Source organism: Lithobates pipiens, unplaced genomic scaffold (assembly GCF_037356315.1).
Source record: "Lithobates pipiens isolate NorthernLeopardFrog02 unplaced genomic scaffold, aLitPip1_a1.2 Scaffold_13, whole genome shotgun sequence".
Taxonomy (NCBI): domain Eukaryota; kingdom Metazoa; phylum Chordata; class Amphibia; order Anura; family Ranidae; genus Lithobates; species Lithobates pipiens.
The window spans coordinates 541785971-541858059 of NW_027507718.1; the positions used below are offsets into that span (position 1 = coordinate 541785971).

Here is a 72089-nt window from a genome sequence, read left to right on the forward strand (position 1 = left end):
GATTTTATTGGATTTCTTTTAAAATAGAAAAAAGAAAATATTGTTTTTTTTTTCCAAATTTCCGCTTTTTTTGCGCTTATATCGCAAAAAATAAAAAACGGAGTCGTGAATAAATACCACCAAAATAAAGCTCTATTTGTGCGAACAAAATGATAAAAATTTCATTTGGGTACAGTGTAGCATGACCGCGCAATTGTCATTGAAATTGCGAGAGCGATGAAAGCTGAAAATTGGGCTGGGAAGGAAGGGGGTGAAAGTGCCCGGTATTGTAGTGGTTAAAGATCTTCTGGATTCGTTTTATATTAGACTTTATAATTAAGGATAATAGGACAATTTTCCATAGACTCCTCCCTTAATGGTTTATCCTTAATTAACGCGTTTCTTTTTATTATTTTTATAAAGGATTTATATGGTGCCAACAGCTTGTGCAGAGGGGGGGGGGCAGTACAATTACAATACACTTCAACATAGAAGGGACAAGAGGGCTCTTTGGCTCATGGAGATTACAATCTAAAGAGGAGTGGTGCAAAAGGTATTAGCTGCTGGGGGTGGTCTGATGGAGGTGGCTCGGGTATGGTTCTTAGGTGAAGTTGGGATAGGCTTCCCTAAATAAATGAGTTTTCAGGGATCACCTGAAGGAGAACAGGTTAGGGGCTGACTGGACATACCGGGGCAGGGAGTTCCAGAGGATGGGAGAGGCTCTGGAGAAGTCCTGGAGGTGAGCATGGGAGGAGATAACAAGGGAGCTAGAGAGCAGTAGGTCCTGGGAGGAGCAGAGAGGATGATTTGGGCGATATTTGCGGATGAGGTTGGTGATGTAGCTGGGGGTAAGGTTGTGCATGGCGTTGTATGTTGTGGTTAGTAGTTTGAATTTTATAGGATGGGCAAGGGGAAGTGTCATGGTTATGCAGTAATCTTCCTCTGTCTGCTTACCTCCCCTCATGTGTTCTGACTAAGAGGCCAGCCACTTCCACCTGGTGGTTTTTATAACCTCTCCTCTAAGCATGGCTCCACCCCAGACCCTATCAAGGAACCCTATATATTAACCTGTGCACTGCAAGCCAGCGGTGCTGATCAACCATTGTGTATTCATTGTGTGTTTGGCTTCCTGTTTCCTGCTTGCCGTGTGCTCTACATTTGTCTCTGTTACCGACCTTGTCATGTTCCCGACTATCCCTGTCTGCCTGTGACCCTGAACCTTTGGCGTGTCCCCGACTATCCCTGTCGGCCTGTGACCCTGAACCTTTGGCGTGTCCTCGACTATCCCTGTTTGCCTGTAACCCTGAACACCCGCTGGCTCTTAGACTCCGTGCCCTGGGGAATCTATGCTATAGCTCCAACTGGGATCTGTTATTGATCCAGTAGACCCGTGTCCTGAATCTCCCTGGGTACAATCCGCAGCAGTCAGTCCTAAGGTCCACTACCTTAGCGGTGCACTTCCGACTCCTACGGAGTGCATCTGTTACCTGGTCTCAGGTGACCTGACAGGAAGCCAGTGAAGGGATTGGCAGAGTGGAGCAGCAGTCACAGTTTGGTTAGTAAGGTGCATGAGCCTAGCAGCAGCATTCATAATAGACTTAAGGGAACAACGAGCGCACAGGCTCATGGTGCAATAACATTTGTTTATAAATAAAAGTGAATGGATTCATTCATTTAAAATATTGTTTGGGGCTCAGTATCCATCTGATTGGGTGACCCCATTTCTAAACAACTATAATGCCGCATTCACACCCGACCGGACTTTGAGGGACTAGGTCCGACAGTCTTCCCGACGGACTTTCGGTGGAGTTCCGGTGGACATTCTGACTGAGCGGACTTGGCCACACACAATCACACCAAAGTCCGACGGATTCGAACGCAATGACGTACGACTGGACTAGAATAAGGAAGTTCATAGCCGGTAGCCAATAGCTGCCCTCACGTTGGTTTTCGTCCGTCGGACCAGCATACAGACGAGCGGATTTCTCAGTCCGGTGGAGTTCCGGCGGGAAAATTTAAAAGATGTTCTATATCTAAAGTCCGCCGGATTTTTGGCAAGCAAAGGTCCGATGGAGCCCACACACGATCGAATTGTCCAACGGACTCGTTCCGTCTGACCATTGCTGTCAAAAAGTCCAGTCGTGTGTACACGGCATAAGGCTCTATAACAGAGGTCTCAAACTGGTGGCCCTCCAGCTGTTGAAAAACTACAAGCCCCATGAGGCATTGCAAGGCTGACAGTTAAGAACAAGACTCCCAAAGGCAGAGGCATGATGGGACTTGTAGTTTCGCAACATCTGGAGGGCCACCAGTTTGAGACCCCTGCTCTATAAAGGTATTTTTCTTTAGTTATGTGCTCTTTTAGGTGCATTGCATTCGATGTATAGTTTATACTCCCCTATCAACTTCCCTTTCACTTTCCTGGTTCTGCTTACTTATGCTGGTGGGTGTAAGAAAATATAACCCTGAGCCGGAGGATGGAGGAATCTGAACTATGCCGTTGAGTCAGACGTTAGATGACAAGCGTCTCATTGATCCATACACAATTGAGTCCTGTATGGTTCAAGTCTCAGAAAAAGCACTAATGCTGATAGGGGTTCTATAAAAAAAAAGAAAAAAAACATTGTTTTCATTCCAACACCGCTCCATGGGTGACGTCACTCAACACTACCGCATCACTTTTCAACAGGCCGGCCTACTTTTCTCATGTTCCCTATAATACATTCCCCTGGAGCCAATAGGCCTTTGCTAATCATAATAAAGTCAAGCTCTTGTAATAATACATTATTGCCATAGGTGTGTGCAGCCTATTGCATTAGTGTGTGCACCCCAAAGCTCAAACACACATGAATGCCACCTGCTGTCTGGTGGTGGGGAGACAGTTGATTGGGGACATATTACATTACACCCTAAATACAGGTGTAATGTGTTGCTAAAGTTGAACCTAGTCTTTTAATATAATGGGGGCGTCTGATTTACATGGTGCAGGAATACCTAGGGGCAAGGTCCGACTTGGACACCTTTCCCACCAAAAATCCTCTGGCTTACTGGGTCTTGAGGATGGATCACTGGCCAGAGCTTGCACAGTATGCAATTGAGCTACTGGCCTGTCCTGCATCCAGCGTTCTTTCGGAACGCACCTTCAGTGCTGCTGGTGGCTTTGTTACCGATCACAGGGTGCGCCTGTCCACCGAATCAGTTGATCGACTGACCTTCATCAAGATGAATCAGTCTTGGATCACCCACAGCTACCAAGCACCTGAAGCTGATGTAACAGAATAATTTTTTTTGAAATATCACATCCCTTCAAGACTGCCTATGCTGATGCTGAGTGACTGTCCTGTTGTGTTGATTGTCTATCCTCTTCCTCCTCCGCTGATATTTTGGAAGAACATTTTTGGTTCCTGGTGATGCCACCAGCCCAATTTTTCTGCCCCTGTTTAACAGGGGCGTTTAATTACAATTTTTGATGCAATGCTTTGCAGCAGGGCTCATTCCTGCACCACAACTAGAGTATATGGGAGAGGTTGCAGTTTCGTGGCACCAGCACCAGTGCCTAAGGCACAATTTTTCTGCCCCTGTTTAACAGGGACATGTAATTACAATTCTTGATATAATATTTCACAGCAGGGTCCCTTCCTGTGCCCACTGAGAGTAACTGTGAGGACTTATAGTGTTGTGGCACCAGCACCACAACCACCAAAGGCCCAATTTTTCTACCACTGTTCAACAATGGCATGTAATTACAATTCTTGATATAATCGTTCACAGCAGGGCGCTCCAGCGCCCACCAAGAGTCACTTTGAGGGCTTACAATGTTGTGGCAACACCAACACCTTGTTCCGCCATTTCTGCAGAGCATATAGGGCAGGCCCCTACTTTCAAACTTCCAACTTACAAACGTTTCCTACTTGCAAACGGAAGGAGACAACAGGAAGTGAGATGAAAAAAGATGGACGACAAAACAAATTATACAGGGGTGATAACCCTTCCCTATGTTTTCCAAAAAGCTTAAAAATAGTTTTTTTGACTGGAGCTACACTTTAAAAATGTACCAGTTCAAAATTACAAACAGATTCAACTTAACACAACAAATCTACACAGTCCCCGTCTTGTTTGCACCGCCTGTATACTGCTGTTCTGAGTATATAGGGCCTGTGGGCCCCACGTCTTTCCTTTTTTTAATATGAGTACGGGGTTCCCCTTAATATCCGTACAAGACCCAAATAGGCTGGTAATGGGCAGGGAGGGCTACCCATGCCATTTTTCTCAATGATTTTCATCCATATTGCAGGAACCAGATATAACATTAAAACCGCAAGCAGGTTTAAATGACGTTATTTCCGTTAAATGTCATTTTGTGCAGGGACTGTTCTAAACACGGGAAACACGTGGCACTTCACAGGCATACTACAGACACCCCCCAGGCACCATATTTAAAGGAATATTTCACTTTTTTTTCACTTTAATCGTCAGTAAAATCTGTGCTCCCGCCAAAACGGCCATTTTTAAAAACATTTTAGGCATTAACCCATGTCCCCTGGGGCAGGAGCCAGGTCCCCAAACTCCTTTTAGGACAGTATCTTGCATATTAGCCATTAAAAGTAGCGTTTTTTTATTTGGAACGTTCGAGTCCCATAGACTTCAATGGGGTTCTAACGTACGAATTTGCGGTCCGTTCTAAAGTTCTGATGCGAACCGAACCTGGGGGGGGGGGGGGGTGTTCAGCTCATCCCTACTCAGGAGGGGTTTTAGTCCACTCTTCTTTACAGATCTTCCCTAAATCTTAAATGTTTATTGGCCGTCGCTTGGCAACTCGAAGACCTTAGTGTGTTTCTTCTTGAGCCACGTCTTTGTTGCCTTGGCGGAAAGTTTTGGTGTCATGCTTGAAGACCCATCCATGACCAGGGCTGGACTGGGACAGAAATTTGGCCCTGGAATTCATCCAGACCAGCCCACTTACATTTTGAGTGTCCCATCAGCACCCCCTTACATCAGAGTGTCCCATCACCAGCCCCCTTACAACAGAGTGTCCCATCAGCACCCCTTACAACAGAGTGTCCCATCAGCACCCCTTACATCAGAGTGTCCCATTACCAGCCCCCTTACATCAGAGTGTCCCATCACCAGCCCCCTTACATCAGAGTGTCCCATCACCAGCCCCCTTACATCAGAGTGTCCCATCACCAGCCCCCTTACAACAGAGTGGCCCGCTGAGCCATCGGCCCACCGGGAAACTCCCGGTAGTCCCGATGGCCAGTACATGCCTGTCCATGACCCATCTTCAGTGTTCTGGCTGAGGGAAGAAGGTTCTCATCCAAGACCTTACAATACATGGTCCCGTCAGTTGGTGGGGAAACCCTTGTTGGCAATCACAGAGGTCAGACGTTTCTCGTAGTTGGTGACCAGGTTTGCACACATCTCAGGAGGGATTCTGAGTCCACTCTTTCCAGATCTTTTGGCATCACTGGAGGGGGGCAGGGTTACATTGTCAGCAATAGCAATTTGGCCACAAACACTGTTCACTGTGGCACGCTATGCGCACCACATCACTACCCTCCTTGGGACACCCAAGGCTGCTAAAGTGTTGTGGCAACCCTAGGTTGCCCATCTGAGTAATGCCTATTTTATTGTGATCTTTCTTGAGTTGCGAGCCACGCCTATAAAAAAAACTCAGCTGTACTTGAATTTTCAATTGCCAATGCACTTGCATGGGCTGGTTATGTTTTTTTTTAATTTTTTTAATTTTTTTTTTTCATTGTTGGTTTCTTTGTATTGTACCCTTAAAAATAGCCAATAAACAGAAAAAAAAAGGCCTGGGAAATGTTTTGTGACGTCTGTTCTCCGGTTTTTAGGGTGGCGCTGGTGGACTCCTTGTGTGCCGGAGGAACAGAGCCTGGACCCTGGCCGGTGTTGTGCCCTGGGGCAATTATCTCTGTTCTGTATATAGCCCAATTGTCTACTACCGTGTCACCAGTGGTGGACCAGCCTGTGGCCACTTACTAAATACAATTCAATCAATTTTTGATACTCAATAAAATATACTTGGAACCATTCATTTTTTGTGGATTCATTTGTTTAAATATATTGTTTGTTCACGAAGTGGATACAATATTTTGTTAAATGTCTTACATTTCTTAGTGGAAGGGACAGTTGATGAATTACAATTCAAGCCAAACGCACAATAAGGAGTCTGTACGCTTCAACTGAATTTTCTAAACAAAAACTCGATGAAGATCTTCAAATATCCTATAAAAATGTATCTTTGTCCTTCTCCTCCTGACTCCGGTGAGTCTTTACTTTCTCCTACATTACTTATCAATGTAATAGGTTGGACTTGTGGTGGAGCTTATAAGGAATAAGTCAATAAAATGATTTCCTGAGCGGTATCATCCCAAATAGAAAATTCAAAAGAAGGGCTAATTGGACCTTAAATATACCACCGGGGAGCAAGTACCTTGACTGTGTATTATAAACAAAAGATATTTATTATATACGTCTACATTACAGTGGCGGCTGGTGCTCAAAGTTTTTGGGGGGGTGCAAGCAAACTGAAAAATATTAAACCCCCTCTATCAATTGCAGTCACACTGTGCCCATCAAATGCAGCCACTTGTGCCCGTCAAATGCAGCCAGCTGTGCCCATCATATGCAGCCACTTGCGCCCATCATATGCAGCCACTTGCGCCCATCATATGCAGCCACTTGCGCCCATCAAGCGCAGCCACTGTGTCCATCAAGCGCAACCACTTGTACCCATCAAGCGCAGCCACTTGTACCCATCAAGCGCAGCCACTTGTACCCATCAAGCGCAGTCACTTGTACCCATCATATGCAGCCATTATGCCCAACATATGCAGCCATTATGCCCATCAAATGCAGTCACTGTGCCTATCATATGCAGCCACTTGTGCCCATCAAGTGCAGCCACTTGTGCCCATCAAGTGCAGCCACTGTGCCCATCAAGCGCAGCCATTGTGCCCATCAAGCGCAGCCACTTGTACCCATCAAGCGCAGCCACTTGTACCCATCATATGCAGCCATTATGCCCATCATATGCAGTCACTGTGCCCATCATATGCAGCCACTTGTGCCCATTATATGCAGCCACTTGTGCCCATCATATGCAGCCACTGTGCCCATCAAGCGCAGCCATTGTGCCCATCAAGCGCAGCCATTGTGCCCATCAAGCGCAGCCACTTGTACCCATCATATGCAGCCATTATGCCCATCAAATGCAGCCACTTGTGTCCATCATATGCAGCCACTTGTGCCCATCAAATGCAGGCACTTGTGCCCATCATATGCAGCCACTTGTGCCCATCATATGCAGCCAATTGTGCCCATCATATGCAGCCAATTGTACCCATCGTATGCAGCCAATTGTACCCATCATATGCAGCCAATTGTACCCATCATATTCAGCCACTTGTGCCCATCAAATGCAGCCACTTGTGCCCATCATTTGCAGCCACTTGTGCCCATCATATGCAGCCACTGTGCCCATCAAACGCAGCCACTTGTGCCCAGTATATGCAGCCACTGTGCCCACCTACCCCCCTCCACTCGCCGGGCTCACGGCTCGTGGCTCCTGGCTCTGGCAGCACCCCCAAACCCCCCGCGCGCACCTCTGACATTGTGAAACTTACCGCCAGGCAGCAGCTCCTCAGTGCACCAGAAAATTTATTTGCTATCGTCACAAAATTGAGTGGGACCAGGGTGCACTCTCTGCGCCCCAAGCCCACCCTATTTTGAAGCCTATTAGAGCCTCTGGGTCTAATCAGGTGCTTCAAAAAGTACCACCCCCTCCTTCTCCTGCCATAGGGATCCATGTGTCCGGCGTCCTGAAAGGGGCCAGGCGCATGTATGGGGGGGGCGGTGCCCGTGCGCCCACAGTGCACCGGCTCGCCACTGCTACATTATTATTATACATATATCATTATCATTGTAATATAATTATATCCTTTTATTCATACACTATATTTTCAAAAGTATTGGGATGTCTGCCTTTACACGCACATGAACTTTAATGGCATCCCAGTCTTAGGCCGTAGTGTTCAATATTGAGTTGGCCCTTTGCAGCTATAACAGCTTCAAATCTTCTGGGAAGGCCGTCCACAAGGTTTAGGAGGGTGTCTATGGGAATGTTTGACCATTCTTCCAGAAAAGCATTTGTGAGGTCAGGCGCTGATGTTGGATGAGAAGCCCTGGCTCGCAGTCTCCGGTCTAATTCATTTTTAAAATGTCCCTATTAATTATTTCTACATTGGAGGCCAAAGTCCACATATCCTGGGCATAGGTAGGCAGATCTTTGAAGGTTTCCAACCCCCTCCCTCCACTACAGTCTGTTGATTATATCGGTCACACAGACATTTTAACATCTGTTTACTACAATTTTCTAGATTGTCCTCCCAAAGGGATGTCAAGTTCTTACCAACTTGTGAAATATTAATTATGTCTACATTAGAGGCCAAAGTCTGCAGATCTTTGAAGGCCTCCAACCCCCTCCCTGCACTACATTCATCTGTTGGTTATATCGGTTACACAGAATCTTCATCATCTGTTTACTACAATTTTCTATGTTGTCTTCACAAAGAGATTTTATGTTCTCAAAAACTTGTGGAATATTATTTATTTCTACCTTGGAGGCCAAAGTCTGCTTATCCTTGGCGTAGGTAAGCAGATCTTTGAAGGCCTCCAACCCCCTCCCTCCACTACATCGATCCGTTGATTATATCGGTCAAACAGAATCCTCATCATCTGTTTACTTCAATTTTCTAGATTGTCCCCCCAAAGGGATTTTAAGTTCTCACCAACTTATGGAATATTAATTATGACTACATTAGAGGCCAAATCTAAAGATCTTTGAAGGCCTCCAACCCCCTTCCTCCACTTCATTGATCTAAAAAGGGGGGAGAGCAACAGGGGCGGGACTTTAAATGAAGTGCGAAATTTATGATAGAATAATGTAAATTGGCGAACAATTGAGAAATTTTAATAAGTTCATAAAAATATAACATAAACATGATTAAATCATTTACAATGGATGGTTGTGCGTAATTTTGGTTTTAATCTCGCAATCTTGCCAGATGTCCTGCATTATATTGCCCCTTATTTGTTCTTTTTGAGCTTAATATAATGCTATTGTTTTTATGTTATTACCATCCTAATCAGTAATTATCTTTTACCAAACTTAGTGTTTGATCATCACCTAGATCTCTTGTTTGTGTTCTGATTGGTCCGTCAAACACTGCTGCCGTGTTGGTTCCTTTCTATCCGGGAGCTGTGATGCGCCTTGGGGCTCCTCCTCCCCCTCCTCTCCTTTGCTATTGGGGGTGGATGGGCTGCCACTGCGCATCAGCGTCACGCAGTCCATGCTGGACATGCGCGTCCTTTTGGACGCTAGCGTGTGCCCTCATGTGATTTCCACACCCGCACGTCATGTGGGCGGGGCATTGGTATCGGCAGGCCGGGCGTACCTTTGCTCGTGCGGCGGTGCCTTCCGCCCCTCCCCTGAGTGCGTGGCGTGACGTTGGTGGGTGGCTCCCGCGGCGGCACCTATAAGGGGCGCGACCTTGGCGGCATTCACTCCCGAGACTCCCATGCCAACGGATGTCATACCTGTCTGGGAAGCGGCACTGTTTCCAACTCTGGTATTGTCTCACTTCTTGCACTGGGCAACTTCTCTACCATCACCCGTTCCTCCCTTACCTATTTTCTTACGGATCACATTCTTCCCCCCCCCCCCCCTTTTTTCTTTCCCCCCCCCCCCCCTTCTTTTTATCTTAGTTAGAGGCATTAGGTCTGACTTGGTTTATTTCACAATTACACCTATTCTCAAGGCGTTTTTCTTTTCCTTTCCCTTTCATTTTAACCTTAGGCTTTAGTTCTGATCTGTTCTGTTTCACAATCACACTTTCATCCAGGGCCCTCTTTGTCCTGGCTCCATTTCCTCTATCACTACTAATCACTATCTTGTCCGGGTTCTTCCCACACAGGTTTACCTCGTGGGTGTTTATCTGCCTTGGTTGGCGCCCTGTGGGTGGCCCTCGCGGCTCTGCCCATCTCAGCTCCCGGGGGGAAGTGTCCCCGACTTGGCTGGTGGAGCCCGACTGACAGTCACCACCAAGGGAATCATAATTTGTAAGCATGTACTTCATGTGGGGTTTGGCCTATTACCCCACCGTTATGCCATGCTTGTTACTATTATTATACTATACTGATATCCTTTTTTTTCATTGTAGCTACCGTACACGCTTGCTCCTGATGAGTGGCGATCAGCCACGAAACGCGTAGAGCTATTGAAGTCGTGTTTTTCCTAATCGCATTCAACTTTTTACAGCTGCTCTGTCCAAATACTGTTCATAGAATATTGAGGCTACCCGTTATGCAGGCACTATTTGTTGCTTTATGGTTTTATACCAACTCTATTTGGTGAACTGTGGAATTTTGTTACGTTCATATTTTATTTATATGCAGCTACGACGTATTGTTAATGCTTCGCATCAACTACAACGGATTTAATTTGTGTACATATTATATTCTTTATGAATTTATTATTATCATGTATTGCTAGTATCTCTTATCCATTGTAAATGATTTAATCATGTCTTTTATCTCTTATCCATTGTAAATGATTTAATCATGTTTATGTTATATTTTTATGAACTTATTAAAATTTCTCAATTGTTCGCCAATTTACATTATTCTATCATAAATTTCGCACTTCATTTAAAGTCCCGCCCCTGTTGCTCTCCCCCCTTTTTTGACTACTACATGGATGGAAATACTTGACCTTACCAGGTCAGTGTTTCATATTAAGTCCCAAGGGATGGAAATAGATGACCTTACCAGGTCACATTTCACTTAAAGTCCCTTAACCCTCCGCCCATATAATAACACTTCATTGATCTATTGGTTATATTGGTTACACAGTTTCTTCATCATCTGTTTACTACAATTTTCTATGTTGTCTTCCCAAAGAGATTTTATGTTCTCAAAAACTTGTGGACTATTATGTATTTCTACATTGGAGGCCAAAGTCTGCATATCCCGGGCATAGATAGGCAGATCTTTGAAAGTCTACAAATCTTTGAAGGCCTCCAACCCCCTTCCTCCACTACATCGATCTGTTGGTTATATTGGTTACACAGATTCGTCATCATCTGTTTACTACAATTTTCTATGTTGTCTTCCCAAAGAGATTTTATGTTCTCAAGAACTTGTGGAATAATATTTATTTCTACATTGGAGGCCAAAGTCTGCATATCCCGGGCATAGGTAGACAGATCTTTGAAGGCTTCCAACCCCCTCCCTCCACTACATCGATCTGTTGATTATATCGGTCACACAGAATCCTCATCATCTGTTTACTTCAATTTTCTAGATTTTCCCCCCAAAGGGATTTTATGTTCTCACCAACTTATGGAATATTAATTATGACTACATTAGAGGCCAAAGTCTAAAGATCTTTGAAGGCCTCCAACCCCCTTCCTCCACTACATTCATCTATTGGTTATATCGGTTACACAGATTCGTCATCATCTGTTTACTACAATTTTCTATGTTGTCTTCCCAAAGAGATTTTATGTTCTCAAAAACTTGTGGACTATTATGTATTTCTACATTGGAGGCCAAAGTCTGCATATCCCATGCATAGATAGGCAGATCTTTGAAAGTCTACAAATCTTTGAAGGCCTCCAACCCCCTTCCTCCCCTACATCGATCTGTTGGTTATATTGGTTACACAGATTCGTCATCATCTGTTTACTACAATTTTCTATGTTGTCTTCCCAAAGAGATTTTATGTTCTCAAGAACTTGTGGAATAATATTTATTTCTACATTGGAGGCCAAAGTCTGCATATCCCGGGCATAGGTAGACAGATCTTTGAAGGCTTCCAACCCCCTCCCTCCACTACATCGATCTGTTGATTATATCGGTCACACAGAATCCTCATCATCTGTTTACTTCAATTTTCTAGATTGTCCCCCCAAAGGGATTTTATGTTCTCACCAACTTATGGAATATTAATTATGACTACATTAGAGGCCAAAGTCTAAAGATCTTTGAAGGCCTCCAACCCCCTTCCTCCACTACATTGATCTATTGGTTATATTGGTTACACAGATTCGTCCTCATCTGTTTACTACAATTTTCTATGTTGTCTTCCCAAAGAGATTTTATGTTCCCAAAAACTTGTGGACTATTATGTATTTCTACCTTGGAGGCCAAAGTCTGCATATCCTGGGCATAGGTAGACAGATCTTTGAAGGCTTCCAACCCCCTCCCTCCACTACATTGATCTGTTGATTATATCGGTCACACAGAATCCTCATCATCCGTTTACTACAATTTTCTAGATTGTCCCCCCAAAGGGATTTTAGGTTCTCACCAACTTGTGGAATATTAATTATGACTACATTAGAGGCCAAAGTCTGCAGATCTTTGAAGGCCTCCAACCCCCTCCCTCCACCACATTCATCTGTTGGTTATATCGGTCACACAGAATCCTCATCATCTGTTTACTTCAATTTTCTAGATTGTCCCCCCAAAGGGATTTTATGTTCTCACCAACTTGTGGATTATGGGAAAGATGTCAAAATGTAGACATTCTCCTTAACATAACTCTCCAAGAATGCTATGTTCCCCCATCATGATTATACACTGTATACAGTTTCAGATTTAGAAATTTCCGTGTGAAACAAGAAAGTTGCTAATGACCCAAGAAAGGAATTTGCTGTAGTCATTGTGGCACATCGAGGATTTGCTCATCATCTAACTACTGGCTCTACCGCATAGTATGGATTCTATCATCCGTGACATCTTGTATATATTTACCAACAACCACGACCACAAGACAATCGAACAATCCCGATACGTTCTCAGACTGACCAGACTGAGTTACCCGTTGGATCGGTGAGTAGACGTATTCTAGGTACAGAATGACTGTTTGGGATTAATTGATGTCCTACGTAGTATCCAAAGAGTACGGATTTGCTGGGTCGTTGATACGTTTGCATAGATTTATGAGAATTAGTAACTTATTGATATATATTTTCAGTGTTAATGGATTATTGATAATGTTACCCATGCTCAGAGTGAGCGCTGATACATTGATTAGGATAAAACCGGCCTTGTCTTTATCTAGTCACAGCCTATTCAAGAACCCACCTACTGTCCCACCATTGGACAATTTCCAACCAAAACATATCTGAAGTCTACTCTTTTTTAAATATTTTTTGGAAGAGTTGGGGATATGGGGGGTGGAAGGGGGTGCAGGGAATGTTGGGTGGTGTGAACTGCCTTCTGTTTTGACATTTTATTAAACTATTAAGACAATAAAATGTTATGCGACACAAAAAAATAAAGAACAAAAAACAAAAAAAGGCCTGCAAACTATAATATAAAATGTATGCGCCCCTGGGCAAATTGTAATATGCTGAGGGCTTGAGCTGATTTTTTGACCTCCAGAAGGTTTCACCCCATTCATGATCGGGGCTTTTTTTTGCAATTCAGAACCGCACCACTTTAACTGGTCATTACGCGGTCATGTGGGTATTGAGGATTGGGTATATGGGACTGTTTGATATTATTTTTTATTTATTTTTATGGTTGAACTAGATGGACTTGTGTCTTTTTTCAACCTGACCGACTATGTAACTACTGTATGTACACAAATTTAATTTATATTATCTTTTCACACAAAACAGAGCTTTCTTTTGGTGGTATTTGCTCAGCACTGTTTTTTTTTTCTATATAAATGAAAAAAGTCTGAAAATTTAGAAAAAACAAAAACAAAAAAAAAACAATATTTTCTACTTTTGATTATAAAACAAATCCAATAAAATTTAATTTCTTCATGAATGTTTGGCCAACATGTATTCTTCAACATGTCTTTGTTAAATCCCAATAAGTGTAAAAAACATATCATTTTATTTATTTTTTTCTTTCCAAAATTTTTGGTCTTTTTTTCTGTTTGCTTATATAGCAAAAAATAAATAAATTATTTTTTTGCTATATAAACAAACAGAAAAAAAGACCAAAAATTTTGGAAAGAAAAAAAAAAAAAAAAATGATATTTTCTACCTTCTCTTATAAAACCTACCCAATAAAATCAAACTTCATCATAATTTCATATTTTCGAATTTTCGGATTTTCGTTCTTCTTTTCGTTTATTTTCGGATTTTCGAGATTTCAAATTTTCGAATTTCCAAATATTCGAATTTACCAATATTCGGAAAAAATTGTTAAATGGTTTTCGTTTATTTCGGAGATTTACGAATTTCCAAATTTGTTGAAGTTGACGAATTCAGAATGAAACAAATTGCATAAAAAAAGCATTCAAAACACCAAGATCGGTGCTTCCGAATGTTTCGATTTTCAAAAACTGGCACCGATGGTTTCTGTGTAAGAGCCCTTTCACACTGCCAACTGGCCGCGTCGGCTGGTAAACCCGCCGCTAGCTCTAGCGGCTCTTTACCGCCCTTTTTTTGCTTTTTGTCCGTTAGCGGGGCCGAAGGAAGGGTTAAATGTCCCCCCAAAAGTGCCGCTGCCAAAGCGTTTTGCGGGGCGCTTCGGCAGTGGTGCCCATTCATTTTAATTGGCAGGGCCGGTGGAGGAGCGGTTTATGCACCACTCCTAAACCGCTCCAAAGATGCTGCTTGGAGGACTTTTTCTAAGGTCCTGCCAGCGGTGTGAGAACACTCGGGCTTTCACAGTGCAGGGGAGGCATTTTTCAGACGCTTTACTATTTTTAGCCCTTTATCCCCCGAAAAACGCCTCCAGTGCGAAAGGGGTTTTAACTGGAAGTGATGTCATGTCATAGCTTTATTATTATTTTTCATACAGGATTTATATAGCGCCAACAGTTTACTCTATATAGCGCTCTACAATAAAAGGGGGACAGTACAATTACAATACAGTTCAATACAGAAGGGACAGGGGGGCCCTGCTCATGGAGTTTACAATATAAAGGGAGGGGGAGGTAATACAGAGGGTAGTGGCTGTGGGGGGGACAAGCTGATGGAAAGAACTCAAGTATAGTTCTTAGGTGGGTGCGGGAGAGGCTTCCCTGAATAAGTGTGTTTTCAAGGATCGTCTAAAAGGTGGACAGGGAAAGAGCTTACCAGACATTCTAGGACAGGGAGTTCCAGAGAATGGGAGAGGCTCTGGAGAAGTCCTGGAAGTGAGCATGGGAGGAGGTAACAAGGGAGTTAGAGGGCAGGAGGTCTAGGGAGGAGCAGTGGGGACGAGTTTGGTGATATCTGTAGATAAGGTGGGTGAAGTAGCCGGGGGCGATGTTGTGAATGGCCTTGTAGGCCTTGTAGGCCAGTTGATTGTAAAGGGATACCAAGTGCAGGCAGCAGGGATAACCAGTTCAGTGGAGCTGTACTCAGGAAACTGGAATCAGATTGAGTATGATTAAAAAGAAGTTTATTATTGCACGCAACACCAATCCAGCAACCAACACGCAAAGCAAATGTGAAAAATAAGTGATTGTGGCGCAAAACCAAACCAACAACCTAACTATACACACTTGTATCACCCTCTGGTGTGTGCTACTAGAGTTTAGAGTAGGTATGTCAGGTACTCACCAAGGCCGAGATGCTGAGAGCGGCTCCCCTTGCAGCTGAGTGCACTCTACCCCTTAAGGGGGCATGGAGGGTAGAGGGCACAGAGAGGCATGGGTCACCAGCAGGTAGAAAAGGCTTGTGTGGAGATCCCCTGAAGGATGGATGAACCGCGCAGGGCGGACAAGACACTGGACTGGATGAGAAGCCCGGCCAGGGCTCTGACACCTTGATCCAGTAATGGAGACTGGAGCAGAGTCTTTGAGAAGGAGGCCAAGGGTCAAGCACAGAAATCAGGCAGTGGAGGAGTCCTTTAGACAAGCCAAGGGTCAAACACGGAGCTCAGGCAATGGGAAAGTTCTTAAAGCAAGCTGAGGGTCAAATACAAGGATAAGGCAGTAGAGAAGTCCTTTAAGCAAGCCAAGGGTCAAACACGGAGCTCAGGCAATGGAGAAGTCCTTTAGGCAAGCCGAGGGTCAAAGCGCTGGAGAACGTTCAGAGGAGTTCAGGGTCTATCCGGGTCACAACAGGCAGGTACAGGTGCAAAGAACTTGGAACAGGAACACTGGAAGCCGTAAAGACAAACCAGCAATTAACCACTTGACCACTGGGCACTTAAACACCCTTAATAACCAGACCAATTTTCAGCTTTCGGTGCTCTCGCATTTTGAATGACAATTACTCAGTCATGCAACACTGGACCTATATGAAATTTTTGTCCTTTTTTCACACAAATAGAGCTTTCTTTTGGTGGTATTTAATCACCGCTGGGTTTTTTATTTTTTGTGCTGTAAAAGAAAAAATACCGAAAATTCTGTAAAAAAATGAATTTTTATTCATTTCTGTTAGAAAATTTAGCAGATTAGTAATTTTTTCTTCATAAATTTTGGCCAAAATTTATACCACTACATATCTTTGGTAAAAATAAGTACAAATTGGTGGATATTATTTGGTCTTTGTGAAAGTTATAGAGTCCACAAGCTATGGTGCCAATATCTGAAAATTGATCACACCTGAAGTACTGACGGCCTATTTCAATTCTTGAGACCCTAACATGCCAGAAAAGTACAAATACCCCCCAAATGACCCCTTTTTGGAAAGAAGACATTCCAAGGTATTTAGTAAGAGGCATGATGAGTTTTTTGAAGTTGTCATTTTTTCCCACAATTCTTTGCAAAATCAAGATTCTTTTTACTTTTTTTTTTTTTTTCACAAAATTGTCATATTATCAGGTTATTTCTCACACACAGCATATGCATACCACAAATTACACCCCAAAACATATTCTGCTATTACTCCCGAGTACGGTGATACCACATGTGTGAGACTTTTACACAGTGTGGCCACATACAGAGGCCCAACATGCAGGGAGCACTAACAGGCGTTCTGGAGCACCCAGGACAATTCTGACATTTCTCTCCTACATGTAAAAATCATCATTTATTTGCTAGAAAATTACATAGAACTCCAAAACATTATATATATGTTTTTTTTAGCAAACACCCTGGAGAATACAATGGTGGTCGTTGCAACTTTTTATCTCGCACGGTATTTGCGCAGTAATTTTTCGAATGCTTTTTTTTGGAAAAAAAACAGTTTTGTGTTTAAAAAAAAAAAAACACATGGGGACAGGGGCACTTTAAAAAAAAAACATTTTTTTTTATTGTTCATTTTACTTTATTTATTTTAGTTTGACATTTTTTTCCCCCAAAATAATTTTTTTGATCACTTTTATTCCTATTACAAGGAATGTAAACATCCCTTGTAATAGGAATATGGCATGACAGGTCCTCTTTACAGTGAGATGTGGGGTCAATAAGACCCCGCATCTCACCTCTAAGCTGGGAAGCCTGAAAAAAAAAAAAGATTCTGGCTTTGATCGTATTAGCGATTCGGTAGAAGCACCGGAGGGCGGAGGGCGGCGGGAGGGGGGGGGATGTCTATGGCTGGGTATTGCAGGGTATCACCGACTATGGCTGGGTATCTCAGAGTATGGCTGGGTATCTCAGAGTATGGCGTTGCAGAGTACTGCGTTGCAGAGCATTGCAGGGTATTGGCGGGTGTTGCAGAGCATTGCAGAGTGTTGCAGGGTATTGGCGGGTGTTGCAGAGCATTGCAGAGTGTTGCAGGGTATTGGCGGGTGTTGCGGAGTGTTGCGGAGTGTTGCGGAGTGTTGCAGGGTGTTGCAGGGTGTTGCAGAGTATTGCAGAGTGTTGCAGGGTATTGCAGGGTATTGTGGAGTGTTGCAGAGTGTTGCAAGGTGTTGCAGAGTGTTGCAAGGTGTTGCAGAGTGTTGCAAGGTGTTGCAGGGCGTTGCGGAGTGTTGCAGGGCGTTGCGGAGTGTTGCAGGGCATTGCGGAGTGTTGCAGGGCATTGCAGAGTGTTGCAGGGCATTGCAGAGTGTTGCAGGGCATTGCAGAGTGTTGCAGGGTATTGCAGAGTAATGCAGAGTAATGGCAGGGTATTGCAGAGTAATGCAGGGAATCGAGGGGTTAATTTTCGGTGAGCAGCGATGTGGGCACTGCAGATGCAGCCCACATCGCTGCTGACACCGATCTCTTCCCCCTCCGCTGTACCGATCGGTACAGAGAGGGGGAGGGAGGAACCGGCGTCATAACATGACGCTGACTTGTTTACAAGTGATCACTCCGTCATTTGACGGAGCGATCACGTGGTAAACGGCCGCGATGAGCGGCCGTTTACCGTGATTCATGATGCGCCGGGTCCACTGGACCCAGCGGTCACGGATGCTCTCGTGTGCGCGCCCCAGGGGGCGCGCGAGAGCAGAATTCTGGGAGGCCGTTAATTAACGGCCTCTCAGAGTTAAACAACCGCCCTGAAGCCGTTAATCGGCAATGGGCGGTTGTTAAGTGGTTAAGCAAGGGGCTGAACTGCCTTTTATAGGCACGCCAGGGGGATCTCACGTTGTGGACGATATGGCGCGCACGCGCCGATAGGTTGCATTGTGCACCCATATGCGCCGGCCCATTGTATCGCGCACCCATGTGCGCCGTAGCGCTACTCTGCTGCGCAGGCGCACAGGGAAGCACTGATGCTGGCAAGTCCAGCTTCTGACATTTCTCTGACAAGGTAAAAGCATACTCTGTGCAGGAATAACCTGAGTCACTGAATTAGGTCAGGGTTACTGAAGGCCAGGGCTGGATGACTCATCCCGGCAGCTCTCTGGTGCTTTCCCCCTGGTGTCTGGAAGGTTGGAGAACCTTCTAGAACTAGAGGGCGGGGGTAAGGAGGAGCTACCATGAATATATATGGGGCCTCAGCCAATTTCCAGATGTGGGCTGACAGGGGACTGAGACAACCCCATAAATAGATAAATAGACATGGGCCATTCCAGCAGAGGAGTTAGGTGGAAGATGGAAAAGCAGTGTTGGGAAGAGGCTGTCTGTTGTGGCCTTAGAGGGACCCCTTACCATGGGGGGGGGGGGGGTCCTCAGGCTGGGTGCTCAGGAAGGCTGGACTAGAAAGATCCTAACACAGAAGGTAGTGGAAGGATTCATACCAGAGAAGCAGTGGGAAGAAGCAAGCAGAGACAGTGAGTAGATCAGCACAGTGCAGGGACAGACAACGGGAGAGACTGCCAACTACAGCAGGGCTCTCTTGAAGACCACGTAGTGCCAAGTCTTCGGCTAACCTTGCCCAGGGAGGCCTCCATGCACATGCCAGTCGGGCATGACTGTGGCAAAAAGTCAGTCAGGAGGACTGGAGGCAGCCAGGGGGGCTGCATTTTATGTAAGCAAATGGAGTTGGGATCAGTGTCCATAGGGAAGCAAAAGGAGAGGTGTCATTCTGTTCACTCCCATTGAACTACTTTTGTCAAAGGATGGAGAGTTCCGGCCTGTAATGGGCCTTTCCTGAGCTAGCAATATCCTGCTAGTTGCCACTACAGGATTGAGCAGCAGGTGCTGTGCAATGAAAACCAAGTTTGTGCATTAGTAGGAGGAATAGTAATCCATCATTGGTATCGGTGGAAGATATAGTGCCCCATTGTTGGTGTCAATGAGAGGAATAGTACCTCATATCAGTGGAAGGAGTTGTTCCCCAAGGGCCGCATAAAGTCTAGCAAAGGGCCACATCTGGCCCTCGAGCCGCAGTTTGGAGACCCCTGCTCTAGGGTAACAAGATACAGGGAGCTGGATGCAAAGTATAGGATGCAGGATAATCAGCAAAGCAGGTGTATGGCTAACGGACAAAACACTGAAGCCAAGATACAGATCAAGGGTGGGGCTTGACACTTTCCCAGCGGCCAGCATCCGGTGACCCTTGGACGTAGATAGTCCATCTGCTGCTGTGGGAGTGCTGACAGAGGAGCGGAGCTTGTGCTGGCTCCTGTGGTAGCTGGAGAGAGAGAGAGGAGGAAATCTCTGATGCCGCGCATCCACATAAGTGTTTAATAGTAAAATGACAACCTGAGATCGTCATTTCACTATTGAACACCTACGTGGATGTGCGGCATCTGGGATTTTCCTCCTCTCTCTCTCCAGCCAGCATCAGTTGGAGGCCTAATTAGTTGGATCTGCTGGGAGACACCTGCTGGCGGCCAACGGAATTTATGCCATTCAGCTCCGGAAACTACCGTGCCACCAGCAGATGATCCAGGTCCTGACACCAGTTTTGTATAGGTAAATCTACAGCAGGGGTCTCAAACTGGTGGCCCTCCAGCTGTTGCGAAACTACAAGTCCCATCATGTCTCTGCCTGTGGGAGTCATGCTTGTAAAAAGTCAGCCTTGCAATGTCTCATGGAACTTGTAGTGTCGCCAAAGCTGGAAGGCCGCCAGTTTGAGACCCCTGATCTACAGTATAGAGACATCACAGTCCACAATGCAAAGCTGATGAGCAGTAAAGCAGTAAATGAGTAGAAGTGCTAGAGAGAGTAAGTAAGTGTCATATATTTACTTAACTAGACCGCAGAGAGCAGGGCAGAAGATAAAGAAAAAGGAAGGAAAGTCATATTGGTCATAGCAACAGGGTGGCTGGAGCAGTAATGCCGTGTACACACGATCGGACTATCCGGCGGACAAACCACCGGACTTTGAAGTGGAGGTACTCCAGACTTTCCGAACGAGCGGACCTGCCCACACACGACCGGACTTTTCCGGCAGACTAGGTGTGGTGGGCAAGCCGCCGGACTGTGGCGGGAGTCCGCCGGACTTTTTAAATGAACGGACTTGCCCACGGAGGAAAGTCTGTTCATTTTGAACGCAGCTCCAGGTAGACGGGGCTAGAGAAGCAAGTCAATGTCGGCGCCTTCGGCGGCGAGATTGACACCTCGCTGGCCCCGTCACCTGGTATGGACTTAAAGGGGAAGTACTACGCTGAAAAAACGTTGTGGGGTCCCCCCCAGAGTCCACATCAGACCCTTATCTGATCACGCAGCCCGGCCGGTCAGGAAAGGGGGTGTGGACAAGCAAGCGCCCCCGCCCCCTCCTGAGCCGTACCAGGCCTTGTGCCCTCAACATGGGGGGGGGGTGCAAAGCACCTTGTCCCCATGTTGATGAGGACAAAGGCCTCTTCCCGACAACCCTGGCCGTTGGTTGTCGGAGTCTGCAGGCGGGGGGGCTTATCGGAAACCCGGGAGCCCCCCACCCTATGTGAATGAGTATTGGGGTGTACCCCTACCCATTCACCTGGTGAAAAAAAGTGTAAAGAAAAAAACACCACATGTTTTTTAAATAATTTATTGCACAGCTCCAGTCCTCTTCCGTCTTGGGGGGGTCTTCTCGCCGGACTCCTAGATATCTTCTGCTAGATCTTTTACTAGCGGAGGAGCCCGGCTTTCTTATTCTTTGTCGCCGCCGCCGTCCGGGGGTCTTTTTCCGACTTCGGGGGTCTTGTCCCCTTCTTCGGTTCTTCTTGCCGGGCTTCCGCTATCTTCTTATAGCCCTTTTACTAAGCCAAATTACCAGGCATGTTCGTGAAAAATGGTGCCCATTTCATCAAAGCAGGATGAAAAAAGCAGAAGTCCTTGTGCAGAAACACTGTGTATTCTAGAGGTCATCCAGAGACCCAAACGGAAAGGAAAAGCTGGCATGTATTGGGCGGAGGCTGCACACATTTGTACCTTACTGTTTTTCGTCTCCAAGGTCACCAGAACAAGGTAGCTGTTCTGGTGGTCTTGATATTTAGAGGCTGATTGAGGGAAACTTTGCGCCAGAAGAGTAGGAAGCTGGATGGATAGCTGCACGATATCAGCAAATGAAGGATGAAAAATAAAAAAAATAACCAGTTGCAATGGCAAGGGTTGAATAAGAATGTTAGGGCACCCCTCTTTCTCAGCCGGTAGCACAAGATAGCGATCTCTAAGGCCAAGGCTAAGGTTCCACCAAAGGCCAAGGCCGCACCAAAGGAAAAAGCAAAGGCCACAGCACAGATTAAGAAGATACCTTCAGAACTAACCACGGGATGTCTTCCAGGATTCTGCAAGAACTTGGGTGGTGGATTCAAGGTTCAAGTCATGTTCTGGTCCTAGATGGCAGAGGACATCTCCTTGGTCGTCTCACCACCATTGTTGCTATTCAAATTTTGCTTGGGCGTAAAGTGGTTGTTGTGAAATGTAAAGGTATCAACATTTCCTGCAACAAACTCAATTACCTTGCATTCCTGCGTAAATGTATGAACACAAACCCTTCCCGTAGGCCATACCACTTCAGAGCACCTAGCCGCATCTTCTGGAGGACTGTTGTGCCCTGTACACACACGATAGGATTTTCTGACAACAAAATCCATGGAATTGTTTTCGACGGATGTTGGTTCAAACTTACACAGGGTCACACAAAGTTGGTTGGAAATTCCGAACGTCAAGAACGCGAGAAAAATGAAGTTCAATAGCCAGTGCTGCTCTTCTGCTTGATTCAGAGCATGCGTGGCACTTTGTGCGTCGGAATTGTTGTTGGAAAATTTGAGAACCAGATCTAAAATACTGTGTGACGGAAATTCCTATGGAAAATGTGGGATGGAGCCTACACAGGGTCGAAAATTTCCTACAACAAGGTCCAATCACACATTTTCCATCGGAAAATCCTACCGTGTGTACAGGGCAGAGGTATGCTCCCACTCAAGACTAAGCAAGGACAGGCTGCTCTGGAGTGACTAAAGTTCTTTGTTGATATCCCACCTCCTCCTTACGATAAGAGGAAGCGTATGGTGGTCCCTGCTGCCCTGAAGATCATGCTACTCAAGCCAACACGCAAGTTTGCTCTCCTCGACCACCTTGCCCATGAGGTTGGCTAGACACTGCCACCCTGGAGGAGAAGAGGAAGGCAAAGGCCAAGCTATAGCAAAAAGAACCTGGTCAGGAAACTGAAGAAACAAGCAGAGAAGAATGTTGAAAGTAAAATTGCATAGTACACAGATATACTGAAGAAATACGGTGTCCTCCTTTAAACATGCCCACAGAACTAGAATGAAATATTTGGAAAAAGTCAAAAAGTAAAAAAAAAAAAGAAGGTTAGGGAACCTTTTATAATCGGCACAGCCAGTGTGCAGAGTGGGGAACTCATGTCGGAGAAGGTGGTAGCCCCTTATCATAATGGCATGGAGGAGCAAACGGGTAATAGATATTTAAGTGACAAGCCAAAATTTGAATTTAGAATAGGTCCACGTATAAAGTTCAATAAAATTGTAACTACAGCAGTTCAGACTTATCTAGAAGATATTCCAGGACAGATCTCCATCCCAACCCATTCATCATTTTGTGTAATATGGTGTAAAATGACACTGTAAGACATGGACCGATCTTCTTTTTTCAGCACTCAATGAGTCTTAAAGTGGTTGTAAACTCTCCCCTCCCCTCCACTTTGTCCCATGTAAATCAGCATAAAAAACCCCTAATGATCACTGCTTGTAAATATCTCCTTACTTGCTTAGTACTGTTGTAATCCTTTTTTGTTCTTTAGAATGACGTCACTGAGCATGCCCAGATCTCCCCTGATTTTACAGCACACTCTATGTACTTGTCTATCTATTATCGGGACTTCCACAAAACACTGAAATCCCAGGAGACTGCATAATCACTCAGAGCTTCCTCCTACACCCCATGTGACATCACATGCAGTGTAAACCAGGGCATCGGATAGCATTACTGCAGTTTTGTCAGCTGAACACTAAATAATCGGCACAAGTAAATACTATGAAATAAAACAAGTCAGCTATGAACAGGGAAGCAGGGTTGCCATAGAAACGTTGGATTGAGAAGGAGGCTTGGTTAACAGTACAGGAAGTGCTCGATGTAAGGGCGGAAATACACTCCACTGTGGACTCAGAAAACAATACTTAAGATGGCGCTGCCTAACCCCTGAAAACAAGTTTTTTAAAGTTTCTTTAACCACTTGCAGACCGGCCCATTTTGCTGGTCAAAGACCAGACCACTTTTTGCGATTCGGCACTGCGTCGCTTTAACTGACAATTGCGCGGTCGTGCGACGTGGCTCCCTAACAAAATTGACGTCCTTTTTTTCCCCACAAATAAAGCTTTCTTTTGGTGGTATTTGATCCCCCCTGCGGTTTTTATTTTTTGCGCTATAAACAAAAATAGAGCGACAATTTTGAAAAAAACGCATTGTGTTTTACTTTTTGTTATAATAAATATCCCCCAAAAATATATATAAAAACATTTTTTTCCCTCAGTTTAGGCCGATACGTATTCTTCTACATATTTTTGGTAAAAAAAATCGCAATAAGTGATTATTGATTGGTTTGCGCAAAAGTTATAGCGTTTACAAAATAGGGATAGTTTTATAGCATTTTTATTAATAATTTATTATTATTTTTTTTTTTTTACTAGTAATGGCGGCGATCAGCGATTTTTATTGTGACTGCGACATTGTGGGGGACCCATCGGACATTTTTGACACATTTTTGGGACCATTGTCATTTATACAGCAATCACTGCTATATAAATGCAGTGATTCCTGTGTAAATGACACTGGCAGTGAAGGGGTTAACCAGTGAGTGGCAGTGTAGGGGTTAAGTGTTCCTAGGGGCGTGTTACTAACTGTGGGGGGGTTGGGCTTTCATTTAGTGAACACTGATCTCTGCTCCAATCACATGGAGCAGAGATCAGCGTCACTAGTTGCTAGGCAGAACGGGGAAAATGCTGTTTACACGGCATTTCCTCCATTCAGCCGTCCCGTGAGACGATCGCGGGGATGCCCGCGGCGATCGAGTCCGTGGGTCCCGCGACTGGACTCATGGGGGTCCCGACCAGCGCGGGAGCGCACCGCCGGCGGCGCGCTCCCGATGGCAGGGCGGCATTGAATATTGGACGTACATGTACGCCAATATGCCTGCCCGTGCCATTCTGACGACGTACATCGTCGTGCGCTGGTCGGGAACCGGTTAAGATGGCGCTGCCTTACCCCTGGAAACAAGTTTTTTTAAAGTTTCTTTAAACAGTGAGTAATATGCGATTTGGGCCGGATTGCAGTGGCTATAGTTTGATAATTACTAATTATAATGGACTGAATGAAAAGAAGCATCAGAGTGGGAGAGTTTACTTCCTCGTTAATAAGTGGCATTCACCGGTAACACCTGTTTCCTCGTATCTTTTCCTCCAGGCCAAGTTGGTGGAGAATCCAGATTTGCTCACCGTGTCTTGATAGAGTGGCCTACGATTGTCTCTACATCACAGGTCTAGGGCTCTCCCCAACAGGCAAGTCTCACCAAATGGCAGTCCTGTGTTTCCTGTCCTGCCTGGCCCTGCTCAGCGGAGCCTATGGTCAAGGTGAGTGCGCATACCCGTATTTTTGTACTGGGAAAGCAATTTACATATTTTGTATTGTAGTTTATAGTATACATTCTAATATATAATATATATATGTTTTTTTACAGGCTGTGGTGTTCCCAAAATCACCCCCCTTACCCCTGGTATTTCCAGGATTATAAATGGTATTAACGCCATCTCTGGATCTTGGCCATGGCAGGTGTCTGTGCAGGTATGACCAAAGTGGCTACTTGAATCTTCCCAGTCTAAAAGTCATGTTTGGTGTGACTTTCACATTTTTTAAATATTTGGTGTTTACTATGGAGAACCCCCCCCCCCCACCCCCCAATGAAGGTTTGGCCATGTGAGAATGAACAGTTCAAAACGTAAAAAAAAAAAGTCTACGTAAAGGCAATGTTTTTTCTGGGTTTTCAAATGGTGTGGGGAATGGTTAGGACCTTCGGTCAAGTTTTGTAAGGCAGTATGTGTGTCCCTGTTGGGAAGATCCACCTCCAGTATTTGTCTTTTTTGGGTCGTCACCAAAAGCAAAAGGTGAGGAAAAAATCACCCAATGGTAACGCCTGTTCATGGGACACCTCCCTAAAGATGGGAATTCTGTCCACCGTGGAAAGACGTCCTCTCAAATTTTGTTGAGTCTTGAAGAATGGAAATGAAGGAAAATCGAAAGAAATGGACACGGCCATCAAGAAATAATCATGTAGGGTTTAACCCATTCCTTCTCTATCTAAAATTAGAAAAAGAAATTGGCTTTACATGGAAATTTGGCTTTATAGTATATCTGTTCCTGGCAGTGGCGTAACTAGAACCTTCAGGGCCCCTATGCAAGAAACCACGAAGGGCCCCCCTGAACCCCAGCCAGGGCCCTTCCCTCTGAGTCCGGCGGTGGAACTCCAGGGCGTGGTCACAGGTATGGACCTTTGTGAGCCCTGTAGTTCCACCACTGGCATCGGTAGTTTTTTTTATTATTTTATTTTTTATTTTAAGGTGCCCCATTGGGGGACTGTCCCTAGGCAGGGTGGGGTCCCCGTCCCCAGAAGAGATGAGGTCCTTTTCTCCAGGGCAGATGAAGTTACTGCCCCCAGGTGAGAAGGGGACCCTGTCCCCAGGGGAGATGGGGGTCCCTGTCCCCACGTGAGAAGGGGCCCCTGTCCCCAGGGGGAGATGGAGGGGGTAAGTAATGGTGTGTGGGGGATGGGGTCCTCTCACTCACCATGACGAAGCTGCAGGCCGCGCACTCATCCATGTGGGCCTGGGCTCCATCCAGTGTGCTGGATGGGTGATCAGCATATGTAGAGGGGGCTGCATGGGCCCCCTGCAGCACAGGGCCCAGTTGCAGTCGCGACTGCTGCACCCCCTATAGTTACGCCCCTGGTTCCTGGTCTCAGGATAAATGCCCTTTACCCCCATTTGTTATCATGACCCCATTGTTGACTAAGCAGAGCTTTACGATGGGGCAAAATATGCATTCACAACCTTAGGATTCCTTAAAATTGTGGGGTTTTTTTTTGTGCCGTGGTGAGGTGTATTCGGCGGGTTCCCATTATCGTACCCTATAGAATGTACCCGGAATACTACAATCAGGGATTTGGGGCATGGGTACAGCAAAGAGCACACTAACGCAGAGCTCTGACCTCTACCATAAACCACACTGGTTCCCTTTGTGGGCAACACTTCTCTTTATAGGGAAGGTAAAGTTATCGGTAGATAAAAAAATGGCGACCTGATGACTCTTCTTCCACAGACTTCCTCCGGATTCCACTTCTGTGGCGGTTCCCTCATCAACAATTACTGGGTCGTCACTGCTGCCCACTGCGAAGTCACGTGAGTTTTATATCATCTTGTTCCAGTACAAAGTCTGTACACTTATGATATGTTTACTGTGTTGTCCTTCCATAGTACTAATAATTCTACAGAGCCATTTATCCAACTGTCCAACCAGAGCCTCTGGTTTATAGACCGGATAATTCCTAAATATAGAACCATTTATCCAACTGTCCATCCAGAGCCTCTGGTTTATAGACCGGATACTTCCTAAATATAGAACCATTTATCCAACTGTCCACCCAGAGCCTCTGGTTTATAGACCGGATACATCCTAAATATAGAGCCATTTATCCAACTGTCCACCCAGAGCCTCTGGTTTATAGACCGGATATATCCTAAATATAGAGCCATTTATCCAACTGTCCACCCAGAGCCTCTGGTTTATAGACCGGATACATCCTAAATATAGAGCCATTTATCCAACTGTCCATCCAGATCCTCTGGTTTATAGACCGGATATATCCTAAATATAGAGCCATTTATCCAACTGTCCCTCCAGAGCCTCTGGTTTATAGACCGGATACATCCTAAATATAGAACCATTTATCCAACTGTCCCTCCAGAGCCTCTGGTTTATAGACCGGATACATGCTACATATAGAACCATTTATACAGCTGTCCGTCCAGAGCCTCTGGTTTATAGACTGGATACATCCTAAATAGAGCCATTTATCCAACTGTCCATCCAGAGCCTCTGGTTTATAAACCAGATACATCTACAGTCACTTTCTCTGCAGCCTCAGCTGCACTGGACAGTGAAAAAAATAGGAAGAGCTGTGTGGCTTCCTGCTCATTCACAAACTGAAGCATAGAAAACACAGTTTACTATGCTTCTGTGATGAAGGAACACAGACGCGATTGTTAATAATCACTTACTGTGTTCATTTAGGAAAGGAAGGGGGCATTAAATATGACATATTTACCACCACCCCGCTCTCCATCCTCAAATTACCACTCTGTGTGCCCTGAGCAGCTGCCGGCAGGGGAGGAAAGGAGGGAAGATGGCAGCCATTCAGTGGAAGGGGGTCCCCCAAAATCCATACCAGACCCTTATCTGAGCACTCGGGAAAGGGGGGGGAGCAAACGCCCTCCCTCCTGAACCATACTAGTGCACATGCCCTTAACATGGGGGGGTGTGGGTGGGTGCCTTAGGGCAAGGGGGGCTGCCCTCCTGTCCCAAAGCATGTTGTCCCAATATTGATGGGGACAATGGCCTCATTCTCACAACCCTGGGCTTTGATTGTGGGGGTCTGCGGGCAGGGGGGCTTATCGGAATCTGAAAGGCCCCAGATCCCAGGCCCCACCCATGTGAATGAGTTTGGGGTAAATAGTACCTCTACCCATTCACCAAAAAAGTGTCAAAAAGTAATAAAAACACCGACAGATTTTGACATCTCCTTTATTAAAAAAATAAAAATAAAAAAGTGCCCCCCTATGTAAATCCATCGTCAATCACGACGCCCACCACACCGCCGGGCCCGAAAAAGAGACGCTGTCAACTAAGGCAAACTGCCAAATGCCTGGCTTGTCGTTAGACCAGACACCTGGTGGCACCACCCCTTGTGATGTCACGGACCCAGCATGCACCGGTCAGTGATGCCACCAGGTGACGTCGCCAGGTGGCCCCGCCCCTTATCAATATAAGTACTGTCAAATGGCAAGCTAGGCATTTGGCGGCCTGCATTAGTTGACAGTGGAGATTTTTGTTTTCCCTTTCTCCGGCCTGGCGGTGGCATCGTGATTGACAATGGATCTACATTGGGGGACACTTTTTTATTTTTTAATAAAGGAATTATCAAAAACTGAGTGTGTTTTTCTTATTTTTTTTTTACACTTTCTTGGTGAATGGGTAGACCATACTCACTCACATGGGGGAGGCGGGATCTAGGGGCCCCCTTGTAAAGGGGGCTTTCATATTCCAATAAGACCCCTGCCTGCAGACCTCCACAACCACAACCCAGGGTTGTGGTGATGAGGCGCTTGTCCCCAGCAACATGGGGACAAGGTGCCTTGGGGTGGGGGGAAGGGGCAGAGCCTGTTATGGGCATGTGGCCTGTTGAGGGCATGTGATCTGTTATGGTTCAAGGGAGGGGACACTCGCTCACCCCCCCTTTCCTGGCCTGCCAAGCGATATGCTCAGATAAGGGTATGATATGGATTGGGGGGACCCCACCAGTGGCGACCGGCTCATTATGGGCGCAACGGCACCGCCCCCCTAATCCAATGCGCCGCCCTCTAATCTACATGCAGGGTGCCGGATGCTTGGATTTCAATTTTTTTCGAAGCACGTGATTTGAGCCTGAGGCTCCAATTGGCTTCAAAAGGGGTGGACTCGAGGCCTTGAGCCCACCCACTTGTAGGACAGTAGCTGATTAATATTTTCTAATGTCTTTCTGCTTCTCCTCTTGGCAAATCAGGAAGCGGGTCCTTAGACCGGATTGGCCAGGGAGTCTTAGGACTCCCGGCCAATCCGGTCTCAAGACCCACTTCCTATTCAGCCTGAGAGGAGAAGCAACGGCCCCGGCTCTTCCCTCTGTAACCTCCTGCCCACAACTCTACCACAGCATAAGGTAAGGCCATGGATCAGCGCTTTTGAGATCGCTCGATTGAGGGCCGGGGTAATGCGAATGGATCGGTGGATCGCCACCTTCCCGATTGAGCGTCAGGGAGGGGACAGTACAAGTGGATCACCGCCTTCCTGATCGATTGGAGCGAGCACCGGGGGGGGGGGGGGGATTTTGGGGGTTTAGTGCGAATGAGAGGGCCAGGTTTGTTTGCCGCCCCCCCCAAAAAAAAATTGAGCACCTACTGCCACTGGACCCCACGCTCTTTTTTTGTCCTCTTTTTTATTGCCGACAAGGTTTTTTTTTTCCATTCAGCTGTCAGCGGGGAAGCCCATTGACCTGTGATGACTCATGGGTTGTTAAGAACGCCGCGGCCATCTTCCTGGGCCCGCTCCTTAACAACCACCTATTCACTGCACTCTGATTGGGCAAAGCTTTGCCCAATCAAAGCTTAGAATGCACTGTGCAACGCCAACACCTGCCGAATGCCCTGCAAATTCAGGTGTTCGCCGAATGGGTGTACATAGGTTGGACTTGATGGACTTTTTTTTCGACCTCACCTACTATGTAACTATGTAACTATGGGCAAACAGGCCATGTTCGGTCCAAACGTTTGCTCAGCCCGAAATGTTCTCCCAACTCTTCTAATGACCATTGTTCTCTTCCATCCAGAACTGCCCACCGTGTGGTCCTCGGGGCTTTTGACCTTTCCTCCAAGACTGAGGCCATCCAGATCAAGACTATCAGCAAAGTAAGCACCTTTATTGGTAACGAGATAATTTGCTGTAAACAGTATTTGTTCCACTTGACTTCTTCCCTAAAGATAGACTAAAGATATCCACTCTTCACCTGAAGACTTGATGGCGTCCCCTTGTTGGGTTCCGCTACGTTTCCAGAAGGTTCATTCCACCATAACTTTTCTCAGGTCTTCAAAAACGCCCAGTACAACACCCAGCCCACCATCAATGACATCACCCTGATCAAGCTGGCCACTCCCGCCACCTACACCAGCCGCATTTCCCCCGTGTGCCTTGCTGCCACCAATGATATCTTCAATGACCAAGAAATGTGCATCACCACCGGATGGGGATACATCAATGCAACCAGTAAGAAAATTCAATATTCTACAGAACGCATATAAAAAAAATAACTGAGAATAAAGTCAAATTTCATATTCGGCATTAGGTTTACACCTATGTGTCTTGTGATTGATGCATTTTTTACGCATTTTGCAGTGCGTTTTGAACACACATTTTTTTATGTGTTTTGCTATTTTCGACAAAAGGAAAGTATGGAAGTTTTGGCTTAGGGTTAAATGATAGGGTTAAGGGTTAAACTTGTTGTCCGGTCTGTAAAAAAAAAAAAAAAATCCTGTAGCTGCTGACTAAAGAAACGGACATTTACCTTTCCAACAATCCACCGCCGTCCACGCCCATACTCACCTGTCCAACAATCCACCGCCGTCCACGCCCATACTCACCTGTCCAACAATCCACCGCCGTCCACGCCCATACTTACCTTTCCAACAATCCACCGCCGTCCACGCCCATACTTACCTGTCCCACGATCCACCGCTGTGCACGCCCATACTTACCTGTCCAACGATCCACCGCCGTCCACGCCCCGGGCTAGTTCCTCACTAGCTGTCGGGTTCCCAGTGTGGGCATCCTAACTGTGGGCAGCCAGCTGTATGACTTTTGGCTTCACAGCCTGGCTGCCCACTGCAAATGCGCAAGTTGCCTTGAGCATTGCGAATGGTCCCCTAGTCTTCTGGGACCTGTAACGAGAGGGGGGGAAGGAGAAGAGGAAAAGGGTCTCTTGAGTGTTGGGCGCTCTTCAGCTCAATCCCCCTGGATGAACAAAGGCCTTGGCTGGGTATAATCACCACCAGCGGTAAAGACCTTCCCTAATAGGAGCTGGTAAGCAGCCATTTCATGAGGGGACGGCTTTTCTTTGGCAAATCAAACACCGTTCTGGTGATTGGTAGGGCACCGTGGGATTTATTGGATTTCCTCATTACCGTCTGGACTCTTTTTTGCAGTGTGTTTGCTGTTTTTAAGGCTTAAGTGTTAGATTTTAGGGTTAAGGGTTAGATGTTAGGATTTAATGTTTGAGTGAGAGGTAGGGTTAGATGTTAGGGTTAAATGTTAGTATTAGAGCTTAGGGTTACATGTTAGGGTTAAGGGTTAGGGTTAAATTGTAGGGTAAAATGTTTGACTAAGAGCTAAGGTTAGATGTTTGGGTTTAATGTTCGAATGGGAGGTAGGGTTAAATGTTAGCATTAAGGCTTAGGGTTAGATGTTAGGGATACAGGTTAGGGTTAGAGTTAAATGTTAAGGTTAAGGGTTAGATGTTAGGGTAAAATGTTAGAATTGGGGCTAAAGGTTAGGGTTAGAAGTTAGGATTAAATGTTAGAGTACGGGTTAAGGGTAAGAGTTGGATGTTAGGGTAAAACGTTAGAGTATGGGTTAAGGGTTAGATGTTAGGGTTACATATTATGGTTAAGGGTTATAACTACAGTTAAATGTTAGGTTAAGGGTTAGGGTTAGATGTTAGGGTTAAATGCTAGCATAGGGGTTAAGGGTTAGGGTTAAATGTTAGCGTAAGAGCTAGGATTAGATGTTAGTATTAGTGATTAGAGTTAGACGATAGGGTTACATGTTAGGGTTAGCGTTAAATGTTAAGGTTAAGGGTTAGGGTTAGATGTTAGGGCAAAATGTTAGAGTGGGAGCTGGAGTTAGATGTTAGGGTTATATGTTAGAGTACAGGTTAAGGGTTAGATGTTAGGGTTACATATTGGGATTAAGGGTTAGGGCTACAGTTAAATGTTAGGTTTAAATGCTAGCGCAAGGGTTAGATGTTAGGGTTAAGTGTTAGAGTAAGTGTTAAGGGTTAGGGTTAAAGGTTAGATTAAGGGTTAAGGGTTAGGATTAAGGTTAGATGCTATGGTTAGATTTCTATTAACTGTTAACCCTAAACCAAGCCCAACCCCTGAAAAACAGGCCAGTCAAGTTCCTCCACCCCAAACTCACTCATCCATGTCTTTATGGTCTTTATGTGCACTGGTCCAAATATTTTGGTGGAGAGGGGGATTATGGTGTGGGGATGTTTTTCAGGGGTCGGGCTTGGTAAGCTGACACCTTAAGAGTTCCTGTCACTGGAACTAAGGGGCCAAGCCCAACCCTTGAAAAACAGGGCAGTCAAGTTCCTCCATCCCAAACTCGCTCATCCAGGTCTTTATGGACCTTGCTTTGTGCACTGGTGTGCAGTCATGTTGGAACGGGAAGGGGCCGTCCCCAAACTGTTCTCACAAAGTTGGGAGCATCAAATTGTCCAAAATGTCTTGGTATGCTGACGCCTTAAGAGCTGCCTTCAATGGAACTAAGGGGCCAAGCCCAACCCCTGAAAAACAGGCCAGTCAAGTTCCTCCATCCAAAACTTGCTCATCCATGTCTTTATCCTGTTCCAACATGACAACACATCAGAGCACAAAGCAAGGTCCATCAAGACATGGATGAGTGAGTTTGGGGTGGCCTGTTTTTCAGGGGTTGGGCTTGGCCCCTTAGTTCCATTGAAGGGAACTCTTAAGGTGTCATCATACCAAGACATTTTGGACAATTTCATGCTCCCAACTTCGTGGGAACAGTTTGGGGACGGCCCCTTCCTGTTCCAACATGACTGTCCACCAGTGCACAAAGCAACGTCCATAAAGACATGAATGAGCGAGTTTGGGGTGGAGGAACCTGACGGGAACTCTTAAGGTTTCAGCTTATCAAGCCCAACCCTTGAAAAAAATCCCCTCACCATAATCCCCCCTCCACCAAATGATTTGGACCAGTGCACAATGTCCATAAAGACATGGATGAGCAAGTTTTGGGTGGAGAAGTCCTGACCTCAACCCGATAGAACACATTTGGGATGAATTAGAGCGGAGACTGCGAGCCAGGCCTTCTCGTCCACTGACCTCACAAATGCGCTTCTGGAAGAACGATCAAACATCCCCATAGACACCCTCCTAAACCTTGCGGACGGCCTTCCCAGAAGAGTTGAAGCTGTTATAGATGCAAAGGGCGGGGCCAACTCAATATTGAACCCTACAGACTAAGACTGGGATGTCATTAAAGTTCATGTGCCTGTAAAGGCAGGCGTCCCAATATTTTTGGTAATATAGTTTATTATCTGTAGTCTAGTTCTGATCTTATAGGAGGTATATTGGTTTCATTTTTGCAGGTCGGCCACCGTAGAGGTTATGGTCTCCTTTTTTTTTTAATGGGTTTCTTTCATACTACATGGAGAATAAAGTAAAATGCTACATTAATGGATCCAGGTTTTTGATGGGCAACCAGAGTGAATATGGCATTACGCTGTATCTCAAAAGATAGAGCTCATAGGGAAAAAAAAGTAATTCGAGGCACCAAAATGTGGGTTGGCCTGTGAATCAATAAATCTTTTTTGAGAGGTTTGTCCAGTTTTGTGTGGTCGGGATATGAATACACAAAATCCAGAAAGTGGCTATAACCAAATGAAATCTTTATTTCGACCTCTGACTGTGCATTGGGTTGGGATTCCATTGGGATTTTGGAGGTCCAAAATGCCACAGAGAGCCAGTGTGACGATAATGCCGCGGCAAATTTGTAAATTATTAATTATTCCTTCTCTCTTTTTAGCAAAAACCCTCCCAGCTAAGCTCCAGCAGGCAACTCTTCCCATCGTGAGCAACACGAATTGCCAGAAAACCTGGGGATCCAGGATTCAGGCCAGCATGATCTGTGCCGGGGCCTCGGGAGTCTCCAGCTGCATGGTAAAAATAACTTCTAGTACTTCTAGCGTTAGTCACAATTCGTTTTGACTGTGAAAATCCGTGGCTAAGGAGTCCATGCCCATCTGGGTTCAGCCTTTTTAAAGAGTGTGTTGGTTCACTTTAATGAATTTTATTGGAAAACAAAACCAAAAAAAACATAGATAAGCCAATTTTTTGGTAAAATATAAAAGATGATGTTACGCCGAGTAAAACAGTAGTGCTGCCTGTCAGTGCCCACCTATCAGAGCCCATCAGTGCCACCTATCAGTGTCCATTAGGGCTGCCTATAATTGCCCATCAGTTCCGCCTCATCAGTGAAGCCTGTCAGAGCACATCAATGCCACCTATCAGTGCCCATTAGTGCTGCCTATCAGTGCCCATTAGTGCTACCTATCAGTGCCACCTATCAGAGCCCATCAATGCCACCTATCAGTACCCATTAGTGCTGCCTATCAGTGCCAACCTATCAGAGCCCATCAGTGCCACCTATCAGTGTCCATTAGTACTGCCTATCAGTGCTCATTAGTGCTACCTATCAGTGCCACCTATCAGAGCCCATCAATGCCACCTGTCAGAGCCCACCAGTGCCACCTATCAGTACCCATTAGTGCTGCCTATCAGTGCCACCTATCAGTGCCCATCAGTGCTGCCAAAAGTGCCCATCAGTTCCGCCTCAACAGTGCAGCCTATCAGAGCCCATCAGTGCCACCTATCCATGCCCATTAGTGCTGCCTTTCAATGCCCACCTATCAGAGGCCATCAGTTCCACCTCATCAGTGCAGCCTATCAGAGCCTATCAGTGCCACCTATCAGTGTCCATTAGTGCTGCCTAGAATTGCACATCAGTTACGCCTCATCAGTGCAGCCTATCAGAGCCCATCAATGCCACCTATCAGTGCCCATTAGTGCTGCCTATCAGTGCCCATTAGTGCTACCTATAAGTGCCACCTATCAGAGCCAATCGATGCCACCTATCAGAGCCCATCAGTGCCACCTATCAGTGCCCATTAGTGCTGCCTATCAGTGCCCATCAGTGCTGCCTATCAGTGCTGCCTATCAGAGCCCATAGATGTCACCTGTCAGAGCCCATCAGTGCCACCTACCAGTGCCCATTAGTGCTGCCTGTAAGTTCCCACCTATCAGAGCCCATCAATGCCACCTATCAGTGCCCATTAGTGCTGCCTGTCAGTTCCCACCTATCAGAGCTCATCAGTGCCACCTATCCGTGCCCATTAGTGCTGCCTATCAGTGCCCACCTATCAGAGCCCATCAGTGCCACCTATCAGTGCCCATTAGTGCTGCCTATCAGTGCCCATCAGTGCTGCCTATCAGTGCTGCCTATCAGAGCCCATAGATGTCACCTGTCAGAGCCCATCAGTGCCACCTACCAGTGCCCATTAGTGCTGCCTGTAAGTTCCCACCTATCAGAGCCCATCAATGCCACCTATCAGTGCCCATTAGTGCTGCCTGTCAGTTCCCACCTATCAGAGCTCATCAGTGCCACCTATCCGTGCCCATTAGTGCTGCCTATCAGGGCCCACCTATCAGAGCCCATCAGTGCCCATTAGTGCTGCCTATAAGTGCCCATCAGTTTAGCCTCATCAGTGCAGCCTATCAGAGCCCATCAGTGCCACCTATCAATGCCCATCTATCAGAGCACATCAGTGCCACCTCATCAGCGCTCATCAGTGCAGCCTCATCAGCGCACATCAGTTAAGAAAAAAAAAATTACTTATTTACAAAATTTGATACCAAAAACTAAGAAACAGGGTTTTTAAATTTAAAAAAGTTTGATTGTTTACAAAAAAACAAAAAAAACAAAAAACCCAATGTTGATTAAATATCACCAAAAGAAAGCTCTGTTTGTGTGAAAAAAAATGTCTTATGAGTACCGTGTAGCAATTGTCATTCAAAGTGAGACAAAGTGAGAAACTTGGCCTGGGTAGGAAGTGGGTAAAAGTCATCAACTCTGCGTCCCTGTGATAATCAACCAAGGATGGAGGAAAAAAATTGAATATTTCATTGGTGGACATCTAGGTGGCACAGCAAAAGTCACCCAAAGTGAACGTTCATGGTGTGGGGATTCTCCTGTGACGTCTCTTCTCTGATTTTTCAGGGGGACTCTGGTGGACCCCTTGTGTGTAAGAGGAACGGAGCCTGGACCCTGGCCGGTGTTGTGTCCTGGGGCAGTTCTACCTGCTCTACAGTCTTCCCGGCCGTCTACACTCGCCTCAGCGCTTTCAGAACCTGGGTGAACCAGATTGTTGCCAGTAACTAAAGACAAATCAATCCATTTTTTTAATGCTCAATAAAGTATCTTTAAACCCATTACTTTGTTGTAGATTCATTCGTTTAACTATATTGTTGATTCAGTCCCCCTATGGGAGTCTGCAGGTAAGACAAAGAAAGACCAGACCCGAACTTGCCGATAGGTCATGGCTGCTGAGTAGGGCCTAACATTCCCGACAACATCCAGACAGTGTAGGAAAATATCCTTGGTGTGTTTTTTGAGCAGGACAGAGTGAAGGGGGACAATATTCGGAAGAGACCACCTTGAGTAGAAAAATAAAAAAGGTCTTGGTCTAAAAACCATCTTGTCCATTTGTAAATACAAGAAAAAGGCTACAATAAAGAGCCACCAACTCAGAGACAACCCAACAGATGTAAAGGCCACCAGCAAGGCAATCTTACATGTGAGGTCCTACAAGGGAATGTCTCCAATTGACTCAAAGGGTTGGGGGCATGGGCATCCACAGGTAGGGGCAAGGGGGGGGCAAGTGCCCCCCCCCCCCTGGAATCAGGGATCTGATCAGGAGTGATGACCCCCATCACCCCTCTCTGTCAGCCCCTCTCTCTCACCCCTCTGTCTTTCACCCCCTCTCTCTGTCACCCCGCCTCTCTCTGTCACCCCCCTCTCTCTCTGTCACCCCCTCTCTCTCTCTCTCTGTCACCCCCTCTCTCTCTCTGTCACCCCCCTCTCTCTCTCTGTCACCCCCCCACATGTATGCAGTTTCTTACAGTCTCTTGTGCCATTTCCGCAATCTCTTGAGCCATGTATGCAGTTTCTGACAGTCTCTTGGGCTATGTATGCAGTCTCTGGTCATCTCTCGTGCCATGTCCGCAGTTTCTGACAGTCCCTTGAGCCAGGTATGCAGTCACTGTCAGTCTTTTGGGCCATGTATGCCATCTCTGACAGTCTCTTGGGCCATGTCCGCAGTCTCTGACCATCACCTGTACTACGTCTGCAGTCTATGACCATGATAATGTGATAATGACAATGTCGAAAAGGGTCAGAGCATGGGTGACCTTAAAATGATGCCCCTCCCTGAAAAAAGTTCTGCGGACGCCCATGGTTGGGGGCCTCTGAAGTACAAAGAGTACCAGGTTAAGGCAATGCAGGAGTGGACCTAGGGATTTATGTGAGCAACTCCATGAAGAAAATTCTGATTAAGGATTGTGAAGCAAGAGGTTTCTGGAAGAGAAAGTAAAAGGCGGAAGAAACCTACCTTCACGCCAAGGGGGACAATATTCTTATTGAGTTGGAAGGAAGAGACCACCTTGAGTAGAAAAAAAAGGTCTTGGTCTAAAGACCATCTTGTCCATTTGTAATACAAGAAATAGGCTACAATAAAGAGCCACCAACTCAGAGACAACCCAACAGATGTAAAGGCCACCAGCAAGGCAATCTTAGCTGTGAGGTCCTACAAGGGAATGTCTCCAATTGACTCAAAGGGTTGGGGGCCTCTGAAGTACAAAGAGTACCAGGTTAAGGCAATGCAGGATTGGACCTAGGGATTTATATGAGCAACCCCATGAAGAAAATTCCGATTAAGGATTGTGAAGCAAGAGGTTTCTGGAGGAGAAAGTAAAAGGCGGAAGAAACCTGCCTTCACGCCAAGCAAAGTAATTCCTCCTTATGTGATGATAGATTTTATGTGGGGTGGGTCGCTGGGTAGATTTTTTTGCTTAAGTAAGGTGAGGATAGCAGAGTCTAAGATAACCTTATCTTTCAGGGCTTTATATTCAACAGAGATGTCGTTAAAGCCGTTGACTGAGAATAGGTGACCAATAAGTCTGGCCTACTTGGAAGAAGCCAGGTCTTTCTGGACCAACGTGTTACAATGAGGATCAGTGGAAGATTTTCTTCCTGTATCTTGCACAGTAGTCAAGGGAGAATCCTTTTTAAGAGGGAAGGAATATATCAGCCTGAATGAGGTCCAAGGAATCACCAGGGCTTTTACTGTAAAAGCCAGAGGATCTGTCACGAGAGCCACATACCTAAGGTGAGACCGAAGTAGTGGGGAGGACTACCTTGCACGTCAGATCCCTGAAGCCTCTGGAGATGGAGACAGAGACTTGGTTGACACAGAGTGGCACGAGGGCCAGGGGTGCGGAGCACTGTGCAAGCCTTATTCCCAGATCAGAGCCGAGGTCAAGTCCAGTTGGGCAACAAAGTGTAAAAGGGTTAATCAGAAGAAGAATGGTGGAGATCCAAGCCGGGGTCGGTTCCAATCTGGCAGCTGACAGCTGAGTACAAAAGGGGCAAAGAAGTAGAATTGTTAAGGTACATATCCGAGGTCAATGGCAAGCAGCAATCAAGAGTAGTCAAATAGGTTTCCAGGCCACAACAAGTTCAGACAGATCACACACTAGCACAGGAACAAGGGGGGGGGGCTGAAGATAATCCAGCAGTTTGGCAGTGTCTGGGCTGGGCTTATATAGGGAAGTTTGAGATCACTTCCTGTGCGCCTCCTGGGGATTTTCCCACCTTTTTCCATCAGGTTGAGGTCACTTCCTGTGTGCCTACTGGGCATTTTCCTGCCCTTTTCCCGTCAGGTCAAAGTTACTTCCTGTGCACGTCCTGGGCATTTTCCTGCCTTCTTCCATCAAGTCTTCTGCGCAGGTGTGGGTTAGTCGCACTGAGGCGTCTTTGGCGCATGCTCAGTTGGCACGGATTTCCTCTTGTGGCAACGCGCCATTGGTGCATGCGTAGTAAACCCTGGACTCTTACAGGATCCCTAGTCCTAGCTACAAATCTATTCAGTTTGTTGTTAAACCTGGAGGCCAGGATGTCCTCATTTAGTGTACCCCACCTTTGACAGAGATTTTGTTAGATCTCGGCATGCAGAGACCATTCTCCCAAGTCTAGATGTTGGCAGTTTACAAGGTCCACCACCCAATTCTCAACATCAGGGATGTGGATGAAAGACTGCTGGAATCTAAACTACCTCTGAGGACAATATCAAAGTTCTTTATATTAGAGCAGATCAACTCCTGGTGCCACCTGGTGATTTATGTAGGCCAAGAAAGGGGAATCCAGTGTTGTAGTGTTAATAGTACTATACTGTGGATTGGGAGTTTTGACTCCTCTTAGAACCAGGTTATCTGAACAATTACAACATTATAAACGTTGCCCCAGCCTTTAAGAGTGCATTCCATTATCACCACCTTCTAAGGCACGGAAAGAAGCAACTTTCTTGCCTTCAGGGCAGTTGATGATCCACCAAATAAGGGAGATTTTTGCCTGGATGGATAGATAAATAAGACAATACAATCAGAGGACCTGCTTGTTCCAAGACATGAGCAAAGAAAACTGCCTCAAAAGGAGGCTACAGTGAGGCCTAGAACTCTTATGCAGAAGCAAATTGAGGGGGTGACACTTGGATTTGAGGGTTTGCTTGTAAGACCTTAAAGGAGCAATTTTCTCTGGAGGAAGGAGAATTTGAGTACCTGGAGACCAAGGGGATCCAGATGGTGTGAGGGATGGAGGGCAGATATTGGAAACCAAGAGAAGGTTTGAAGGAATCGTCCTGTGCATGTTGGCTGACATGGTTAAGTCTGAGGAGTCCTTCAGCAGAAGGTCATCCAGGTAACCTGTGACTAGGGATGAGCTGAACACCCCCCGGTTCGGTTCGCACCAGAACTTTCGAACGGACCGAAAATTTGTGCGAACTTTAGAACCCCATTGAAGTCTATGGGACTCGAACGTGCGGAAAAAAAAAGTGCTAATTTTAATGGATAATATGCAAGATACTGTCCTAAAAGGGGTTTGGGGACCTGGCTCCTGCCCCAGGGGACATGGGTCAATGCCAAAATTGTTTTTAAAAGCCGTTTTTTCTGGAGCACTGATTTTAATGACGATTAAAGTGAAAAAGTCCCTGCACAAAATGACATTTAACGGAAAAAAAAGTCATTTAAAACTGCTTGCGGTTTTAATGTTATATCTGGTTCCAGCAATATGGATGAAAATCAATGAGAAAAATGGCATGGGTAGCCCCCCTGCCCATTACCAGCCCCTTTTGGTCTTGTATGGATATTAAGGGGAACCTCGTACCCAAATTAAAAAAAGGAAATGCGTGTGGCCCCCAGGCCCTATATACTCAGAACAGCAGTATACAGGCGGTGCAAACAAGACAGGGACTGTGTAGGTTTGTTGTGTTAAGTAGAATCAGTGTGTAATTTAGAACTGGTAAATTTTTAAAGTGTAGCTCCAGTCAAAAAAAATCTATTTTTAAGCTTTTTGGAAAACATAGGGAAGGGTTATCACCCCTGTATAATTTTTTTTGCCGTCCGTCTTTTTTCCTCTCACTTCCTGTTGTCTCCTTCCGTTTGCAAGTAGGAGACGTTTGTAAATTGCATGTTTGAAAGTAGGGGCCTGCCCTATATGCTCTGCAGAAATGGCGGAACAATGTGTTGGTTTTGCCACAACATTGTAAGCCCTCAAAGGGACTCTTGGTGGGCGCTGCAGCGCCCTGCTGTGAACGATTATATCAAGAATTGTAATTACATGCCATTGTTGAACAGTGGTAGAAAAATTGGGCCTTTGTTGGTTGTGGTGCTGGTGCCACAACACTATAAGTCCTCACAGTTACTCTCAGTGGGCACAGGAACGGGCCCTGCTGTGAAATATATCAAGAATTGTAATTACATGTCCCTGTTAAACAGGGGCTGAAAAATTGGGCCTTAGGCACTGATGCTGGTGCCACCACACTGCAACCTCTTCCATATACTCTAGTTGAAGTGCAGGAATGAGCCCTGCTGCAAAGCATTGCATCAAAAATTTTAATTACACGCCCTTGTTAAACAGGGGCTGAAAAATTTGGCTGGTGGCATCACCCAGAACCAAAAAATGTTCTTTCAAGATATCAGCGGAGGAGGAAGAGGATAGACAGTCAACATAACAGGACAGTCACTCAGCATCAGCATAGGCAGTCTTGAAGGGATGTGATATTTCAAAAAAAATTATTTGGTTACATCAGCTTCAGGTGCTTGGTAGCTGGTGGTGATCCAAGACTGATTCATCCTTATGAAGGTCAGTCGATCAACCGAGTCGGAAGACAGGCGCACCCTGTGATTGGTTACAAAGCCACCGGCAGCACTGAAGGTGCGTTCCGAAAATACACTGGATGCAGGACAGGCCAGTAGCTCAATTGCATACTATGCAAGCTCTGGCCAGTGATCCATCCTCAAGACCCAGTAAGCCAGGAGAATTTTCGGTGGGAAAGGTGTCCAAATCTGACCTTGCCCCTAGGTATTCCTGCACCATGTAAATCAGACGCTGGTAAAGGTTGCTGGAACCGATCATACCTTGGGGCTGCAGACTAAAAAATTGTCTGATCTCATGGATCAGACGGCCACCTTCTCCACTGCTCCTTCTGACCGATGCCTCAGCAACACGTTGTCCAGGACCAGGAGTTTGTAACCTCCCAGTCTCTGTGAACACGTTGCACAGACCTTTCTGCAAGGCCTCCCGGAGATGTCTCATCCTCTGCTCCCTCAGCAATGGCAAGATAAGGTCGGCAACCTTACCCTTGTACCGTGGATCAAGGAGAGTGGCCAGCCAGTAATGGTCCCTCTCCTTGATCCGAAGAATACGAGGATCCTTTCCGCAGGCTTTGCAGGATCAAGGAGGCCATGCAGCGTAGGTTAGCTGAGGCATTCGGTCCGGAGTCCTCTGGGTCACTAAGGACAACATGATCCACAGCCACCTCCTCCCAGCCACATAGAAGTCCACGGGTTTCTTGGGAATGTAAATCATCCCTAAAACACTGCTTATGTTGCTGATGCTGAGTGCCAGGCTCCACCTCCATGCCGACACAATCCTCCTCTTCCTCCTCCTCGTCCTCTTCCTGTGTGATGGGTGGGACAGCAGGAACACTGTCTGGATAAAGGGGGCCTTGAGAGGCAAGGAATTCCTCCTCTTCCTGCCTCTGTTCTGCCTCAAGTGCCCTGTTCATTATTCCACGCAGCGTATGCTCCAAGAGGTGGACAAGAGGTACAGTGTCACTGATGCATGCACGGCCACTGCTCACCATCCTTGTGGCCTCCTCAAATGGTAACAGGACAGTGCATGCATCCCTGATCATGCCGCACTGGCGTGATGAAAAAAAAAACAAGCTTCCCTGGCCCTGTCCTGGTGCCTTAGTTGCACAGGTACTCATTGATGGCCCTCTGCTGCACGTGCAGCCGCTGCAGCATGGCCAACATTGAGTTCCACCTGGTGGGCATGTCACATATAAGGCGGTTCTTGGGCAGGTTCAACTCCTTTTGGAGCTCAGCCAGCCGAGCACAGGCATTATATGACTGGCGGAAATGCACACAGACTTCCCTGGCCTGCCTCAGGACATCCTGTAAGCCCGGGTACCTGCGCAAGAACCACTGCACCACCAGGTTAAGGACGTGAGCTACACAGGGCACATGGGTCAGTTGTCCCTGTCGGAGAGGAGGTTGGTGCCATTGTCGCAAACCACCAATCCTGGCTTGAGCTGGCGTGGTGTCAACCACCTCTCAGCCTGCCCCTGCAGAGCTAACAAAATATCTGCCCCAGTGTGGCTCCTGTCCCCCAAACAAACCAGCGCAAGCACGACATGGCATCGTTTTGCCTGCGTACTTGCATAGCCCGCTTGAACACCTACGAAGCACAGCTGGTTCCAAGGACAGAGCACTGGAAGAGGCCATGGAGGAAGAAGAAGAGGGAGTGGAGGAGAGAGGTGTGTCACAACCAGTAGTAGCATTTTGGAGGCGTGGTGGCAGAACAACCTCCAACACTACTGCACCTTGTCCTGCATCCTTCCCAGCTGCCAGAAGAGTGACCCAATGGGCCGTGAAAGACAGGTAACCTCCCTGTCCATGCCTGCTGGACCATGAGTCAGTGCTAATATGCACCTTACCGCTGACCACCCTGTCCAGCGAGGCATTGACATTGCCTTCCACATGCCGGTAGAGAGCCGGAATCGCCTTCCGTGAGAAAAAGTGGCGTTTGGGGACCTGCCACTGAGGAACCGCACATTGCACAAACTCACGGAAGGGGGCCGAGTCTACCAACTGAAAAGGCAGCAGTTGAAGTGCTAGCAATTTAGCCAAGCTAGCATTCAACCGCTGGGCATGTGGATGGCTGGGAGTGAACTTCTTTCGCCGGTCCAGCAGCTGGGGCAGGGACATTTGCCTGCTATAATCGGACGTGGGTGTACCGCTAGCAGAGTGCCCGGAAGCACTTGGCTGTGACACACCTAATTCTACACCTTCATTCCTCTCAGAGCAGGTTTCAGAGAAGACTGAAGGCATAGTGGGGTTGGAGATCTCAGCTGATGAGGAGCAAGGAGAGGTCTGCTTTGTTCTTTGGTGTGGGTCTTTGAGGTACGTTTGCCAACGAGCTGCATGGCAGGTCAACATATGTCTGGTCAAGCATGTGGTGCCCAAGCGGCTGATGTTTTGGCCACGCAAGATACGCTTGAGACATATGTTGCAAATAGCAGTGGTGCGATCTGATGCACTTGTCTCAAAAAAGGCCCACACCAAAGAACTTTTGGAATAATGCGCAGAGGCAGCGCCCTTCACAGGCAGAGCTCTGCGGTGTGATTCAGTCAGTGTGCTGCCCCTAAGCTGGCCCCCGGAGGGCATCCTGCCTCCTTGGAGATGTGCCTCCTCCTCTCTCCTACCAGGCACCCACGTGGAGTCAGTGACCTCATCATCCCCTACCTCTTCATCACTGGAGCAAACCTGGCAGTATGCTGCAGCTTGTGGAACATGACTGCTAGATTGCTGTCCTTCTTGAGCATCCCCTCTCTCTGCGCTCACGCTACTGCCTTCCTCTAGCTGAGTATCATCATCAGAGCCCACAAAACACTGGGCATCCTCCTGGAGCATGTACCCAACACTTTGCTCAAACAGTTCTGGGGACTCCTCAGGAGGACGTGGTGGGTCTAGGGAAGGAGTCACTGATGATGACATTGAGACGAGGGAAGAGGCCGCGTTGGCAGCTGCTTTGCTTGTACCCTGAGCCTGGGTGAGAGAGGATGAGGAGGATGAAGAGGGCTTGGTCATCCACTCTACCAAGTCTTCGGCATGATGTGGCTCAACACGTCCAGCAGCCGAAAATAAGGACAAGTGTGTACCATGGCCACGTGCTGATGAGGATGCACCGCGTCCACGACCAGCACTGTTGTCTCTAGACACAGAGCCTGCTTGCCCTCTTTTATTGGCTCGTGCCTCTCTGCCTCTCCTTGTTGGCCTTCCAGACATGGTAATGGCCTGAAGGGAGATGGGAAAACCAGCAATTGGGTAGTGTAATTTGTGCTGGAGGCACACAACACCCACTAACTCCTGCAGATGCCTGTATGATAGAACACCAGCAATAAAGGGTAGATACAGGTGTATATTGTGCTGTGCTGGAGGCACACAACAACCACTAACTCTTGCAGATGGCTCCATTAGAGAACAATAATACAAATAAAGATTGTTGCGCTGACTCAAAAAATAAATAAATATATAAAACAAAAAATAAAATAAAATGAACAAAATGGCAGCTCGCACTATATTGCAGGGAACAATAAGCACAATATAAACAAAGAAAAAACAGCACACAAAGCTAAACAATTATATATAAACGCATTTAATGTAACACATTCATGTGTAAAAGTCCAAAACAGGTACTGAAAGTTCAGTGAATCCACAACAGATCTCCCTCCACCTCGTTCAGCAGAGATAAGGATAGTGGGGGTCCCATCACCGTCACCCAACATGACAGACCCCTTACCATCAGTGCAACGATAATGCACAGATTGAAAAACCACTCTGCTCCACTATTCCTCACAAGCAGGACGCTGGAACCAGAAATCTCTCCAATCATGAACAGGTATTTAGATTCCCATGCAGTTCAGCAGTCATGTGGATAGAGAAAAATAACAACGCTCATTGCGCAAATATCTTAAGAAACCATGCCCAATTTATTAAGGAAAAACAATTCCACTCACATTTAACTTGATCAAAACAGGCAAAACAACTGAAGCGTCCAGCTCTTCAGTGATAGTCGCTGTAGTGCAGTCTGTCCAGGTCCCGCGTTAAGCCAGGCTCCGCCCAACGTTTCGTCACTCAATGTGCATCATCAGGGGCATGGCTAAAGCGTCTATAGACATAGTTGCCAACTGTCCCGAATTTCCCGGGATATTCCCGGGATTAGGACATTTGTCCCGAATTAATTTTGTCCTGGGAAATGTCCCGGGAAATTCGGTTTATCCCGGGAAATTGAATTTCCAGTTTTTTTTGCCGGCGGCCGCTAGAGGTCCGCGGCCGGGGGAGACAATGTCTCCGCTGGCAACCATTTTTAAGAAGACCAGAAGTTGGTCTACAATAGAGTACCTGTGGCGCCGCCCACCCCCCGCCAGTATTTCGGGGGCCAGTCTGTCACACTGTGAATGTCGGGGCGGGGGCCAGACGGATAACGGGGGCCAGTCATGGTATGATAATGTCGGGGGCCAGTCTGTCACTGTGTGGATGTCGGGGGCCAGTCTGTGAATGTGGGGGCCAGTGGGATGTCGGGGGCCAGTCTGTGGATGTCGGGGGCCAGTCTGTGAATGTGGGGGCCAGTGGTATGTCGAGGGCCAGTCTGTGGATGTCGGGGGCCAGTCTGTGGATGTCGGAGGCCAGTCTGTGAATGTGGGGGCCAGTGGTATGTCGGGGGCCAGTCTGTGGATGTCGGGGGCCAGTCTGTGAATGTGGGGGCAAGTCTGTGGATGTGGGGGCCAGTCTGTGGATGTCGGGGGCCAGTCTGTGGATGTCGGGGGCCAGTCTGTAGATGTGGGGGCCAGTCTGTGGATGTCGGGGGCCAGTCTGTGGATGTGGGGGTTAGTCTGTGGATGTCGGGGGCCAGTGGTATGTTGGGGGCCAATGGTATGTCGGGGGCCAGTCTGTGGATGTCAGGGGCAAGTCTGGAGATGTGGGGGGCGGTCTATGGACGTCAGGGGCCAGTGGTATGTTGGGGGCCAGTCTGTGGATGTCAGGGGCAAGTCTGGAGATGTGGGGGGCGGTCTGTGGATGTCGGGGGCCAGTGGTATGTTGGGGGCCAGTCTGCGGATGTCGGGGGCAAGTCTGGAGATGTGGGGGCCGGTCTGTGGATGTCAGGGGCCAGTGGTATGTTGGGGGCCAGTCTGTGGATGTTGGGGGCCAGTGGGATGTCGGGGCAAGTCTGGAGATGTGGGGGCAGGTCTGTGCAGGATGTGGGGGGGGGCGGTCTGTGGATGTCAGAGGGGCACCAGATGTAAGGAGGGGCTCCGCTGATGGACACAGATGTGAGGAAGGTACCTCTGATGGGGCACCTGATGTAAGGACAGACTCCGCTTGGGACACCTGATGGCATCTGGTGGCAGGCAACGTGGCTAGTGACGCACTCAGGGCTCCCACTGATTCTGCATTATGGTGAGTTGAATGATTTCATTTCATATTACAATGTAATAATAGAAATAATGCGCTTCAATCATCCTGACACCATAACAATCATGGCGCCGGGATGATTGAAGCGCCAACACCAGGTATTTGGAGTATCTTTATCTGCTGATTGTCAAACTCTGGAAAACACATATTGCTATTGTGGTGTAGGATCGGGGGGCTGCTGTCCCTCCTTTCCCTCCCCCCCCCCTTCCCCCTCTCCACCCCCCTCCTTTCCTGCTCCATCCCGCATTCATCTCAGACTCTAACCACACCCCTTTGAGCCACGCCCCATGTAAGCCACGCCCACTATTTTATGTAAACCACGCCCATATTTCGCCGCATTTTTACCTTTTCCTATGCCACACCTATAAACCCATGCCCCGCCCCCTAATTATAACCACGACTCCGCCTACTGCCAAAAAGGTGTCCCGAATTTTTTTTTTTTACAATGTTGGCAACTATGTATAGAGAGAATGTTAAATAGACAGACTGACCCAGAACAGGAAGTGCCCTGCGTTCCAATCATCAAGCAGGAAGAACCAACAAGACAGGAAGTGATCTCAATCAAGAGTCACAGTTGTTCCACCGCAAAGAAAACACCCCCAAAAAATAAAAAAATAAAAACGAATAAAAAAAAAAACAAGGTACCATGAGTACTCAGTGATCCTCCATAAAAATGAAGGCGTCATGTATAAAGGTTTTTAAATTTGCTTCAAAACTTTGTCAAAACAGCCAGATTAGCATGGGATATAGACTGACCACATAACAGCGACATCTTGTGGTGAAATAGTAAACTCATACACAGAAACATTAATTGCCAACAGAATATATATGCATACAAAGCATGTGAAAAGATGGGAATATTCCACTAAAACAATAAAAACACAAAGTAAGTACATCAAGAAATTATACATACTAAAAAAGAAAATCCTAAAAAAAATAATGAATATAAAGAGGAGAAAATAATAACAATAATACTGAATAAAAATAAAATTGAAAAAAAAAATAAAAAAAAAAAAATATAGAATGAAACAAATAAATATACAAAAATAATGATACATAATGATAAACAATACAACTAAAATGAACACCATAATAGTGAGAAAAATAAAAATAAAAAATATAGAATGAAACAAATAAATATACAAAAATAATGATACATAATGATAAACAATACAATTAAAATGAACACCATAATAGTGAGAAAAATAAAAATAAAAAATATAGAATGAAACAAGTAAATATACAAAAATAATGATACATAATGATAAACAATACAACTAAAATGAACACCATAATAGTGAGAAAAATAAAAATAAAAAATATAGAATGAAAGAAGTAAATATACAAAAATAATGATACATAATGATAAACAATACAATTAAAATGAACACCATAATAGTGAGAAAAATAAAAATAAAAAATATAGAATGAAACAAATAAATATACAAAAATAATGATACATAATGATAAACAATACAACTAAAATGAACACCATAATAGTGAGAATAAACCATCAAGGCTAATATAGTCAGAATCCATTAATAACATACCATCACACATGGAAAAAAAAAATCAGCTATTATTGATAAAGGCATTTAGATCCCATTTGATGTTCATTCCATGTGGATGGTATGTTTGGGCCTGATAGATCCACTTGGTTTCTAACTGTGAGACCCCCCCCCCCCCCGAATGTTGCTGCCACCCCTCCAATGACCAACAAACTTGTCAATACCCAAAAAGGTGGTACCCTCCGGGTTACGATTATGTTTTAAGTGCTTTGACAAACTATGCTTCAGGTATCCCCCTCTTAATATTACCCACATGTTCGCCAGGCCTGACGTGTAACATGCGTATCGTGCGTCCAATATATTGCAATCCACAGGGACATCTAATCACATAGACCGCATTCTTTGAAGTACATGTAATGAAGGGTCTTATAGGAAAGGTCTCTTGAGTGGAAGTAGCAGCAAAAGACTGGGTGTGCCTACATTTGTTGTCGTTAATTCTACAGACAGGGCACCTCCGACAAGGAAAGAAACCCTCCATATACTGCAAAAAAATATGATTTTTTTTTGTTTGGGTGGATCCACAACATTCGGGCCAATTTGTAAGCCCAATGAGGAAACCCCCCCTATATACCATCCGGGGTCTGTCTGGTAAATTAGGACCTAAATGACGATCCCCCTTGTGAGGAGTAGTGGAGCAGAGTGTTTTTTCTGTGCATTATCGTTGCACTGATGGTAAGGGGTCTGTCGTGTTGGGTGACGGTGATGGGACCCCCACTATCCTTATCTCTGCTGAACGAGGTGGAGGGAGATCTGTTGTGGATTCACTGAACTTTCACTACCTGTTTTGGACTTTTACACATGAATGTGTTACTTTAAATGCGTTTATATATAATTTTTTTGCTTTGTGCACCGCTTTTTCTTTGTTTCTATTAGAGAACACCAGCAATAAAGGGTAGATACAGGTGTATACTGCGCTGGAGGCACACAACACCCACTAACTCCTGCCGATGGCTGTATTAGAGAACAGCAATAAAGGGTAGATACAGGTGTATACTGTGCTGGAGGCACACAACACCCACTAACTCCTGCCGATGGCTGTATTAGAGAACACCAGCAATAAAGGGTAGATACAGGTGTATACTGTGCTGGAGGCACACAACACACACTAACTCCTGCCGATGGCTGTATTAGAGAACACCAGCAATAAAGGGTAGATACAGGTGTATACTGTGCTGGAGGCACACAACACACACTAACTCCTGCAGATGACTGTATTACAGAACACCAGCAACAAAGGGTAGATACAGGTGTATATTGTGCTGGAGGTATGCAACATCCACTAACTCCTGCAGATGGCTGTATTAGAGAAAAACAGCAATAAAGGGTAGATACAGGTGTATACCGTGCTGGAGGCACATAACACCCACTAACTCCTGCATATGGCTGTATTACAGAACACAAGCAATAAAGGGTAGATACAGGTGTATATTGTGCTGGAGGCACACAACACCCACTAACTCCTGCCGATGGCTGTATTAGAGAACACCAGCAATAAAGGGTAGATACAGGTGTATACTGTGCTGGAGGCACACAACACCCACTAACTCCTGCAGATGACTGTATTACAGAACACCAGCAATAAAGGGTAGATACAGGTGTATATTGTGCTGGAGGTACGCAACACCCACTAACTCCTGCAGATGGCTGTATTAGAGAACAACAGCAATAAAGGGTAGATACAGGTGTATACTGCGCTGAAGGCACACAGACAACACCCACTAACTCCTGCAGACGCCGGAACACTACACAAGGCCGCCGCGCTGGCGGCCTTATATAGTGTGGGGCGTGTACTACACAGCCTGAACTATAATTGGCCACAGGCATCCTGCCTGTGGCCAATTATGGCTCTCCTCGCTGCCGTGCCCATCAGTCCCATCTATCAGTGCACATCAGTGCCACCTATCAGTGCAGCCTCATCAGTGCCCACCAGTGCAGCCTATCAGTGCCCATTAATGCCACCTATCAGTGCAGACTCATCAGTGCCCACCAGTACCTCCTCATCAGTGCCCACCAGTGCCTCCTCATCAGTTCCCACCAACGCTACCTCATCAGTGCAGCCTATCAATGCCCATCAGTCCCACCTATCAGTGCACATCAGTGCCACCTATCAGTGCAGCCTCATCGGTGCCCACCAGTACCTCCTCATCAGTGCCCACCAGTGCCTCCTCATTAGTTCCCACCAATGCTACCTCATCAGTGCAGCCTATCAATGCCCATCAGTCCCATCTATCAGTGCACATCAGTGCCACTTATCAGTGCAGCCTCATCAGTGCCCACCAGTGCCAACCAGTGCCTCCTCATCAGTCCCTACCAATACTACCTCATCAGTGCCCATCAGTCCCACCTATCAGTGCACATCAGTACCATCTAATAGATGAGCCTCATCAGTGCCCACCAATGCTTCCTCATCAGTTCCCACCAGCGTTGCCTCATCAGTGCCCACCAGTGCCTCCTAATCAGTTCCCACCAATGCCACCTCATCAGTGCAGCCTATCAGTGCCCATATGTCCCACCTATAAGTGTACATCAGTGCCACCTATCAGTGCCTCCTCATCAGTTCCCACCAGTGTTGCCTCATCAGAGCCTACCAGTGCAGCCTATCAGTGCCATCAGTGCCACCTATCAGTGTAGCCTCATCAGTGCCCACCAGTGTCAACCAGTGCCTCCTCATCAGTTCCTACCAATGCTACCTCACCAGTGCCCATCAGTCCCACACTGCACATCAGTGTCATCTAATAGTGTAGCCTCATCAGTGCCCACCAGTGCCTCCTCATCAGTTCCAACCAGTGTTGCCTCATCAGCGCCCACCTCTGCCTCCTCATCAGTTCTCACCAATGCCTCATCAGTGCAGCCTATCAGTGTCCATCGGTGCCAACTATCAGTGCAGCCTCATCAATTGCCCATCAGTGCAGCCTCATCAGTGCCCATCAGTAGTGATGGACGAACTTCCGACGGGACGTTTCGCGAACGCGGCCGATAGTTCGCGAAACGTAAAGTTTGCGGCGGGCCCCATTGACTTCAATGGGAGGCAAACTTCGCAAACCTTTAGGTCAAATTTGCAGCCACAAAATAATTATTAGCTGGGCAAACATAGTCCCACCACATGGCCAATGACATAACACATGTATGAGGTGAATTTGGGATCGATAACTACAAGCATTCTTTTTTTATATGGGAAATTGTTCTGACAATTCAGGACTGTGGAGCGCATGAAGGCAATGGAGGAGAGGGAAGGTCAGGGACCAGAGTAGGCAAAGAAGAGGGTGCAGGAGATGATCACCAGCAGCGTGACATACAGCAATGACACCTGCACCGTGATAGAGTCATCTGACAACAGCACCGTGATACAGAGCACTGACATCAGCAGCGTGACATACAGCAATGACACCTGCACCGTGACAGAGTCATCTGACAACAGCACCGTGATAGAGAGCACTGACATCAGCAGCGTGACATAAAGCGCTGACATCAGCACCGTGATATACAGCACTGACAGCAGCACCGTGATAGAGAGCACTGACATCAGAAGCGTGACATTAAGCACTGACATCAGCACCGTGATATACAGCACTGACAGCAGCACCGTGATAGAGAGCACTGACATCAGAAGCGTGACATTAAGCACTGACATCAGCACCGTGATATACAGCACTGACAGCAGCAGCGTGACATTAAGCACTCACACCAGCACCGTGATATACAGCACTGACAGCAGCACCGTAAGCAGCCCCAGGAGTAAGTCAGCACAGCACAGGGATGGTGTGATCCCCTCATATAAAGCAGGCCCAGGAGAAACTCAGCACAGCACAGGGATGGTGTGATCCCCTCATAATAAGAACCTCCAGGAGGAAGTCAGCACAGCACAGGGATGGTGTGATCCCCTCATAATAAGCAGGCCCAGGAGAAACTCAGCACAGCACAGGGATGGTGTGATCCCCTCATAATAAGAACCCCCACGAGGAAGTCAGCACAGCACAGGGATGGTGTGATCCCCTCATAATAAGCAGGCCCAGGAGAAACTAAGCACAGCACAGGGATGGTGTGATCACCTCATAATAAGAACCCCCAGGAGTAAGTCAGCACAGCACAGGGATGGTGTGATCCCCTCATAATAAGAACCCCCAGGAGGAAGTCAGCACAGCACAGGGATGGTGTGATCACCTCATAATAAGAACCCCCAGGAGGATGTCAGCACAGCACAGGGATGGTGTGATCCCCTCATAATAAGAACCCCCAGGAGGAAGTCAGCACAGCACAGGGATGGTGTGATCCCCTCATAATAAGAACCCCCAGGAGGAAGTCAGCACAGCACAGGGATGGTGTGATCCCCTCATAAGCAGCCCCAGTAGAAATATGACACCGCTCAACCTCTTCAAAGAGGAGGGTAGGGGCATATAGTACGGTGTGCTTTTTTGGGACAAGGAAGTGAGCCAAATGAAGAAAGAAGGTCTGTGTGCTTGATTAAAAAAATTGTTTATAGACATATACATGGTCTACTGGTCACATGTGTTGAATTCCTCCGAGATCCATGCCTCATTCATTTTTAGAAATGTGAGGTAGTTAACACTGTCGTGAGCTAGGCGAGTACGCTTATCGGTCACGATCCCCCCTGCTGCGCTGAACGTCCTTTCGGACAGGACACTGGATGAGGGGCAAGCCAACAGTTCGATTGCAAATTGGGCAAGCTCTGGCCAGAGGTCAAGCCTGCCCACCCAGTAGTCCAGGGGTTCTTCACTCCTCAGGGCGTCCACATCGGCCGTTAACCCAATGTAGTCGGACACCTGATGGTCTAGGCGTTCCCTGATGCTGGATCCGGATGACACCTGTCGATGGGTCAGCTGAAAGAATGACCTCATATCCAAAGTCACCAACACATCTTCAAACCGGCCTCTTCTTGCAGGCGCTGTTGGATTGGTACCCGCAAATCCTTCTCTGGGAGTGGGAATTGCTCCTCTGCCAGCGCACGCAAAAGCAGAATGCAGCATTTCTCGAAGCAAGGCCTGGAAGTGCTGCATTCTGACAGCCCTCTGTGACGGCGGTAACATTTCCGCCATTTTGTGTTTGTACCGGGGGTCTAAGTACGTTGCCACCCAGTACTGGTCCTTGACCCTTATGCTTTTTATACGGGGGTCCCTATTAAAACACTGGAGCATGAAGGCCCCCATTTGCACTAAAGTGGAAGCGGTGTGGTGGCCTGGCTCCTGCTCATCATCCAGGATAATGTCGTCCTCTTCATTCTCCTCTCCCCATCCACGCACAACAGGGATCCCAGAAAGGTTTAAAGCATGCTCTTCTTGCTCCTCCTCATCCGCCCCGGCACCATCCTCCTCTGACTCCTCTTCAGACTCCTGTTGTTGACTTGTCTCAGATAGAGTAGCCCCCCCTGGGAATTCATCCAGCATTGCGACTTCCTCATCTTCCCGCTCCTGCTCCTCCACAGCCTGATCAATGACACGACGCAATGCACGCTCCATAAAGAAGGCATAAGGTACCATGTCACTGATGGTGCCATGGCTGCGACTGACCAGTTTGGTGATCTCCTCAAATGGCCGCAGAAGTCTGCATGCGTCGCGCATGAGCAGCCACTGGCGAGGTGAAAAAAACCCCAGCTCCCCAGAACCGTTTCTGCCGCAGAGTTCATACAGGTAGACGTTAACTGCACGTTTCTGCTGGAGCAGCCTATCAAGCATATAGAAGGTTGAGTTCCATCACGTCGGGCAATCGCAAATAAGACGTCTGACCGGCAGATTGTGTCGCCGCTGAATGTCAGCAAGGCGAGCCATGGCCGTGTAAGATCTTCTGAAATGGGCCGAGATTTTCCTTGCCTGCCGCAAGATGTCCTGGACTCCAGGGTATTTGACAAGGAATCGCTGCACGACCAAGTTTAAGACGTGTGCCATGCATGGCACTTGCATGATTTTGCCCTGTTTCAATGCGCTAAGCAGATTGGCACCGTTGTCACACACCACTTTACCAACTGTCAAATTGAGCGGTGTTAGCCACTGATCTGCCTGTGAACGCAAAGCTGAAAGGAGTGCAGGGACAGTGTGGCTCTTGGCTTCCAGGCACAACAGACGCAGCACGGCATGGCAACGTCTCACCTGGCATGTCGAATAGGTTCTGGGGAGCTTGGGCGGTGCAGCGGAAGAGACGCTAGCAGCAGAAAAGGAGGAGGCAGCTGAGGAGGAGAGGGAGGAGGATGGAGTAGGAGGAGGAGGAGAAGAAGAGTCAGGCCTGCATGCAATCCGTGGCGGTAAAACCAAATCTACACGGGTGCCACGGGTTACATGCTTGACGGCCGTCAGAAGGTTCACCCAGTGGGCAGTAAAAGTGATATACCTTCCCTGCCCGTGTTTGCTAGACCACGTGTCTGTGGTCAGATGTATCTTGGCACCGACACTGTGTGTCAGAGATACATTCACTTGCCGCTGAACATGGACATATAGCTCTGGGATGCCCTTCTCTGAGAAATACTTCCTTCCTGGGACCTTCCATTGTGGTGTTCCAATAGCCACAAATTTGCGAAAGGCCACCAGTTTATATGGCAGTAGTTGGCGGGCTATGAGTTCTGACAAGCCAGCCGTCAATCGTTGGGCAAGAGGGTTATCCGGCGTCATCATTTTTTTATGCTCAAACATTAGGCCCACGGAAGCCTGCCTTTTTGCAGAAAAATGTGAGCTTGGCGTGATGGAAGGTGGAGTGGAGGACAATTGTGAGGAGAGAGGAGAAGGAGAAGTAGAAGACGAGGCTGGACGGTGAGAGCCTGCAGTGTGGCTTTGTGTGTTCCATTGCTCCCACTCGGCTCGGTGATGGCTGCCCATGTGCCTTCTTAAGGCGGTCGTCCCTAGGTGAGTGTTGGGCTTACCGCGACTAATGCGTTGACTGCAAAGATTGCAGATGGCAACGCTATTGTCAGCAGCGGACACATTAAAAAAAGCCCACACTGCGGAGCCATGTGCCGGTGTCCTGGGAGCGCCAGATTTGACCGTACATGGTCGATGACTCGCTCCTGATACATTAGCAGTCTGCTTTGTCCCTCCTGTGCAATGTAAGTTATTCCTGCTTCTCCTCCCTATCTGCTGGTCCATATCTCCCTCTGAACTCCCCTCCTCTTCCTCTCTTGTGGGCACCCACGTGACATCACTAGACACGTCATCATCGACGTCACCTTCCCCACCGCTATAAGTAGAGATCTCGGAGTAGGCAGCAACACCGGGGACCAACCTCCTCCTTGGGCTGATCTGGATACTGTCGTCAGACTGCTGAGTAGCGGTTGTTGCTACCTCCTCTTCCTGATCCAATGCCAAGAGTGGCTGCGCATCAGAAATGTCCTCTTGATATGGATCGGAAAATAATTCCTGTGACTCAAGCGGAAGGTATGTGGTGGTGGTGGTGGTGTTGTTGGTGGTAGTGTCTTTAGGGGTGCACATAGCAGAGAGTGAAGAAGAGGGTGCAGATCGAGAGGATGAGGAGGGTGCAGAAAAGTAAGGCTGAGTGAGCCACTCAACCAAGTCTGGTGCGTCCTTTAAAGTAATTGAACGCACCTTCTGCAACTTCCCACTTTGGCTCAAGGCTGTTGCTCCTGCCCTACCCCTACCACCCCTGCGGAAGGGCCTGCCTCTTCCTCTGCCTGTCATTTTTTAAATCACCCTGTGACAAAACTCTTAGTCCCTATACCGATGAAGGACTGCTGCAGTATAGGGCAGCAGTCAGCAGTAGTGCACCTCAACCCTATGTATTGTGGACCGATAACAGTCCTTATAGAATAGCAGACTGTACCTCACTCAACCCTATGTACTGTAGCACCCTACACCAAGTTACCAGTCCTTATAAGAACTTTTGTGGACCATGCAGGTTGTGTGTGACTGATTAGAAGACTTTACGTCAGTCCCTATACCAATGAAGGACTGCTGCAGTATAGGGCAGCGGTCAGCAGTAGTGAATGAATGAATGATATACTTGTATAGCGCACAATGCGAACTGAATCGCCTCTAGGCGCTGTGGCGAGCTTTGATCATCTGCTAAAAGAGGAAGGTCTTGAGTTTTTTCCTAAAAGACAGGTGATTTTCTTCCTGGCGGATGTTGATTGGTAGAGCATTCCATAGCCGAGGCCCTTGGACAGCGAATCTCCGATCACCCTTGGATTTATACCGGGCTTTGGGCACGAGGAGGAGGTTTTTGTTGGCTGATCGAAGACTGAGCTTTGGTGTGTAATGATTTATTTTCTCCATTAGGTATTGCGGAGCTTCTCTATGCACGCATTTGTGGGTGAAGCAAAGGGTCTTGAACGTGATCCGATTCTTTACGGTTAGCCAATGTAAGCTCCTCAGTGAAGGAGAAATGGATTCCCAGGGTTTTTTCCTGTTATCAGCCTTGCCGCCGTGTTTTGGATCAGTTGTAATCACACAAGTTGATATTGTGGTAATCCTATGTAAAGCGAGTTTGCGTAGTCCAGTCGTGAATTAATGATTGTTCCAACTACCACTGCTTTGTCATTCTTTGGGATAAAAGGGATGAGTCTGCGAAGCATGCGCAGCAGATGGTGAGATCCACTGACTACAGATCCTATTTGCGCATCCATTGACATTTGTGCGTCTAAAATAACCCCGAGACTCTTCGCTTTGGTCTTTGGGGAGATAGTCTGCCCAAAGACGGTTGGTGGAGACCAGGAGGTTTTGGTTGCGGTCTTATGATTTGGGTGTAAGATAAGAAGCTCTGTCTTTGATTGGTTCAGCTGGAGGGAGTTGGTGGTCATCCAGTCCTCTATTGATTTGAGGCAGTTTTCAAGTTGTTGTTGGTGATCTTTTTTTCCATTGACCCGGAAATAAAGTTTGGTGTCGTCAGCGTAAGAGTGGAAGCAGAGATCTGAGCATCTGATGATTTGAAGGAGTGGGCGAATGTAAATGTTGAAGAGAACGGGTGACAAAGGAGATCCTTGAGGGACTCCGCAGGTGACTGTCCGAGTTTCGGAGAGGAATTTTCCTAGTTTCACTGTCTGTGACCGATTTCCTAGGAAGGACGCGAACCAATGGAGATCTATGTCTTGGACTCCGGCTACTTCTGTGAGGCGGACGAGTAGAGTATTGTGATCTACTGTATCAAACGCTGCACTTAGGTCTAGCAGTACGAGGAGACACGGCTCTCCGTCATCTGCCGCTTCGAGGGCGTCATCCCAAATCTTGAGGAGAGCTGTTTCTGTTCCATGACCCGGGCGGAAGCCTGATTGCAGCGGGTCCAGGAGTTTGTGAGTATCCAGGTGAAGTTGTAGCTGATTTACTACAGCTTTCTCCATGATCTTAGAAATGGTGTTGAGGCTTGTAATCGGCCTACGGTTGTTTGGATCCTGAGGGTCCAGGTTTGGTTTCTTGAGTAGAGGTTTGGCGATGCCTTGTTTGAGGATGCTGGGAACAATCCCTTCGTGGAATGATCGGTTTATGAGGTGGGTTATGGTTGGAGCCACGATATCGGAGCATTCTTTCAGTAGTTTTGTGGGGATGATGTCAATAGGTGAGGTACTGTCACGCAGTTTATTAATGATGTTTTTTGCGGTGTCTACGGTAATTGGGGATAGTGAAAATTTTGGCGGTTGCGGTATGTTGGTGCAGACATCCTCTTTATGTATTTGCTGGCTGAGGTTGGATGTTTTCTTCTGACAAATTGTTTCCCTGATGGTTTTGACTTTATCGATGAAAAAATCCGACAGTTTGTCACAGTAATCCTGGGATTCGCTTTCTGGGGGTTCTAGGCACACCGGATTCATTGATTGATTAACCAGTTTAAACAGTTCCCGTGGTTGGTTTGCGGCCGTTGAGATTGTATATGAGAAGTGCTCCTTTTTGGCTTTGAAGATTGCTTTCCGATAATTCTCTGTCAGACCTTTGTAGTTAAATAGGTTTTCCTCGGTGGGATTTCTTCTCCATGTTCTTTCCGCTCTTCTGCGTTCTTGCTTTAGTACGGCGAGGGAGCTATTAAACCATCCAGCATTTTTCTTCCTGATGAGAGCCCTGCGTTTTGGTGCTACCGAGTCTGCTGATTGCAGTGCACCTCAACCCTATGTATTGTGGACCGATAACAGTCCTTATAGAACAGCAGACTGTACCGCACTCAACCCTATGTACTGTAGCACCCTAGACCAAGTTACCAGTCCGTATAAGAACTTTTGTGGACCAAGCAGGTTGTGTGTTAGTGATTAGCAGACTGTACGTCAGTCCCTATACCGATGAAGGACTGCTGCAGTATAGGGCAGCGGTCAGCAGTGGTGCACCTCAACCCTATGTATTGTGGACCGATAGCGGTCCTTACAGAACGGCAGACAGTACCGCACTCAACCCTATGTACTGTAGCACCCTAGACAGACCAAGTTACCAGTCCTGATAAAGGACCTTTGTGGAACAAGTGGGTTGTGAATGATTAGCAGAGTGCAGCAGAAGGGCAGCAGTCAAGTATAATATTCTTTCTATATTTGGAAGAAAGAATATTATACGTGTACAAGCCTATTACCGTACCACTGATACCAGTCCTGAAAAGAACCTTTGTGGAACTAATAGTAACAGCAACTGTTTAAACTGACCCTCACTGCCTGACACACTGCTTCCTGCCTGTCCCTATACAAAGTGGCAAAAAAGAGTAGACTGGAACAATTACTGGTTACTCGAATAGCACTTTTGTGGACCTGATAGTAACAGCTAATGATGATGATGATGATGATGATGATGATGAAAGACTAATCTGACTCTCCCTGCAGCACCCAGCGCCCTGTCCCTTTATCTAAACTGACAAAAGACACTCAGGCTGCTGCAACAATCAGTAGCACAGCAAACCGATATACACCTAACACCTATACCAGTCCTGAAAAGAACTTTTGTGTACCAAATAGCTAGCGATTTATCTCTCCCTACTCCACACAGCAACCTTTCCCTATAGTGACAGAAGAAAGAATGTAAAATGGCCGCCGGATCGGGTGTATTTATAGGTTAGGGGGAATGTCCAAGTGTCCATGTGCTGTCATGTCTCAATTGGCTGTCCTGTACCCCATGATGGATGTGTCATCATAGGTCAAAGTTCCTTTACACAGTAAAAACACGGAAGTCCGCCGGGCGAACAACGCCAATAGTCCGCCGAACTGGCGGACCGCGAACAGCCGAAATTCGCCGCCAAACGACCGCCGGGCGAACTGTTCGGCCATCCCTACCCATCAGTGCAGCCTCATCAGTTCCCACCAGTAATGCCTCATCAGTGCCTACCAGTGCAGCCTATCAGTGCCCATTGGTGCCAGCTATCAGTGCAGCCTCATCAGTTCCCACCCATTTTGCCTCATCAGTGCCCACCAGTGCAGCCTCATCAGTGCCCATCAGTGCAGCCTCATCAGTGCCCATCAGTGCAGCCTATCAGTGCCCATTGGTGCCACCTATCAGTGCAGCCTCATCAGTTCCCACCCATTTTGCCTCATCAGTGCCCACCAGTGTAGCCTCATCAGTGCCCATCAGTGCAGCCTCATCAGTGCCCATCCGTGAAAGAGAAAAATCACCTGTTTGCAAAACATTATAGCAAACAATGAAAACATTTTTTTGTTTGATTTTTTTATTTCTCTTTATTTAAAGTAATTATTTGTCTATTTAGCAAAAAAAAAAAAAAAACCCAGAGGTGATTAGATACCACCAAAAAAGGTCTATTTGTGTGAAAAAAATGTATTACGTTTATACGGGTACAGTGTTGCTTGACCGTGCAATTGTCACTCACAAAATTGGCTTGGCCAGGAAGGGGGTAAAAATGCCTGGTAGGCAAATAGTAATGACGTTTTTTTGTAAGGTCAGCTTAGACAAAGCGTTAGCTCTTTGTCTATTTTTAGTGTGTGCGCAAAACCACACAGTATAGAGCAGAAGACTTTTACATTTTCATTTTTTAATGATTGTTCTGAGGTTTATACAGTGCCTTGAAAAAGTATTCATACCCCTTGAAATTTTCTACTTTGTGTCATGTTACAACCAAAAACATAAATGGATTTTATTGGGATTTTGTGTGATGGACCAACACAAAGTGTCACATAATTGTGAAGTGGAAGGAAAATGATAAATGATACAAATAAATCTGTGAAAAGAGGTGGGGGGGGGGGGCATTTGTATGGAGCCCCCTTTACTCTGATACCCCTAACTAAAATCCAGTGGAACCAATTGCCTTCAGAAGTCACCTAATTAGTAAATAGAGCCCAATTGTGTGTCATTTATTCTCAGTATAAATACAGCTGTTCTGTGAAGCCCTCAGAGGTTTGTTGGAGAACCTTAGTGAACAAACAGCATCATGAAGGCCAAGGAACACACCAGACAGGTCAGGGATAAAGTTGTGGAGAAGTATAAAGCAGGGTTCGGTTATAATAAAATCTCCCCCAAGCTTTGACCATCTCACAGAGCTCTGTTCAATCCATCATCGGAAAATGGAAAGAGTATGGGCACAACCGCAAACCTACCAAGACACGGCCGTCCACCTAAACTGACCGGGCCGGGCAAGGAGAGCATTCATCAGAGAAGAGCCAAGAGGTCCATGGTAACTCTGGAGGAGCTGCAGAGATCCACAGCTCAGGGGGGAGAATCTGTCCACAGGACAACTATTAGTCGTCTCTCCACAAATCTGCCCTTTATGGAAGAGTGACAAGAAGAAAGACATTGGAGAAAGAAAGTCATAAGAAGTCCTGTTTGTAGTTTGTGAGAAGCCATGTGGGGGAGGGGGCAGCAAACATGTGGAAGAAGGTGATCTGGTCAGAGGAGACCAAAATTCAACTTTATGGCCTAAAAGCAAAACACTATGTGTGGGGAAAACTAACACAGCCCATCCCCCGAACACACCATCCCCACCGTGAGACATGGTGGTGGCAGCATCATGTGGTGGGGATGGTTTTCTTCAGCAGGGACAGGGAAGCTGGTCAGAGTTGATGGGAAGATGGATGGAGACAAATACAGGACAATCTTAGAAGAAAACCTGTTAGAGTCGGCAGAAGACTTGAGACCGGGGCGGAGGTTCCCCTTCCAGCAGGACAACGACCCGAAACATCCAGCCAGAGCTACAATGGAATGGTTTACATCAAAGCATATTCATGTGTTAGAATGGCCCAGTCACAGTCCAGACCTAAATCCCATTGAGAATCTGTGGCAAGACTTGAAAATTGCTGATCACAGACGCTCTCCATCCAATCTGACAGAGCTTGAGATATTTTACAAAGAAGAAGAATGGGCAGAAATGTCCTCTCTAGATGTGCAAAGCTGGTAGAGACACCCCCAAAAAGACTTGTAGAGAAAGGGGGTTCTACAAAGTATTGACTCCAGGGGGCGCCATACAAATGCCCCTCCCCCCACACTTTTCACATATTTATTTGTATCATTTATCATTTTCCTTCCACGTCACAATTATGTGACACTTTGTGTTGGTCCATCACATAAAATCCCCAATAAAATACATTTACGTTTTTGGTTGTAACAAAATGTGGGGAATTTCAAGGGGTATGAATACTTTTTCAAGGCACTGAATGTGTCCGCGAGACTCTTGCTTGTGGCAAAAGCACATTTTGTAAGTCCAAGGAATTCCAGAGTTTTGTTTCACCGTGCCCTAAAGCCCCTCCCACTGTCGACAGTCTGACCACACCCACTTTGTGGAGCGGCACGCCATGCGTGTTGCAGGCCGGAAAAAAAAACACCCTCACGCGTTCTATAACTCTTCTTATAAATCGTTATTTACACTCCCCCGAGGAGCATTTAAAGTCCCACTCCGCTCTCTTCTAAACTTGAATTGTGTTTCTACTAGGGACAGCCCACTCTCATTTACTTGTCCAGGGTGTGTCCGGGGTGTGTCCGGGGTGTGTCCGGGGTGTGTCCGGGGTGCGGTTTACCTTTTTGGTCTCCTCCCCTAATTCGGATGTCCCGAGATGCAAAAAAAGAAAGAACAGGGGAAGAGGTAACAAAACCTCCAGGGACATTTAAGGGTATCAAGTAAGGAAGATATTTATAAGGATCCACAAAGGATCAGAGAAATGGACCAAACATTGTAACGTCTCAACTACAGAAGATATATCAAAGTTTCTCTTGAAGTTTAGAAAAACATCTACACAATAACCTTCGTATTGGAAAACGGAAACATTGTATCTTTTCCTTCTATTCAGGGATTCCATACGTCTATGCGTTTCTTGGGTCTCGGCCGGCTTCTTCAGGAGAACACTTAACGCCCTACCTCTCCATATACCCCCTTTCCTCGAAATTACAATGTTCCTACGAAGTTTAGAAAACGATCGAAATACCTGAGTTTGCATTGGAAAAGTGAACATCGTATTATTTCATTCAGGAATCCCACACATCTACGTGTTTCTCGTGTCTCGCTTCTTCAGGACATTACAACGTCTCAACTACAGAAGATATATCAAAGTTTCTCTTGAAGTTTAGAAAAACATCTACACAACAAACTTTGTATTGGAAAACAGAAACATTGTATCTTTTCCTTCCATTCAGGGATTCCATACGTCTATGCGTTTTTCAGGGTCTCAGCCGGCTTCTTCAGGAGACCGTTTAACGCCCTACCTCTCCATATACCCCCTTTCCTAGAAATTACAATGTTCCTACAAAGTTTAGAAAACAATCTAAATACCTGAGTTTGCATTGGAAAAGCGAACATCGTATTATTTCATTCAGGAATCCCAGACATCTACGTGTTTCTCGCGTCTCGCTTCTTCAGGACATTGTAACGTCTCAACTACAGAAGATTCTATTGGACTGCAATCCCGGAAGGTCTCTCTGCAAGCATTAATTATCCAGACGTTCCCATCTACCTATTTCGAGGCTCCTTTGTTCCTTATTTTTCATCTCTGAATTGGTGGTTTTCTTTAACAAATTGCAGTATTACAACGCTATCTTATTTACACAAAGCTCCTGATGAAACGCGATTTGAGTGAAACATGTCGAGCGTGGTATAAGTCATTTTGACCGAAATCAAAAAAGAAATTGTCGAAAATCGCTGTTTGTTTGAGCTATTTTCACCCATTGTGTTTTTTAGCATAAATGTTCTTTGTGCCAATAAATGTATAGATTTTTATCTTTGGTCTATTTCTCTGATCCTTTGCGGTTCCTTATAAATACCTTCCTTAATTGATACCCTTAAAAGTCCCTGGAGGTTTTGTTACCTCTTCCCCTGTTCTTTATTTTTTGCATTAAATTTCGGGATGTGGTATCTTTTTTTTGATTTGGTCGCCTCACCTCAGTTTTTAAAGGATGTCCCGAGATGTTTTCTTTAAGATTTTTGAGCTAGTTACAGAGAAGACAAGCCCTGAAGAAACAGATATACAGACGGCGAAACGTGTTATCTATTTCAATGTCACATCCGTACTTTGCTACACTGTTTATACAATGTGATTTTATATGTCGGGATATGTATGTCTTTTGTTAAAAAAAAGGAAGTAGCGCTAAACCCTTATATTTATAAACAATTAAGCATCCATGTATAAAACCACATAGACTTTACAAAAGGAAAATTTTAGTGACTTAGTGAACACCAAATCATTGTGCTCGTGTATAAAAAGAAAATAATAAGAAAGTGCAAATATAAAGTCTCTTTATATCCAGAAGAATATTTCGAGTCCCACGTGTAAATTTTTTTTTTTTTTTTTTTTTTTTTTTTTTTTTCTCAGTCGGTTACTTTATCTCGCAGAGTATAATCAACTCAATATTCATTTCTCCGCTAACTTTGACATCATTGAGGCAAATTTATATTTTTCTTTTCATTACCTTTAATAAATATTTTTACATTCAATCACATACAAATACATTACTCACTACTTTCATTTTGCCTCCCTCCCCCCCCTCCCAAAAAAAAAAAAAAAAAAAAAAAAAAAAAAAAAAAATGTTTTATTTTCCCTTTTTTTTCCCCAGTGTCCTCTCCCTCTCTGTCCCCTTATCCCTCAATTATTTCACGACAGTCCTCACTTTCCAAGAATGCCAGCCACTGTTGCCACTCCCCATGATCTTCGTCCTCCCTATCTTTTAATTTATATAATGATTCTTCCATTATTCTCGTTTGCTCCACCCTCTGTACCCACTCCGTAATTCTTGGGATTTGTTTGGATTTCCAATAGCGAGGAATCAGGGCTTTGGCAGCATTCAGGAGGTGGGGGACTATCGTGTTTCTATATTGTATTATTCCTAATTCAGTATCATGAAAAAGACATGTCCAGGGGTTTTTCTTAAGTTTCTTTTTTGTCACCAAGTTTATAATTTCTACAATTTTATCCCAAAACGGAGATATTTTGGAGCAACTCCACCATATATGTGAGAGGGAGCCCTCCTCCGAACATTCCCTCCAGCACAGTGCCTGCTGTGCTCCTGTAAACCTCTGCATACTTTGGGGGGTCATGTACCATCTTGAAAGTAATTTATAAGACATCTCTGTCATACGGACTTCTCTTGACGCTAAGTGAGTGAGTTTACATATTTTTATCCTGTGTTCCTCGTCCCTTAGTGCACCTAAATCTTCTTCCCATTTCCCTACAAATCTCGGAAGCTCTAAATCAATTTCTTGTCTTAATATTTTATAAATTTTTGATACTTTTCGGACTAAACATTTGTTATCCTTCAATAGATTCTCCAAGGGTCTAAGACACTCTAGTCCCCGGAGCGGGCGTGGTAAACTTTGTGCAAAGTGTGAGATTTGAGTGTACCTCCACTTATCTAACGGTTTGTGCCCCCATTCTTGTGTAAGTTCCCTGTGTGTGTATAACCTATCCCCTTTAATAATTTCACCTAATTTTATTTCCTCTTTACCTGCCCATCTACTAAAGTACAATCGTTCCTCTTTCCCTGGCAAAAAATAATCTGTGTCCAAAAGTGACATTAATGGTGAGTTATAAGTCCAATTTTGTGCCCTATTAATACTATCCCATATTCTTAGCGTGTGTCTCGTTAAATTACTTGTATTCTCTCCTAAGCTACGCTGTTCCGGTGGTATCCATACCATTTTTTCTAGCGGTACTCTACTCAGGCTCATTTCCAAGTTTACCCAACCTTTTTCCTTCTGATTATGTATCCAGTCTGCTACTCTAGCTATTATTATTGCCTCATAGTATTTCTTTACATCTGGTAAAGCTACTCCCCCCTTGTCTTTTCCCTTTACTAAGATTTTATATGGTATGCGTGCTCGTTTCAGGGGCCATATGAAAGTCATCATTAGTGTTTTTAATTTCCTAAAGAAACATATTGGGACCGGAAGAGGAATCATTTGAAATGTATAGTTAATAATGGGGAGAATAATCATTTTTATTACATTTACTCTACCCATCCAGGATACTGCTTTATACCTCATGTTATTCATTATTTTTTTTATTTTGTTTAGAAGCGGGATATAATTTGCCTCGTAAAGGCCTTTCCTCTGTGGGGTCAGTTTTATCCCCAAATAGTTCAGTTCTCCCTTACACCATCTAAAGGGCAGGCTTGATGTAAGAATACTCTGCTCTGCCTCTGGTATATTCAAATTCAAGATCTCTGTCTTCGTAAGATTTATTTTAAAGTTTGATAACCTTCCATAACACTCCAATTCCTTCAGGATCGGGGGGATCGATGTTCTTGGGTTAACTATATATAATAATATGTCATCTGCAAATGCCGATAATTTATAATCTTTCCCCCCCACCCTGATACCTTGGATATCCTGATTCCTGCGTATTGCTACCAAGAGGGGTTCGAGGCTCAGGACAAATAGCAGCGGTGAGAGCGGGCATCCCTGTCTCGTCCCATTGAACAACTCCAGGGGGCGAGACAGGGATCCGTTGACTCTTATTCTGGCCGTTGGGTGAGTGTATAATGCCTTAATCCATCTCATCATTCTATCCCCTACCCCCTTATAGGTTAGTGTTTCGTACATAAAGTCCCAATCTAGTCTGTCAAAGGCCTTTTCGGCATCAATTGACATAAGCACTGTTGGGGTCTTTTCTTTATTCACTTCTTGGATTAAAATGATGGATTTCACTGAGTTATCCCTTCCCTCCCGCCCCTGCACGAATCCTGCCTGATCGGCATGGACCCATGCAGGTAGGAGAGCCTTTAACCTATCAGCTATTATTTTTGCATATATTTTTATATCTACGTTCAATAACGATATTGGGCGATAACTCTCCACCGCGACTGGGTCTTTACCCTCCTTCAAGATTAGGGAGATGTAGGCCAGGAGTGCCTCTTTACGAAACAAAAGACCCTCGCCTACCGCATTAAAGTACTCACATAATTTAGGTACCAACAGAGTTTTATATCTCCTATAGTACCTACTAGAGAACCCATCTGGGCCAGGGCTACTTCCTAGTGGCATTTCCTTTATTGCTCTCTCAACTTCGCCCGTTGAAATGGGGCTCTCTAGAGCCTCCATCTCCTCTCTCTCTCCTCTTGGGAACTCAAGCTTCCTGAGGTATTCCCTAATCGCTTCCTTCTTTTTTTCTCTTTTACTACTGATTGTTCCCAGTTTATAAAGGGTACTATAAAATGCATGAAAATTCTCTGCGATTTCTGGAGTCGCAAATTTTAACTCCCCCTCCTTATTTCTTATTTTGGGGATAAAGTTCCTGTTTTTTTGTTCCTTCACCCTCCTTGCAAGCCATTTACCTGGCGTATTACCCCATTGGTATCTTTCCTTGTTTATCTCGTGGAACCTTGTTCTCCTATCTTGGTCCAAGTACTCTTCTAACTCTCTTTTTTTTTTTTGTAGGTCCTGGCTCTCCTGTATTCCTCTCGGTCTAGTTTTCTGTTCCAATTGTTCTATCTCGTTATATAATTGGGACTTCCTTTTCTGTTTTTCCTGTTTTATTCCTGCTCCGATCCCTATTAACCTACCCCTCATTACAACCTTATGTGTTTCCCATAGGGTCGCTCTTGATATTTCCTTCGTGTCATTTAGTTCAAAAAAATCATTCAACTCCTTTTCAATTTGTCGACTCGCCTTTTGTTCCTGTAAGAGGGAGTCATTTATTCTCCAAATCATCTCCCTCTCTGTCTCTTCCTGCATTTCTAATTGGGCAACTACCGGGGCATGATCTGATAGAGTAATTGGCTTGATCTCAACTTTTTTCAGGTTGGTCATAAGTCGGTGTTCTATGAAAACGTAGTCTAATCTCGCAAAAGTTTTATGGACCGCTGAAAAATGAGTGTAGTCCCGCTCTTTTTGATGGCTAATCCTCCAGGCATCCAACAGCTGAGCCTTTGAAAAAGCTTTAATTACACCCCTATATCTCTGTTGCGACGCTCTTAATCCCTCCCCCGAGGAATCCATCCTTGGATCTAGACACCAGTTTAAATCCCCTGCTAATACTACTTTGCCCTCTCTGAATTCCTCTAGTTTTATTAAGATTTTCTTTAGGAATCTGTCTGGGTTTCTGTTTGGAGCATAGATATTTGCTATTGTGTATTGCGTTTCCCCTATTTTTCCCTTTATGAACAGAAATATGCCGTCTGGGTCGGTTAGGCGGTCTTGAATGTCGAATCTAACTTGTCTATCAAAACCAATGGCTACTCCTCTTGAATGGGCCGATGGTGAGTCCCCGTAATACCATAATGGGAATTGTACCGATGCCATTTTTATTCCAGAAGAACTGGTTATATATGTCTCCTGTAGACACACTACATTCCCCCTCAGGAACTGCAATTCCTCGTTAATTTTAAATCTTTTTTCTCTTGTATTTAACCCCCGCACATTATATGTTATTACATTGATTACTGTCATTAACTGTTAGTTTCTTTAAGAGAGCTCCACCAACCCAGAGACATTTTTCGAGAGGACAGATCGGGATTGACAAAAAAAATAAATAAAAAAAAAAAAAAAATAAAAAAATTTTTTCAATAAATACTTTTCCCCATACCTCCCCCCCTCCCCTCCATCCCTCTCCGCAACGCTATTCGGAGAACCCCCCTTTCTGCGTTGATCATATGGGGTCGACACATCACCTCCAGGTGTCTTTTTCCTTCCCATATTTACCCCGGTGGCTCGCGTCAGTAGGCCTACAAGAAACCTCCCCCCTCCCCCCCCCATCCCCACCATCCCCCCGTCCCATCTACCCTTTTAGTTTAACTTCTGACTGTCTCCCCGTCATTGGGGTCTGCTCCTCGCCCCCTCTTCCACCTTGTTCCCCTTTGTATTGGTCCTTCCTCTCTAGCTTCTATTCCCCACCCCGGTAATAGTGGCTGGGGTATATCCAGCCTATCGCAGAAGGCTCTCAGGTCTTCAGGGAAACGCAGTACTGCAGAACGACCATCCTTTTTCCCTCTTAGACAGGCTGGAAAACCCCATTGGTACTCTATCCCCAGGGCAGTCATCTGTTGAGTTAGAGGTTTTAATAGTCTCCTTCTCCTTAATGTTTCTGGGGCTAGATCTGAGAACACCTGTAGATCTGCCCCATCTAGGGACAAGTCTGGGTGGGTCCTCAGCCTCCCCATTATTTGCACCTTTTCCTCTGGATAGTGGAATCTTGCTATTACATCTCTTGGGGCCTCATCTCCTGCCCTCTTCCCCTTGGGAATCCTGTGTACTCTCTCCAGTTTTAACGGATCCGAGGGGTCCCTCTCTAACAAAGGATTAAACAGTTTTCGTAATGTGTCCCCCAGAGCCCCGGGGCTATATTTCTCCGGGAGTCCTTTGATCCGCACATTCTTTCTCCTCCCCCTATTTTCCTGATCCTCTATTCTGTACTGGAGATTTATATTTGTTCTCTGCAAGTTTACCATTTGTTCTGCAATCTCATCCAGCCTTTCATCCTGTTTATCCAACCTATCCTCTAGTTCTTCTACTCTTCCCAGGACTAGCCCTATATCTGCTCTTACTCCTGCTATCTCTGTTCTTATTGACTCCTCCATTTTAGAAAACATTTCCGTTAACAGCTCCTTAATTGAGGTTGGTTCTACTACCTGGGGTGGTGAAACACCCCCTCCTGCCCAAACCGTTTCTATTTCTGCCTCTATTATTTCTTCTCTCTCCTGTTGAGTTCTTGTAGATCTAGTAGGTTTGCCTTCTTCTGAGGTCTTCTGTCTATTCGGCCCTGATCTGCGTAATGATCCTGCCTTTGGACTGCCTCGTCCCTCCTCTGATGTACTAGCCATATTTGCCATATATCGCTGGATGCCTCCCGGACTGGCCGCCGGCGGCATATTTTTACCTGCTTTTGCTTTTCCTCTCATTTTCCTTTTCCCTTCCTTTCCTCCTTCCCCTTCCACCCCTTCTCCTTCCCTTATCTTCCCCCTCCCCTCTTCTCGCAGCACCGCGGCCTCTGATCCCCAGAGCCGCGGCAGCAGCGAGGAACCGGAGGGGGGGCAAGGGACTAACTTATCAACTCCGTACTATTATTCCTTTGCTATAGATCCCAAATTCAAACTTACATGTCACTTAAACAAATATATAGACATAAACAGATATATGTTAAAGGTGTCCCTATCCTTTTTAGTTGGGCCTATGGTTTTCACTATGGTGTTTAACCTCTCCCTTTTTCTTTTTCTTTAAATACCCATATATTTCTTTGATACTTTAAATACTTATTTGATCTTATCCTTATGGCTCTGTTATATTTATGTTGTATTTATATCCCTGGAACTCTATGTCCCCTTTTACTGATGATACTCATATACTTATTCCAGTCTCGGCCACATACACCCCTCCCCTCCCCCAAAGCTCTTTAGAAGGTGTTGTTAAGCCCAGCAATGTTCTGTTGATTCAGGGTCTGCCGGCCCAATTTCTATTCGGGCTATTGGTACGGCGATGGAGCAGCGGGGCGGTGGGAAATTACCCGGCCTCTTTGGTCGACTCAGTGAACTTTGAGCCTCATACTCTTCGTCTCAACAAGAGCAGCATTTTCCAGATGTCACATAAAAAATGGGGGAGAAGAAGAGAGAAAACAGAGGGGAACATTACCGGCGGGGGGGGGGAGGGGGGGAATAGGGGGCATGTGTATAGGGAAAAAACAATCTCCTGCTCCTTTCGTGCGACTCTTCTTCACACCTGCCGCAGGACCGCTTCTTAATTTGTTGTATAAAATACAAAATAGGGGAGCACTTTTTCACCAATGGTACTCCTTATACCTTGCAGTTTCTTCCCCCCATAGTACCTCCTTTTGCGTGTAAAGACTGCTTCACCTTTTAATTTTGCTAGTCCACAATGTTATACCATTTACACTTCCTCATGACAGACCCGTGGGAGAGCACAGCAGTAGACCAATGAAGCCCTTATGATGGCAGCCGTTCCAATTAACAAGTATAGCAGGAGTATTGCAGAGGCACTGGCAGACATGTAAAAATATCTCCTACCTCCTTCCTTCAGCCTCTATACACTGCATCCTTTTCTCATGGGAAATCCTTGATCTCTCCAGGGGCTCCTCACGCAGATTGCCTTACCTGTCCACTCTGAATTTCTGTTTCTGCTGGAGCAGGGGGCTGGGCTAGGCACCGAGGCAGGTAGGGATGGAGAGGCTGCAAGCCCCCTCCGCTGTTTCTCCTCGTCCACTACCGAAGCGGCGGGTTATTCCCGCATATTTAATGGTCAGCGATCGTTCTCCGCTCCCACCGAAGGTCACCAAGGAGCCTGGCTCGCGGGCGGCGGAGAGCCAGCTATGATGCAGCCGTGGTGCGGCGGGGCAGCGGTTCAGGCTTCCAATCCACGAGCTTTCGACGGGACAGGACGGGACGGCGGGGTTACGGGAGATCAGGCGTGCGGGGAGACGCTCCTCGGCCGCCTACGTCATGACGCTCCGCCTCCTCCGAGTCCCACGTGTAAATGACACTTCAAATATGCCGTCTGGTCCCCAAAAGGGTAAACATGTGAACACCCATGTGTCTCGCTTCTTCAGGACATTGTAACGTCTCACCTACAGAAGATATATCAAAGTTTCTCTTGAAGTTTAGAAAATCATCTACACAAAAAACTTGGTATTGAAAAACGGAAACATTGTATCTTTTCCTTCCATTCAGGGATTCCATACGTCTATACGTTTTTTCGGGTCTCGGCCGGCATCTTCAGGAGACCGTTTAACGCCCTACCTCTCCATATACCCCCTTTCCTGGAAATTACAATGTTCCTACGAAGTTTAGAAAACGATCGAAATACCTGAGTTTGCATTGGAAAAGCGAACATCGTATTATTTCATTCAGGAATCCCAAACACCTACGTGTTTCTCGTGTCTCGCTTCTTCAGGACATTGTAACGTCTCAACTACAGAAGATATATCAAAGTTTCTCTTGAAGTTTAGAAAAACATCTACACAACAAACTTCGTATTGGAAAACGGAAACATTGTATCTTTTCCTTCCATTCAGGGATTCAATACGTCTATGCGTTTCTCGGGTCT

General features: G+C 46.1%; 1 protein-coding gene and 1 pseudogene across 1 annotated transcript; both read left to right on the forward strand.

Annotated features, from left to right (window-relative positions):
* The first annotated feature begins 12739 nt into the window (after positions 1 to 12739).
* Positions 12740 to 36807, forward strand: LOC143975788 (chymotrypsinogen A-like). The gene is made up of 8 exons (XM_077478318.1): positions 12740 to 12897; positions 25124 to 25290; positions 25398 to 25501; positions 27032 to 27111; positions 30351 to 30429; positions 30604 to 30784; positions 34346 to 34479; positions 36596 to 36807. The coding sequence occupies exons 1-8, from the start codon at positions 12782 to 12784 to the stop codon at positions 36755 to 36757; spliced, it is 1023 nt and encodes a 340-aa protein (XP_077334444.1). The 5' UTR covers positions 12740 to 12781; the 3' UTR covers positions 36758 to 36807.
* Positions 22183 to 22953, forward strand: LOC143976244 (large ribosomal subunit protein uL13-like; annotated as a pseudogene).
* Positions 36808 to 72089: the final 35282 nt, after the last annotated feature.

Bases quoted from the DNA above. Each gene is read 5' to 3' on its own strand.
- LOC143975788 (XM_077478318.1), top strand. From the start codon at position 12,782: ATGGATTCTATCATCCGTGACATCTTGTATATATTTACCAACAACCAC. The intron at 30,785-34,345 runs GTAAGAAAATTC...CTCTCTTTTTAG, and splicing joins GGGATACATCAATGCAACCA to CAAAAACCCTCCCAGCTAAG. The intron at 34,480-36,595 runs GTAAAAATAACT...CTGATTTTTCAG, and splicing joins CGGGAGTCTCCAGCTGCATG to GGGGACTCTGGTGGACCCCT.